This window comes from Theropithecus gelada, chromosome 15, assembly GCF_003255815.1.
Source record: "Theropithecus gelada isolate Dixy chromosome 15, Tgel_1.0, whole genome shotgun sequence".
Taxonomy (NCBI): domain Eukaryota; kingdom Metazoa; phylum Chordata; class Mammalia; order Primates; family Cercopithecidae; genus Theropithecus; species Theropithecus gelada.
In genome coordinates, this window is record NC_037683.1 from 47,259,027 (window position 1) to 47,329,479 (window position 70,453).

Consider the following 70,453-nt stretch of genomic DNA (forward strand, 5'->3'; position numbering starts at 1 on the left):
CCTTAAGTAGGTTATTTGTAATCTCCCCCACCTTCAAGAAGGTTCTTTGTAATTTCCCCACCCTTGAGAATGTACTTTGTGAGATCCACCCACTGCCGGCAAAACATTGCTCCTAACTCCACTGCCTATCCCAAAACCTGTAAGTACTAATGATAATCCCACCACCCTTTGCTGACTCTCTTTTCGAACTCAGCCCTCCTGCACCCAGGTGAAATAGCCTTGTTGCTCACACAAAGCCTGTTTGGTGGTCTCTTCACATGGACACAAGAGACATTTAGTGCCGAAGACCCAGGTCAGAGGGACTCCTTCAGGAGACCAGTCTCCTGTCCTCACCCTCACTCCATGAAGAGATCCACCTACAACCTTGGGTCCTCAGACCAGCCAGCCTAAGGAACATCTCACCAATTTCAAATTGTGTAAGCGAACTTTTCACTGTCTTCTCCAGCCTCTCTCACTACCCTTCAATCTCCCTGTCTTTCCAATTCCAGTTCTTTTTCCTCTCTAGTAGACAAAGGAGACACATTTTATCCGTGGACCCAAAACTCCGGCGCTGCTCACGGACTCGGGAAGACAGACTTACCTTGGTGTTTGATCATTACAGGGACGCCTGCCTGATTATTCACCCACACTCCATTGGTGTCTGATCACCGTGGGGATGCCTGCCTTGGTCATTCACCCACATTCCCCTGGTGGCAAGTCAATTGCGGGGATGCCTGCTTTGGCTGCTCACCCACATGGCAGCCCAGGGCTGCTCCCCACCCCCCTTCTCCATGTCTCTACCTTTCTCTTTAAACTTACCTCCTTCACTGTGGACAACTTTCCGCCCTCCATTCCCCCTTCTTCTCCCTTAGCCTGTGTTCTCAAGAACGTAAAACCTTTTCAACTCACACCTGACCTACAACTTAACGCCTTATTTTCTTCTGCAATACTGCTTGGCCCCAATACAAACTCGACAGTAGTTCCAAGTGGCCAGAGAATGGCACTTTTGATTTGTCTATCCTACAAGATCTAGATAATTTTTGTCGAAAAATGGGCAAATGGTCTGAGGTGCCTGATGTTCAGGCATTCTTTTACACATTGGTCCCTCCCTAGTCTCTGCTCCCAATGCGACTCATCCCAAATCTTTCTTCTTTCTCTCCTGTCTGTTCCTTCAGTCTCCACCCCAAGCTCTGAGTCCTTTGAATCCTCCTTTTCTACAGACCCATCTGACCTCTCCCCTCCTCCCCAGGCTGCTCCTCGCCAGGCTGAGCCAGGTCCCAATTCTTCCTCAGCTTCTGCTCCCCCACCCTATAATCCTTTTATCACCTCCTCTCCTCACACCCGGTCCATTTTACAGTTTCGTTCTGCGACTAGCTCTCCCCCACCTGGCCAACAGTTTCCTCTTAGAGAGGTGGCTGGAGCTGAAGGCATAGTTTGGGTACATGTGCCTTTTTCTCTATCAGACCTTTCCCAAATCAGCCAGCATTTAGGCTCTTTCTCATCAGACCCCAGTAAATATATACAGGAATTCCGATATCTAACTCTGTCCTACAATTTAACCTGGAGTGACTTAAATGTCACCTAACTTCGACCATCTCCCCAGGTGAATGGGAAAGAGTTTTTTCTTTAGCCCAATCTCACGCTGATAACCACTGGCTTCATAGCCAGATCTCCAGGAAGGCATTAGAGCAGTTCCCTGAGAATATCCCCAATGGGACTATCAGGCAGATTCCCCAGGTATAGCTAGGTGAGATTACATGGTTTCCTGCCTAGTTGAAGGGCTTAAAAAGGCAGCTTACAGAGCTGTTAATTATGACAAACTTAAAGAAACTACCCAAAGTAAAGATGAAAACCCAGCCCAGTTCATGACCCACTTAGCAGTAACCCTTAGATGCTTTACTGCCTTAGACCCAGAGGGGCCGGAAGGCCATCTTATTCTCAATATGCATTTTATTACCCAATCCACTCCTGACATTAGAAAAAGCTCCAAAAAGTAGATTCTGGCCTTCAAACCTAATTAACCTTGCCTTCAACGTGTACAATATTAAAGAGCTGTAACTACTTGCCTCATCTGTGAGAGAAACCCCAGCCATTTCTCCAGCACACAAATACTTCAAAACACCTATGCCACAGTGGTCAGGCATTCCTTCAGGACTTCCTCCCCCAGGATCTTGCTTCAAGTGCTGGAAATCTGGCCACTGGGCCAAGGAATGCCCACAGCCCAGGATTTCTTCTAAGCTGTATCCCATCTGTGCGGGACCCCACTGGAAACTGGACTGTCCAACTGGCCCAAGGCTCTGACTGATGGCTTCCCAGATCTTCTTGGCTTATTGACTGAAGACTGATGCTGCCCGATGGCCTTGGAAGCCTCCTGGACCATCACAGACACTTTCGGTAACTCTTACAGTGGAGGGTAAGTCCGTCCCCTTCTTAATCAATGTGGAGGCTACCCACTCCACATTACCTTCTTTTCAAGGGCCTGTTTCCCTTGCCTCCATAACCATTGTTCGTATTGATGGCCAGGCTGCTAAACCTCTTAAAACTCCCCAACTCTGGTGCCAACTTGGACAACATTCTTTAATGCACTGCTTTTTAGTTATCACCACCTGCCCAGCTCCCTTATTAGGCTGAGATATTTTAACTAAATTATTTGCTTCCCTGACTATTCCGGGGCTACAGCCACGCCTCATTGCTGCCTTTTCCCCCAGTTCAAAGCCTCTTTCGCATCCTTTCCTCGTGTCTCCCCACCTTAATCCACAAGTATAGGACACCTCTACTCCCTCCTTGGTGACGGATGATGCACCCCTTACCATCCCATTAAAACCTAATCACTCTTACCCTGCTCAATGCCACTATCCCATCCCACAGCACACTTTAAAAGGATTAAAGCCTGTAACCACTCGCCTGTTACAGCATGGCCTTTTAAAGCCTATGAACTCTCCTTACAATTCCCCCATTTTACCTGTCCAAAAACTGGACAAGTCTTACAGGTTAGTTCAGGATCTGCACCTTATCAACCAAATTGTCTTGTCTATCCACCCCATGGTGCCAAACCCATAGACTCTCCTATCCTCAATACCTTCCTCCACAGCCCATTCTGTTCTAGATAAACCTAGCTGACCCTATAAATCCTAAATCCTTTCCCCACTCCCCTTTCCATTCCTTAAAAAACAGCCCTAAAAGCTGCTCCCACACTAGCTCTCCCTAAGTCATCCCAACCTTTTTCATTACACACAACTGAAGTTCAGGGCTGTGCGGTCGAAATTCTTACACAAGGACCAGGACCGCACCCTGTGGCCTTTTTATCCAAACAACTTGTCCTTACTGTTTTAGCCTAGCCCTCATGTCTGTGTGTGGTGGCTGCTGCTGCCTTGATACTTTTAGAGGCCCTCAAAATCACAAACTATGCTTAACTCACTCTCTACAGTTCTCATAACTTCCAAAATCTATTTTCTTCCTCACACCTGATGCATATACTTTCTGCCCCCCTCCACTACCTCTCAGCAAGCCAAACTCATTGCCTTAACTCGAGCCCTCACCCTTGCAAAGGGACTACATGTCAATATTTATACTGACTCTAAATATGCCTTCCATATCCTGCACCACCATGCTGTTATATGGGCAGAAAGAGGTTTCCTCACTATGCAAGCATCCTCCATCATTAATGCCTCCTTAATAAAAACTCTTCTCAAGGCCACTTTACTTCCAAAAGAAGCTAGAGTCTCCAAGAGCCATCAAAATGCATCAGATCCCATTGCTCAGGGCAATGCTTATGCTGATGAGGTAGCTAAAAAAGCAGCTAGCTTCCAACTTCTGTCCCTCACGGCCAGTTTTTCTCCTTCTTATCGGTCACTCCCACCTACTCCCCCACTGAAACTTCCACCTATCAATCTCTTCCAACACAAGGCAAATGGTTCTTAGACCAAGGAAAATATCTCCTTCCAGCCTCACAGGCCCATTCTATTCTGTCGTCATTTCATAGCCTCTTCCATGTAGGTTACAAGCTGCTAGCCTGCCTCTTAGAACTTCTCATTTCTTTTCCATCGTGAAAATCTATCCTCAAGGAAATCACTTCTCAGTGTTCCATCAGCTATTCTATTCCTCCTCAGGGATTGTTCAGGCCCCCTTCCTTCCCTACACATCAAGCTCGGGGAATTGCCCCTGCCAAGGACTGGCAAATTGACTACTTACATGCCCCAAGTCAGAAAACTAAAATACCTCTTGGTCTAGGTAGACACTTTCACTGGATGTGTAGAGGCCTTTCCCACAGGGTCTGAGAAGACCACCACAGTCATTTCTTCCCTTCTGTCAGACATAATTCCTTGGTTTGGACTTCCTACCTCTATATAGTCTGATAACGGACCGACTTTTACTAGTGAAATCACCCAAGCAGTTTCTCAGGCTCTTGGTATTCAGTGAAACCTTCATACCCCTTACCATCCTTAATCTTCAGGAAAGGTAGAATGGACTAACAGTCTTTTAAAAAAACATCCACCAATCTCAGCCTCCAACTTAAAAAGGGGGACTCTGTCAAGGATAGAGCTCCAATAACTCACCAACCAAGCCAGTAATTATGTTGAACCCCCTTGAGCGCTCTCTAATTGGATATCCTGGGTCCTCCCAATTCTTAGTCATTTAATGCCTGTTTTTCTTCTTCTCTTAATCCGGACCTTGTGTCTTCCATTTAGTTTCTCAATTCATACAAAACTGCATCCAGGCCCTCACCAGTCATTCTATATGAGAAATGCTCTTTTTAACAACCCCACAATATCACCCCTTAACACAAAATCTTCCTTTAGCTTAATCTATCCCACTCTAGGTTCCCACGGCACCCCTAATCCCGCTCAAAGCAGCCCTGAGAAACATTGACCATTATCTCTCCATACCACCCCACCAAAATTTTTGCTGCCCCAACACTTCAGCCCTATTTTATGTTATTTTTCTTATTAATATAAGAAGACAGGAATATCAGGCCTCTGAGCCCAAACTAAGCCATCATATCCCCTGTGACCTGCATGTATACATCCAGAGGGCCGGAAACAACTGAAGATCCACAAAAGAAGTGAAAATAGCCTTAACTGATGACATTCCACTATTTTGATTTGTTTCTGCCCCACCCTAACTGATCAATGTACTTTGTAATCTCCCCCACTTTTTTTTTTTTTTTTTGAGACTCTGTCGCCCAGGCTGGAGTGCAGTGGCCGGATCTCAGCTCACTGCACGCTCCGCCTCCCGGGTTTACGCCATTCTCCTGCCTCAGCCTCCCAAGTAGCTGGGACTACAGGCGTCTGCCACCTCGCCCGGCTAGTTTTTTGTATTTTTTAGTAGAGACGGGGTTTCACCTTGTTAGACAAGATGATCTCGATCTCCTGACCTCACGATCCGCCCGTCTCGGCCTCCCAAAGTGCTGGGATTACAGGCTTGAGCCACCGTGCCTGGCCAATAGTCTCCCCCACTCTTAAGAAGGTTCTTTGTAATTCTTCCCACCCTTGAGAATGTACTTTGTGAGATCCACCTCCTGCCGGCAAAACATTGCTCCTAACTCCACCACCTATCCCCAAACCTATAAGAACTAATGATAATCCCACCACCCTTTGCTGACTCTCTTTGCGTACTCAGCCCACCTGCACCCAGGTGAAATAAACAACCTTGTTGCTCACACAAAGCCTGTTTGGTGGTCTCTTCACATGGACGCATGTGACAAAGACCATGTGTGATCCAGTTGTTCCGGTACACTAGGGTAAGAACCCCTGGGAATGCAGAAAGCCCTCTGTCCTTGTGATAAAGCTGAGGATCTAATTGGGCTGATTAACACAAGTTGGCCTGTGGACAGCTAAGCTGAAAGAGCACGCTGTAACACACGCCCACTGGGGCTTTGGGAGCTGTAAACACTCAACCCTAGACACTGTCATAGGGTTGGAGCCCATGCTCCCCACAGCCTGCCTGTCTGCATGCTCCCCCTGGGGGTTTGAGCATGGAGGCACTGAAGAAGCAAGCCACAACCACATTGCATACCCTGCAAGGGGGATAAAGGAAAAGTCCTCCCATTTCACTACCACTTGGCCAGCCCTGTGATCATTAAACTCTTTCTTTGCTGCCAAAAAAATAAAAATAGAAAAGAAAGAGGAAAAAAAAGAAAGGAATTTGGAAGTCTAAAATAGGAAAAAAGAGGCCTTATAAATCTGTAAGATCTACTTCTACCTGCGTGTCTAATACATCTACATATTTATGTGTCATGTATATGATGTTTCATTACTAAAAATATATAAAAGAGCTTTAATTAATTGAGGAGCACTTAAATCAAATACTTTACTAGAAAAAAATCAAGACTTTAAACCAAGTGCTTTTTCAAGTTCATGTGACTTAAGTAAATTTTTTTTTGAGATGGAGTCTCACTCTGTCCCCTAGGCTGGAGTACAGTGGCGCAATCTCAGCTTACTGCAAGCTCCACCTCCCAGGTTCACGCCATTCTCCGCCTCAGCCTCCCGAGTAGCTGGGACCACAGGCGCTCACCACCATGCCCGGCTAATTTTTTTTGTATTTTTAGTAGAGACAGGGTTTCACTGTGTTAGCCAGGATGGTCTCGATCTCCTGACCTCGTGATCTGCCTGCCTTGACCTCCCAAAGTGCTGGGATTACAGGCGTGAGCCACCGTGCCCAGCCTCGACTTAAGTAAATCTTTAATAAATAAGCTGTTTTTAAAAATACTGGTGAAGTAGAATTAGAAATGGCTTCAGGCCGGGCGCGGTGGCTCAAGCCTGTAATCCCAGCACTTTGGGAGGCCGAGACGGGCGGATCACGAGGTCAGGAGATCGAGACCATCCTGGCTAGCACGGTGAAACCCCGTCTCTACTAAAAAATACAAAAAACTAGCCGGGCGAGGTGGCGGGCGCCTGTAGTCCCAGCTACCCGGGAGGCTGAGGCAGGAGAATGGCGTAAGCCCGGGAGGCGGAGCTTGCAGTGAGCTGAGATCCCGCCACTGCACTCCCGCCTGGGCGACAGAGCGAGACTCCGTCTCAAAAAAAAAAAAAAAAAAAAAAAAAAAAAATGGCTTCAGAATTGTCAACATACATTATTGTTTAGATTTATTTGTCAAGTGGTTTTATATTTATCTCTGCTAGATGTCAACATTTGGCATGAAGATTGTAAAGCTATGAACGTAGCCCAAAAGATAATTGTTTATGTAAAACTTGACATATAAGGCTTTTAATATTGTTTAGTTAATGAAAACAGCTAAATTTTGAATTATTGGTAAACAAAACAAAACACCATTTATCTAATCTTAAGTTTCTTACCTAGGAAAATCTGAAATTCACAGATTATAAAAATGGTTAACCATATGAAAAAAAGGTCAACATCACGGATTATTAGAGAAATGCAAATCAAAACCACAATGAGGCCAGGAGCAGTGGCTTATGCCTGTAATCCCAGTACCTTGGGGGCCGATGTGGGCAGATCACTGGAGGTCAGGAATTTGAGACCAGCCTGGCCAACATGGTGAAACCTCGTCTCTACCAAAAATACAAAAATTAGCTGGGCATGGTAGCGTGTGCCTGAAATCCCAGCTACTCAGGAGGCTGAGGCAGGAGAGTTGCTTGAACCCAGTAGGTGGAGGTTGCTGTGGGTCAAAATCGCGTCACTGCACTCCAGCCTGGACAACAAAGTGAGACTCTGCCTCAAAACAAACAAAACCCCTAGAAAACCCACAGTGAGATACCATCTCATGCCAGTCAGAATGGTGATTGCTAAAAAGTCCAGAAACAACAGATGCTGTCAAGGTTGCAGAGAAAAAGGAACGCTTTTATGCTGTTGGTGGGAGAGTAAATTGTGGAAGACAGTGTGGCAATTCCTCAAAGATCTAGAGGCAGAAATACCATTTGACCCAGAAATCCCATTACTGGGTATATACCCAAAGGAATATAAATCATTCTGTTATAAAGATATGTGCATGTGTATGTTCATTGCAGCACTACTCACAATACCAAAGACATGGAATCAACTCAAATGCCCATAAGTGATAGACTGGATAAAGAAAACATGGTACATACACATCATGGAATACCATGAAGCCGTAAGAAGAAATGAGATCATGTCCTTTGTAGGGACACGGATGGAGCTGGAAGCTGGTATCCTCAGCAAACTAATGCAGGAACAGAAAACCAAACACTGCACGTTCTCACTTGTAAGTGGGAGCTGAACAATGGAAACACATGGACACGTGAGAGGAACAACATACACTTGGGCTTCTCAGTGGGAGGGAGAGCATCAGGAAGAATAGCTAATGGATGCTGGACTTAATACCAAGGCGATGGGTTGATCTGTGCAGCAAACCACCATGGCACACGTTTACTTACATAATAAACCTGCACATCCTGCACATGTACCCTGGAACTTAAAAGTTGAAGGAAAACAAAAACAAAAATGGTTAGCAAGAATATAAGTTTATTTTTGTTGCTTTTTGTTTGTTTGTTTCTTTGTTTGTGATAGAGTCTTGCTGTCTCACCCAGGCGGGAGTGCAGTGGCATGATCACAGCTCACTGCAAACTGCAACCACTGCCTCCCAGGTTCAAGTGATTCTTGTGCCTCAGCCTCCCAAGTAGCTGGGATTACAGGCATGCACCACTATGGCCTAGCTCATTTTTGTGTTTTTAGTAGAGGTGGTGTTTTGCCATGTTGGCCAGGCTGGTCTCGAACTCCTGGCCTCAAGCGATCCTCTCACCTCAGCCTCCCAAAGTGCTGGGATTACAGGCATGAGCCACTGGGCTGGTCATCAAGGAAATAACTTTAAATGATAGCTATCACAGTTTTCATAAGTAATCTGGTTAAACTATTTTAAAAAATTAATTAGGTAAATGTAATGGAATAAATGCTTATAAATAATCTTGCCATATAATTTAAAATCTAAAGTTATATTAAGTTAAATAATAAATATTCATTAAATGTCTGGGTCATTTCCTTTTAAAAAATTATAGGAAAACATTTTTCTAAAAAAAGAAATGTGTTCTTATTTAAAGGAAAATAGTTTTTGTCTAATTCCAAGGTTATTTAAAAGTTATTTATGAAACAAAATAAAGGTAATCAGTAAATATGAGCAACGTAAAGAAAGTTACAAATATAAAGAGTTGTTTTTGGCAAGAAAGGTTAAAAGGAAAGTAATTTTATGTAAGAAAGAATCTTGTGTGATAAAATTTTGTCCTGAAATAAAATGACTGGTTATTTAACAAAGAGGGATATCTAAGACAAAACAGGAATTCCAAGCATGTTTTAAATGATTTGTATCAAGTTGTCTATAATTAAAGAGAAACTATTTATATAGTTTTTCTAGAGACTGGGTTTTGATTTAAAAAAAGAAACACTAAAGAATTGGTTAGAATAGCAAAATTTTCTTGAGGTATTGATTTACTCTTAGTAAAATTACAAGAGATTTTAATATTTTTAACCCAAAGTTCAACTTTTATTGCATTTTGCTGTTTTCAGCTTTCTCTCCCCCTTTAAAAGGCCTGAAATAATAACTCTCCTTCAACTCATTTTCAGCTCCTGTAAGTTTTTTTCCCCTCAGGTTGTAATTATTTGTTGTGGCCTGATGCTAAAAATGTTTTACCTTAAAGATCTAAAGGAAATGTTTTCTTCTAACATAGTACCCTGTGCTCTTGTCTTTAAATTGTTCTATGAATCTGAAAAATTTTACTTGTGACCCAGGAAACATTCTTCCTATATCTAATTCAAGTACTATTTTCATTAGTTTTGACTTGCAGATTATCTAAATGGATTCCTCATAGTGAACAGAAATTGCACTGCAGAAGCTCTTTGCACTGGCCTAACGAACAGATTTTATGTTTTATTGAAATAGTTCCTATATCATTAAGTTTTGGTTTGCTTAGAAAAAACTGAAATTAAAAAACATTCTAAATTAAGGTTATTGCATCTGTGTAACTTTCTGTATGTGCTTTTCATGTTTTTGTGCCATTCAGTTATGGGGTTTGACTCTTGGGTCTAAAAAGGACACCAAGTCCTGCTCGATCTTAAATACTGACAGCAGTTAAAGCCTCATCTTCAGACCTGGTAGAAGACGCCAATAAAAATAAACTACTTTCATGAGACACAGGGCCAGAAATTAAAAATATTCGACCTCCCAAGACTCAGGGACTATCGTGGAAGAGGTGGGTGCATGAGATTGTAAGGGCTGATGTTGAGAGACTAAATTAGTTCAGTTTTTCTATAAACCTAACCATTAATGTCAAAGGCACACTGATGCAAAACCAGCATATGGCTGGTCTTTGAGCATTTTCTTAGAGCATTAGCACACTCCTTAATAAAAGGTTATACAGGTTATAGAAAGGTTTATGGAAATTATATCTTATGGTCAATATGACTAAAATTTAATAGATTTTGTTTATAATTGTTTTTGAGATAGAGTCTTGCTCTGTTGCCCAGGTTGGAGTGCAGTGGCATGATCTCAACTCACTGCAACATCCACCTCCTGGGTTCAAGCAATTCTCCTGCCTCAGCCTCCCAAGTAGCTGGGACTACAGGCACATGCCACCATGCCTGGGTAATTTTTGTATTTTTAGTAGGGACAGTGTTTCACCATGTTAGCCAGGCTGGTCTTGAACTCCTGACCTCAAGTGATCCACCCTTCTTGGCATCCCAAAGTGCTGGGATTACAGGCATGAGCCACCATGCCTGGCCTGTTTATAAAATTTTGAGAGATTAATTGTTCTTATGCTATCTTTATTAGGACATATTGTTTGGGAAAGTAAGTCTCTTTTCTCAAAGAATAAAAGTTTTTTCCTTTTTGAAATATTTGAGTTATCATTTTGGCTAAATTAATGAATTATTTTACAATATTTTACAATTATCCTATTTTGTGATATCAAGTGTTATATTTGACAAACTTTCCAAAATCAAATTCTAACTTTGCTTCTCATTAATTTTTTTGATATTAGGTCCCCTGAAGTGCAAAAAAAGACATATTTGGCTTATTTGATATAATAAAATCATACAAGAAGTTTTGTCAAATATGAAATGGTATTTACCATTCTTCAGATTTCTGTGATTCGGATGAGTCTTAGTATATGTTGTCAGTAGTAATTATGCTTATCATGTAAAATTGTTGCATGCCACAGAAGTAACCAAATTTCCTTGTCAATTGTGTCTAACTATGACTGTTCTAAGAGTTTTGTCATCCACAGTTGTTTTGCTTTTATCCTTTTTTTTTTCTGAGAAAGGGTCTCACTCTGTCACCCAGGCTGGAGTGCAGTGGTGCAATCTTGACTCAATGCAACCTCCACCTCCTAAATTTAAGCAATTCTCCCACCTCAGCCTCTCAAGTATCTGGGATTACAGGTGCATGCCACCATGTCCAGCTAATTTTTGTATTTTTAGTAAAGACGAGGTTTTGCATGTTGGCCAGGCTAATCTCAAACTCCTGACCTCAAGTGATCCACCCACCTCAGCTTCCCAAAGTGCTGGGATTACAGACATGAGCCACTGTGCCCAGCCTACTTTTATCCTTTTCAAAAGGTGATTTTTATAAATAGCTATATGACTCTGACAGGTGCTTTTGAATGCAGGTTTCTGATAACTTTGGAGATTGTGACACTAGAATAGAGGAGAAACGTCTAAGACTCCCATAGACAGCTAATGTGTTCATAAACATTGAGTAGAACTGGAGTTAATTACACAGACTAAACTAATGGAAAACTGAAATAATCTTTTTATGACTTTGTTTGAAACATTGGTAATTCTTTTGTTTCTGAGTCCAGAAAACCCTTTTTCTTTGAGCGATTTACAGCTTTTAACAACTGAGTAAACGAAATTCCCATGAGCAAAATCTGAAGCATATTCCTCTACCTGATTTCTCCAGAATTTGAAAACTATTTGCAAGTATACTTAATTTATGGCAGTCTAGTTATTTGCATAAGTTCAATAATAATGTTTTCTTTTGTAACAGGATACAATTGGACACTGGTTATTTTACCAAGGCTTTGATTGGAATGGCATACTTTCAGATATAAATCAACTGCTTTAAGGAATCAAAGTTGACTTATAGAGCCATAAAAGCCCCTTGGGAAAGCTGGCCTCATGCCTTGTCCACACAGTTCCTGTACAGTTTCCTGACCTGTGGTAAGTAAAGCATGTCACTTTCTGGGCCAGGTGTGGTGCCTCATGCCTGTAATCCGAGCACTTTGGGAGGCCAAGGTGGGTGGATCACCTAAGGTCAGAAGTTTGAGACCAGTTGGCCAACAGGCCAACATGGCAAAACCCCATCTCTACTAAAAATAAAAAAATTAGCTGGGCATGGTGGCATGTGCCTGTAATTCCAGCTATTTGGGAGGTGAGGCACGAGAATCACTTGAACCTGGGAGGCAGAGGTCGCAGTGAGCCAATATTGCACCATTTCACTCCAGCCTGGGTGACAGAGTGAGACTTTGTCTCAAAAAAAAAAAAAAAAAAAGTCATTTTCTGATAGGCCCAGGAGCCTCAAGTTATCTTGGGAATTCACCCAATTAATACAGGTATCTGCAGGCACAGGCTAGGCTCGAGGCATTGAAGTCTAATCTGAAATTTCTTATGGAATAAAGGTCCAGCAAAGCCAGTTTGAAAAAAAAAGAGCCTATATGGCAAATTTTTTCTTTTTTGAGACAGAATCTTGCTCTGTTGCCCAGACTGGAGTACAGTGGCACGATCTGGGCTCACTGCAACCTCTGCCTCTGAGATTCAAGTGATTCTCGTGCCTCAGCCTCCTGAATAGTTGGACTACAGGCATGTGCCACCATGCCTGGCTAGTTTTTGTATTTTTAGTAGAGATGGGGTTTCTCTCTGTTGCCCAGTCTGGTCTTGAACTTGTGGCCTCAAGTGAGCCAGATGTTTCAGCCTCCCAAAGTGCTGGGATTACAGGTGTGAGCCACCGCACCTGGCCAGCACATAATTATTCTTGCTTACTTCATGCAAATACTCAGGCCAAGTATATAAGACTAATACTTATTTTATGCATAAATTTGTCCTGTGATTTGTGTTTAGTGAAAATGGGGACTGGAGAGAGAAAAAATTATTTTTCAAAGTGAACTATAGTGCACCTGTCATTAGATTCTAGTCTTGCCTAATATTTTTCAATTTTTATTATTTTCTAGTTTGGACTGAATTTTAAATTTTTTTGGGGGGTACAGGTATTCAAAATAATATTTTCAATTTTTTTCCTCTTTCCTTCCTTTTTTTTTTTTCCATTTTCCTGATTTGAAATCACTAAAAATTATGCTGTGCTTTCTTAAAACCCTGTGAACTGAAGCTACACAACTTAAGCTTCAGAAGAAAATAACAGCAACCTATATGCCTGCCTACTGATGTATGGACTTCAGAGAAAAATGGCTCTATCTTTTCATTTGTTTGTTGTTTTCTTTCTCTTTCTTTCCCTATTTTCTCTTCGTAGAACATGATATTTTACAACCTGCTAAAAATGAGCTTTTCGAATAATGCGAAACCTACCTGTCTAGAATAAATCATCCTAGCTATGAGAGATCAGAAAGACCTGAGACTGGAGACTCATTTTCTTCTAAAATGCTCTTTCTGGAATATTTTTAAAAGAAATGGAAGAAATGTGAAAGGAAAATAAATCTCGGATTCCAAAATCACTAAGCCAAGGGAAAAGTCAAGCTGGGAACTATGTCAGGCAAACCTGCCTCCCATTTTATTCCTAAATAAGATAGCTACAAAGATTAAAAAAAAAAAACAAAAAAGCCTCCCTCACAATTTGCCCACAAGGAAATTTCTTGTGGGCCTCAAGATCTTTACCCTAAAACAGTTCTGTTGAATTTCACCCTGGCAATGTAAACTGATAGCTTATTTTCACAGATGTGGGACAGGAAGTCATCCCTCTGCTCACCTGAGACAATTGCATATCCGATTGCTTCCTGTGCCCTACTGTGTATGTAAAAATGCAGATTTCCTGAGACAGACTAAATTTTTTTTTTCTTTTTTTTTTTTGTGTGTCAGAGTCTCGCCCTGTCACCCAGGCTGGAGTGCAGTGGTGCAATCTCAGCTCACTGCAACCTCTGCCTCCCAGGTTTAAGTGATTCTCCTGCCTCAGCCTCCCATGTAGCTGGGACTACAGGCCTGTGCCATCATGCCCGGCTAATTTCTGTATTTTTAGCAGAGACGGGGTTTCTTTATGTTGGCCAAGGCTGGTCTCAAACTCCTGAGAGTGAGAGGTCCTGAGAGACCTCGAGTGATTCACCCGCCTCAGCCTCCCAATGTGTTGGAACTATAGGTGTGAGCTACCATGCCTGGCTCAGATTAAATTGTGTATTCAGTGAAATGCTGATCAAGGACTCAAAAGAATGCAACCTTCTGTCTTTTATCTACCCATAAGCTGGAAGCCCACTCCCACCCCTATCCCACCTTTGAGGTGTCCCACCTTTCCTGACTGAACCAATGTACATCTTACACATATTAATTTATGTCTCATGTCTCCCTAAAATGTATAAAACCAAGCTGTACCCCAACCACCTTGGGCACATGTCATCAGGACCTCTTGAGGCTGTGTCATGGGTATGTCCTTAACCTTGGCAAATTAAACTTTCTAAATTGTTTGAGACCTGTCTCAGATATTTTGGGTTCATAGGTCGTTCTTTTCCTGCTGGAACTGATTGTAAGCTGGTAAAAGCAGCCACTCCACTTCTTGAAGGCTTTGCTGCTTAGAAGTTTCTTCCACCAGATGCCCTAGGTCATTACTCTTAAGTTTGACCTTCTACAGAGTCCTAGAGCATGGAGGCAATGCAGCCAGTTCTTTGTTTCTGCTAACAAGGTTTGGTCCAGTTCCCAATAAGTTCTTAATTTGTATTGAGACATTGTCAGCGTGGCCTTTACTGTCTATATTTCTATGAACATTCTGATCACAACCACTTAATCAATCTCTAAGAAGTTCCAAACTTTTCCTCAGGAAAAGTTTGCCCTGACTGGTTTTGAATTCCTGGCTTCAAGTAATCCTCCCACCTTGGCCTCTCAAAGTGCTGGTATGACAGGCATGAGCCACCATTCTCAGTTGATGCCTTCTATTACTTGTTCTTGTTGAATAGCTCTGGTTAGAACTTCCATTACAATACTAAATAACAAGGCATCCTTTTCTTGTTCCTGATCTTAGGGGGAAAACTTTCACTATTTCATCATTGATATCCTGCTAGCTGTGGGTTTCTCATAAATACTTTATATCATGTTGGGAAATGGTCTCTTTATTCTTAGTTTTCTTAATTTTTATCATTAAAACGTTGGATTTTGTTAAATACTTTTTCTGTGTCGACTGAAATGATCATTTGGTTTTTCCCCTTCATTCTGTTAATATGATGTATTACATGGATTTATTTTCTTATGTTTAATCACCCCTGCATTCTTGGAACAAATTCCACTTGGTTATGGTAAATGATCCTTTTAATTTGCTGTTGAGTTCAACCTGCCAATATTTTGTTGAGGATTTTACCATCTATATTAATAAAGGATATTGGTCTGTAATTTTCTTTTCTAATGATGTCTTTATTTGCCTTTGGCATCAGGGTAATGCTAACCTCATAGAATTAGTTAGAAAGTTTTTCTCTGCTTCATTTTTTTGTAAGAGTTTAAGAAGGATTGGTGTTAATTCTTTAAATGTTTAGTAGTTGATATCTGCATCATAATCCTAAGGGTGTCTCCAGCTATATTTGTCTCATTTTTCAATTTGCTTTTCTGTCCTATCAATTTCCTCGTGGAAGGCACATATGTTCCATGAAGAAGGCTGTTGGATGTTGTGTAGAACTCCTCTCCATATTTGTCTCTTAGTTTTTGATATCTTTCTATGTCAGGTTTGATCTGCTTGGTCAACCAATGATACTAGTGTAACTCGGAAGTGGCATAATGTAAAAATCCCAGATTGGAGTTTTTCCTCTTGTTTTTCCTCTCCCATCTTTCTGTATCTTTTCTCATATTCTTTGTCTGAACATTCTTTTTTTTTTCTCCTTCCTGCAATTCCCATTTGAAATGAGCCTTATTAGCTTCCCAGTTTGCAGGTAGTTTTAAGTCTTTTGTTGTCCTCCACAACTTCTTGGTGACTTAATTTTCAAGCTTCAGTCTACTTCAGGTGCAGCTCCCAGAATTTGTGCAGTCTTGGTTCATGCTTCTAAGTGGCCAGCTCCTTAGCTGCTGTGAGAGCCTACCTCTCCATGCTGTCCGTTGACACCTTCTCAGCCATAGTCTCAGCTGTCCTATGGCAGTGCTTTTCTCCATACTCTTCCTCCAACTCCCCATTTTGATACACAGTTTTGCTAGGCAGACTTTTTTCTCTTGTACTCTGAGTATGCCCATCCCCTGCCTTCTCCATGGCTCCTGATGACAAATCAGCTGTTAATCTTATTGAGGATCCCTTGTATGTGACAAGTCATTTTTCTCTTCCCTCTTTCAAGATGCTCTTTTTGTCTTTGTCTTTGACAGTTTGATTATGATGTGTTTAGGTATGGATCTCTTGCTGTTTATCCTGCTTGGAGCTCATCGAGCTTTTTGGGTGTGTAGATTAATATAATTTGGGAAGTTTTCAAACATTATTTCTTTAAATATTTATGCCTTCTCTTTCTCTTCTCTTTCTCAGGCTTTTGTTATTTATTTTTATGTTCTTATACTTGAGGGTGTTCCACAGGTTTTATAGGTTTTGTTCATTTTTCATCATTCTTTTTTCTTTCTGTTTCTCAAATTGGATAATCTCAGTTGACCTAGCTTCAAGTTTACAGATTTTTGTTCTGCTTTCTCAACTCTGCTCTTGAGCTCCTATCAAATTTTTCATTTCAGTTATAATACATTTCAACCCTAGGGTTTCTATTTGGTTATTTAAAAAAGTAATTTCTACGTCCTTATTGATAAGTTCTATTGAGTGAGCCATTATTTCCACACTTCTGTTAAGTTTTTTAGTCTTTTTTTTTTTTTTGCAGCAGGTTCTCACTTTGTCATCCAGGCTGGAGCACAGTGGTATGAATATGGCTCATGGCTCATTGCAGTCTCAACCTTCTGGGCTCACGCCATCTTCCCATCTTAGACTCCTGTGTAGCTGGGACCACAGGCAGGTACCACCATTCCCTGCTAATTATTTCATTCTATTTGTAGAGATGGGGTCCTGCCATGTCACCCAGGCCAGTCTCGAAATCCTGGCCTCAAGCAATTCACCTGCCTCAGCCTCCCAAAGCACCAGGATTACAGAGTGAGCCACTGCTTGGCCTAGACAAAGTTTTTCTTCATTGTTTTAAAAACAAATTTTAAATAGTAGATTTAGCTAGGCACAGTGGCTCACACCTGTAATCCTAGCACTTTGGGAGCCTGAGGCGGGGGGATTGCTTGAAGCCAGGAGTTTGAGACCAACCTGGGCAACATAGTGAGACCCTGCCTCTATAAATATTTTTTTCAAAGCTGACTTATAGTCTTTTTAGTAAATCTAATGTTTGGGATTCCCCAGGGTCACTTTTTGTTGATTGCTTTTTTCCCCTCATGTGTGTATATAGGCCATTCTCTTTTTTTCTTTGCATGTCTTATAGTTGTTATTGAAAACTGGACATTTAGAATAGTATAATGTGGTATTTCTGGAAATTAGATTCCCCCTTCCCTCCAAGCTTTGTTGTTGCTATTTGTCATTGTTGTTGTTTGCTCGTGTAGTGACTTTAATAATTCTGTAAATTCTGTATTTTTGTTGTTGTATGTGGCCCCTGAAGTGTCTGCTTGACTAGCTTAGCCAAAGACTGGACAGATGTTTCCTTAAATGATTTCACCCAATGAGTCTCCCAGTCTTTGCTAGAGGGGTATACATGTATATTTTTCTGGAACTATTTTAGAGCCACTTGCTGGCATACAGGATAACATAGGCTCCCAACCACTGTGGAGCACCAAAGACAAACCAGAGCAGCTGCACATCCTCAGCAGCTCCCAAATTAAAAAATCTTGGGGGATGGAGCCATCTCTCCTGGAGTCTCACCAGTGAGGCCCTGGTGGCTACTGTCCTGGTTTCTGGTGATTATTTTCCACTGGAGTCTCTCTTTGTTTTAGTCAGTAGAATCTCTAATGCCCACTTTCACTTTCTGGTTTAAATACAGGCTAAAGGTTCTCCACTGCTCCCCCAGCTCCAAACTCTCTTTCATCCCAGCACCTACCTTGGGCCCACCTTCAATCCTCATTCCTGCTCCTATTACTTTCTTCTTCACCCCAGATTAAGGCTTCTGGGGTATCCTTTCCTAGGACCCAGAATGAGGTATAGTCTCTCACCCCAACTGAAGCTCAACATTTGTTGAAAATTTCTAGCTTTTACTCTCTCTAATTTAGAGATCTTAGGAAGCATTTTGTCTTCCAACTCCCAACCTTGTTCGGTACAGCCTGGCCTCCCAGGACTATGGGCCATTTTCTATTCTTCCTAGAGAATTTCCTATAAGCAATAGTATTTGGAACCAACTAGAGCACCGCTTTTTGGAAGAGCCTCATGTAGCACTAGTGGGTCCTGGCCTAGAGGATGCAAGAGCTTTTGGTGCTGATGCAGCCTCAGGGCAAATAACAGACACATCTCAGCTAAGGAACAATCATAGATTCTTACAGCCCTCGAGGTATTTATGGGTCAAGGCAGTGAGAGTCTAAGGAAGAATTGATTGGGCACCTAAGAAGCTTCCATATGAGGGGCCCCCGCCAGGTTTCAGAATGACCTAGGGAAGAGTCTGAGGCATAGCCTGAGAAAGAGTCCCAAAGGTAACCTATCAAGGCGTTCAGAAAGCTACCTAGTAGGGGTTTTGGGGGCTGATTCATCAGAGGAGACCAAAAAAAATTACTTGTTGAATCACTCAAGGAGTGGGTCAGGAAACGACTTATAAATGCATTCAAGAGAGAACCTAGACTGGAAGCAACTGGAAAACACCCTGAAAGTTCACTTGGGCAGGTGGCCTATATATGTGTATTGTTCATGGCTTGCTGACAGTGATATATCACTCCCTTCTGGGAAGTCCTATAGCTGCTTGAAAACTGGAAATTTGGCACTCTTAGTGCAGGAACACTGCCTAAATACTTCTTGGAAGCTTTCCTTTCTTGATGCAGGTGCTACACAGACACTAGAAGCCTAAGTGGTATGGTTTTGAGCATGGCAGAGATAGAGTTTACCTCTTTAAAGTCTCTGAATCCATAAAACTTAAGGTGATAGAGACCAAATCATGGCTCCTTTCCCAAGTCCACCTTTATCCCTCAGCCACCCATGTTTCAGGGATGGCTAAATTGAGGTTGCGTAGCTCCTTGAAAGAAACAGACAGGTCAGGAGATAAGCTAATCACAAGGAATTCAGCCCCCACCCTGGAGAGTCCTTGCCTCCTCAACTGTAAGCAAGGAAGTCCAGAGGACCCTAGTTCAAGGACAGCAAACCAACTTTTTAGCTCCTTTTGCCCTCTCCATGGACAAGTCATGTCAGAGTGGGACTTTGAGGGCCAAGAGAGGCAATCCAGAGTCACTTCAAGTCAGACAAAGGCAGGACATACCCAACAGATGAGAGTGGAGTTGTATCCCAACAGACTCTGGCCATGGAGGAGCAGTGCCTGGAGGCAGAAGGGGCTCACCACAGAGCATAGCATCTTTTTGGAGTTTTTTCTTTAGGAAAAAGATATCGGAGATTAGGAATTTCTTTAAGAGCCAAAGAGGCCAGGGAGGTAGGAATTCCAAAGAGACTTCAGTTCCTAAGCCACAACGGGAAGATGTCCAGGAGATAAATGCCCATCTGAGTAGTCAAGGGGCTCCAGTGACTAAGGAGTACTCCCCAGCCAGGAATGTTGGTTGCCCAAGATCCAGGATGGCCAAGCCTTAAAGAGGATATTACTGTCATACAAGATGAGCAAATGATTGTCATAGTACTATCATTACAAAATCACACACACACATACACACACACACCTACTATAAAAACATTCAGGGGCTTATCAATGTGAGAAAAAAGACCACAACTCCTCAGGACCAGATTGAACTAGTCTCTCCCACAGCTCTTTTACTGTCTTGACTTTTCTACAGCTCTGTGCACGCTTCAGTGTCTCTAGGGGTGGTTACACAGGCATTACAATAGCAGAAATTCCTCACGCGGCCTCTAAGAAGGGTAAGGTTCAAATTGCAGGTAAGGTTACAGTCAGCCTTAGGACTTTCCCATTGAAGCGTTCCTTGCCCCAGATAGCCTTGCTTCTAGGCTCTCAAAATCCTATCCCTGGCCGAGCGTGGTGCCTCACATCTGTAATCCCAGCACTTTGGGAGGCCAAGGCGGGCGGATCACCTGAGGTCAGGAGTTCAAGACCAGGCTGGCCAACATAGTGAAAACCCGTGCCTACTAAAAAATACAAAAATTAGCCGGGTGTGGTGGTGGGCGCCTATAATCCCAGCTACTTAGGAGGCTGAGGCCAGAGAATCGCTTGAACCTGGGAGGCGGAGGTTGCAGTGAGCCAAGATCGTGCCATTGCACTCCAGCCTGGGTGACAAGAGTGAACGCTGTCTTGAGCCAAGATCGTGCCATTGCACTCCAGCCTGGGTGACAAGAGTGAACGCTGTCTTAAAAAAAAAAAAAAAAAAAGGCCGGGCGCGGTGGCTCAAGCCTGTAATCCCAGCACTTTGGGAGGCTAAGACGGGCGGATCACAAGGTCAGGAGATCGAGACCATCCTGGCTAACACAGTGAAACCCCGTCTCTACTAAAAAATACAAAAAAAACTAGCCGGGCGAGGTGGCGGGCGCCTGTGGTCCCAGCTACTCCGGAGGCTGAGGCAGGAGAATGGCGTAAACCCGGGAGGCGGAGCTTGCAGTGAGCTGAGATCCGGCCACTGCACTCCAGCCTGGGCGACAGAGCGAGACTCCGTCTCAAAAAAAAAAAAAAAAAAAAAATCTTATCCCCAGAGTGTGCTCAGCAGGACATGATAATTTCCCAGGTCTTTTATGTCCACACACAGGCCAAAGGGAGCAGTCTGGCCCAGCAGACCAGAATCCCAAATCTTCAGGCCCTAGGAAAAATCCCAGACAAGAATTTAGCCACAAGTCAGGAGAGAGGCTACCCTAGGAGCCCGAAAGGAGGAGAGCATTGAGTAGGGGATGTAGGGTGGGGGTGTCTCCCTGCTCAGGCCAGGGGATTAGCACATACCCTTGTGAGCAAGACCCTCTGGTTTCTGCACATTTCCTCCTTTCAAAGGAGGTACAAAAGTACCTCAGGTGAAAGGATGAGGAGCTTTTGTTCAGTGTCTTTACTGTGGGAAAAAAGCCAGTTAGTGTCAGCTTCAGCCAGACCCAGCTGAAGGCAGTGCTGTCTGGATAGTACTGGGGACACTGGCACTCAGGAGGGCATACAGCACTGGGGACACTGGCACTCAGGAGGGCATGACTGTCATGGCCTGATCCTGGAGAAGATGTAGGATTCATGCTCAGAGGAAAGTCAGCCCCAGGAGGACGTCCAGGGTTAGGCAGAGCCTGCAGATGGGCGTTTCTGCAACTACAGGGCTCCTTTCTACCCAGATCGCAGGAAAGGGACAAGTGCCCCCTCATGCAGCCACCACTCAGGTCCTCAGGGCCAGTTGTCTCAGTAGACATGGGCAGGTCAGAGGGCAGGACAGACATCCCCAGATAACTGTGAGATTCAAGGATTTGCAGCTGTGTTCAATGCTTCCCAGGGAGTCTGTGTCCATAGCCAGGCCTCACCAGCATGGGCCAAGGAGGCCAGGTACCTCTGGCTACCCTCTCCAATGGCCAGGCTCTGTCTTCGGGGATGTGTCTCTTCTAGTTAGCCAGAAAGTCCTTCAGCCTCGCCAGGAGCAGTGGCTCATGTCTGTAATCCTAGCACTTTGGGAGACCAAGGCAGGCAGATCACTTGAAGTCAAGAGTTTGAGACCAGCCTGGGCAACATGGTGAAACCCCATCTCTACCAAAAATACAAAAATTAGCCGGGTGTGGTGGCGCATGCCTGTAATCCCAGCTACTCGGGAGCCTGAGGCAGGAGAATCGCTTGAACCTAGGAGATGGAGGCTGCAATGAACCAAGATCACATCACTGCACTCCAGCCTGGGCGACAGAGCAAGACTCCGTCTCAAAAAAAAAAAAAAAAAAAAAGTCCTCCATCCCCTCCTAGAAGATAAATTTTCTCCTAGAAGGAAAATTTATCTGACTCAGAGAAAATTTAGACAAGAAGAGAAAATATATTTGTTTTCATGCTAGAGCATCTGAAGACAATGGTCTCTGTCTCTCATGAGCAGGGATATTTTTCCTTCCCAAATAGATGTTTCCTCTAATAGCTGAGTGGTACTTTCTGTCTGTGCTGTGCTTGGAGCATATGTTTTAGAAATCCCAGGAGGCTTAGAGGAAGGCAGGGGTCAGCTTCAGCTTATACTGAGGGCCTGCTTGGGCTTCTCAACGGTGACCAGAGCCCGGGAGGGAGGGTGACAGTGGCCCTCCTCACCCACCCCCATCCCTGGTTTGTTGCTCCTGCTCAGATGCCATATTTTTAAAATACTTTATTTTTTACATAATACTGTCATTACAAAAAAATACAAAAAAACTACTATAAAAACATTCAGGGGCTTGTCAAAGTGAGAAAACCTAAAGACCCCACCCCAGGATCTGGCTGAAGCAGTCTTCCCCCAGCTCCTTCACTATGACCTTTATACAACTGTGGGGGTGGGGCGGGATCACACAGGCATGAAAGGGCTGGAAATTCCCCACACAGCCTCCAAGGGTAAGAAATAAGTAGCTTCACATATCACAAAAGTGGGATTTGGAAGTTTGGGGGTGGCTAGGCCCTGAGTTCAGAGGTGTGGGGAAAAACCTGTGACCCTGAATCTCTTGGTGGGGAATAGCTGCCACCTGACCCCAAAGCCCTTTCCCTTCCTAATGAAGGCTGGGACATGGGCCCTGCCCCCAACCTCTTAGCCTTAATACCTCAGGCCCCATTCCCTGCCCTCCACCCTTGAACACTCCTGAGAGCAGCAGGGAGGATAGAACCTCCAGCTCTGCGGGTGTAGGCAGGGCAGCTGTTGTGGAGGCTGCTGAGGAGCTCACCAGCCTGCTCCAGATGAAAAGTGTCTCGTGCTCAAGTCCCTGTTCACAGGTTGTGAACCTTCCCTTCTTATCCCCTCTCCTCTCTCCCAGAGAGGCACAGACAGCTCTAGGTGAGTGCTTCTTGTGCATGAATATGTGTGCCATAACCTCGGACACTGTGGACCTGGGGGTGGGGCTGAGAAAGCAATGTCCTTTCTATTCTCTTCTGCCCCCAACAGCAGGAAGCCAAAGGGAAGGGAGGGGACTGGTATTAGCAAAGCTGAGGGGAGAAGGACATGCTATGTACAGGCATGGATAAGGAATCTCTACATATCTTCAAGTAGCACTCAGGTCACTCTCCAGCCACTGCAGTGGAAACTGGATTCAAAGCTAGTGACATGAACATTGACCCCTGGCCTGGGCTAGCTCTCCCCACCTCCCTCCCACTCCCCCCAGGCAGCCCAGCTCTGAAAGGGTCAGGGACAGGAACATTTTCCTGAAAACCAGTGGCTTTTTTTTGCATTTTAGAAAAAAGTTGCCAGTGTCCAGTGGACATCAAGCTGGGTGCACATTGAGTGGAAGTGAGTGTTGGGGGTATTGCTGTGGTAGGCTCTGGACTGGCTGGGGCAGAGCCTAGGAACAGGGTAGGTGCTGCTTAAGGATCTGTCTTGTCTGTGGTGTTAATCTGTCTGGGAAGCGAACTTTGAACTCAACAATGAGGTCTCCCCGCTGAGTTGGCACTTTGGGGAAGGGAAGGCCCTCCCCACGGAGTCTCTTCACGGTGCCTGGTTTGATGACATCATTGCAGGGCAAAGGGATCACTCGGCCGTCGATGGTGGGAATGTTCACAGTGCAGCCACACAGCGCCTGGGGAAGACGAAGCAGAAAGTGAGGAAAAGGTGGGGCAAGGTGAGTGGGAAGGAAGGAAATAGATTGAGTGGGGAAAGAATGTGCCAGCTGGCAGGAAGAGGGGGAATGTCCCCACCATCTCCCCAGCACACACACACAGCCTGACTAGGCCCCACCTCCTTGAGGCTGATCAGGGCACTGTAGAGCACGTTGGTGCCATCTCGACGGAAGTGTGCATGGGGCTTGTCTTTGAGCACAAAGACGATGTCAGCAGGGATGTTGTCAGGTGTGGCGTCACCCTCTTTGGGGAAGGTGATCTTGGTGCCTTCCTTCCAGCCGCGCTTGATGACTATGTGCAGGATCTTGTCCTCGGTGCGCACAGTTCGCCCATCAGGGTTGAGGCGACGCCTTGTGATCTTCATGCGCTTGGTGGAGCCATGGTAGATCTCCTCCAGGGACACCCGCAGCTCATGCACCACTGGGGGATCCTGCACCTTGCGCCGAGGGTACAGTGGTTCTGGCGCTCGCCTCGGACCCCTACTCAGCCCATTGAAGCCAAAACGGCCGAAAGCACCAAATGGGTCCTCATCTTCATCCACATCCATGTCATCTGGGTCAAAGCCACTGAAGGGCCGAGTGGAGCGGCTGCTGGCAAAGAAGATATCGAAGGGGTTGGAGCCACCAAAGAAGGAGGCAAAGGTGGCATGGGGGTCCCCATGAAAGGTGTAGTGAAAGGAGCCACTGGAGCCACCTGATGTGCCACCGCCGGTCTTCAGGCCTAGAGGGGAGGAGAAGTTAGGGGCAGTGTGGCTCATCCTGGCCCCACCCCAGTGTCTTCCCCCTGCCCTCTAGCTCCCAGTTCACAGGCCTAGAGAAAGAGGCAACATTTAAATCCCACAGAGCGGGCCAGGCTAATAGAGTAAGAAAGGCTTCTGGCAAGATTATTTTCCATTCCTAATTATATATTTAATAACAATGCACAACTTGAGATTCAAAGAGGTTGGCTTACCCAATAGGTGGAAAAGCCAGGACTAGAGGACTTAGAGGATGTGACTTCCAGTCCTGTAATCTTTTCCACATACTCATGGTCCAAAGGTGTCTCAAAAAGCTTTGAATGACTAGCCTGGTATCACATTACAAGTCATACCTGGTTCCCAAATCTTTGCTTATCTCCAAAGACATACAGGACAAGGGGCAATCAGACAGGATGTGACCACAGAGGGGGCTGGTAAGTGAACAGTCGTAAATAGGGTAGGGATGCAACCCAGGAGGAAGACCACTTTCACTCTGCTTCTAGCAATATTTCCTCTTTCCCTGACTCCTGCTCAAATGGGAAATCAGGAGGCCTTAAAAAGTGGGAAAGCTCATTAGCTTGGAGATGAAGAGATATTTTTCTAGAAAAAATTTTCAAATGCTTTGTTCCCACACTCTGCTCGGTGTTACACAACTTTAGGGAGTGTCATTCACACATTGTACAGACATAGACTACAATGGGAATGGAGCTCCCTGGAGTTATACAACAGCGAACTCCATATCCCACACCTAATGTTGAGCAACCAAAATGCATGAATGGGCTGGCACGTGGCAGGTGGTGACCTTAGCTGCTCTCTCTGTTGGGTCCTAAGGGGCTCAGATTCCTGGAGGCAGCTTTCTTGCAGAGGAGGAGGTGCTGGCGGTAGTGGGGGATGGGGGGAGAGGGTTCACACTGAAAACTGCTCTGGAATATGGAGACTATGGATGGGATCTAGGCTAGGAAAGAGACCCTTCTCTTTGAGGCCATTTATCTAGAATTTCAACTGATCATGGAGATCTGAGCCTAAATTAGCCTCTTATTTCCTGGAACCACAAGGGCAGATTTGAGTTTCACTAGAGAGGACAAGTGGCAGACGGTTCAGGGACTTGTGGCAGCTGCCTCTTCACCCCTCCCCCAAGACCTAGGATCTCTTCTTTCCTTCTATCGAGGGGCTGATTATCAAGCAAGTGTCAGCAGCCTGGCAGAGCTTGGTGAGAGAGGGAGGGAGGGAGGGAGGCTGGACCGATGATGAAGGGAAGGGGTAATTCTCTCTATAGGGATTTCTGTTCTTCCACTGCTACCCCCTTTCAAGCTGGGAGCAACTTGTCCCTTGCTGGAGCTGCACACGGAGTCTGTGTGTATAACTGCTCTATAATAGATGGCTGCTGGGGATTGGGCAGGGTGGACAGAAATATAACCAACATTTCTAAGCTGCTTCTCCCTCCCCAGGTCATGGAGGTCCCCTTAAGGCCATGTCGCATCCTCAGGGGTCCTCCTGGGATGGGGTTCTGCATCAGAACCTGGCGTCTGGACCCCTTCACTTAGGCAGAAGGGGTGAAGTATCTCTGGGGAGCTCTCCCAGCTCCTGCCTTCTTTCTTTTTTTTTTTTTTTTTTTTTTGGGACGGAGTCTCGCTCTGTCGCCCAGGCTGGAGTGCAGTGGCCGGATCTCAGCTCACTGCAAGCTCCGCCTCCCGGGTTCCCGCCATTCTCCTGCCTCAGCCTCCCGAGTAGCTGGGACTACAGGCGCCCGCCACCTCGCCCGGCTAGTTTTTTGTATTTTTTTTAGTAGAGACGGGGTTTCACCGTGTTAGCCAGGATGGTCTCGATCTCCTGACCTCGTGATCCGCCCGTCTCGGCCTCCCACAGTGCTGGGATTACAGGCTTGAGCCACCGCGCCCGGCCCTGCCTTCTTTCTAAACAAAGGTGAGGCTGAATGGAGGAATGGGTGCAATTCCAAGACAGGTCACATGGTGGCATGGTGTCTGCACTGCTTCCCTCTTTCCCACTCCTATCCCTCCCATTGCTCCATGCCAGAGAGAAAAATGTCTTAGCTGGAAGAATACTGGGGGTGCCAGCCGGTATCTGGTGAATCTGGGAGTTGGCACGTCTAGGAGGTAGGCAGGAAGAATGGAAGGAACCGGCAGCATGGAGAATACGAAGAGGGAGTTGGGAGGACGAGGGTGCACAGAGGGGCATGGAACACAAGGCCAGGAGGAGGGGAAGAAAATAACCTTCTTATCTACATATGATTAGCCCATTTAGTTTTGAGGATAGAATGGGGAGGGTGAAGAGGAGGAGAATGTGAAAGAAAGGTGGATTCTGTTGGGGAGGAAGGACAGTTCTTCCCAGGAAGGAGAGTCCTCAGCGTGACAATGTCTCTTAATATAGCCTGACAGGTGCCTGTGGCTGGCGGGTGGCAGGCAGCCCTGAGGGGCAGGCCCAGAATTAGCAGCTACATCATGGCCGTGGGATGTGCTGGGAGGGGCCTCCCTCTCAGAGGCTTTATTTGGGCCTTTCCTGCCTCCCACCCCATGGCCACCAGCTACCTCAGGGAAGGGGGAAGATGCCAGCAGCAGTTCCCCTTCCACCCTTGGATCCCTGCCACTTCCTCTGGGAGGCAAAGCTCCACCTCTGTTCTGCTGGCCAGAAGCAGGCAGGACTGGGGGAGAGAAGGGGAAAACCATTTCTGCTCAGAGCTCTGGTAGTTAATTCCCAGGCTGCTTAAGGGCCAGACTTTTATGCTGATGAATGTAAATGCTCTGTCCTCAGAGAGCCACACACTCCCTCTCCCCAACCTTCCCCATCAGCCAATGAAGCAGCAGAGACTTCAGGCAGGACTAATAAGGCTGGGAAGGAAAGAAGGGCGGGGAAGGCCTCTGGCTCTTGCTTCAGACCTCTCTAAGGCCTGAACCCAAGGAGGGAGGGAGCATAGAGAGGCGGGGAGAACTAGGGTGAGCTGAGCTGGGTAGTGGGTGGGCTCCTGTCTCCTCTGGGTGGCAGTGCTGGAAACCCGTGCCACCCTCACCCCTCCACAGCCTCCAGTTCCCTGCTACACAAACTGGTGCACCCAGGACCTCTACCAAGCAGAGGGGTCCGGGATTGGGCTAGAGTGCTGCCCTCTTACCTTCCTCCCCATACTGGTCATACAGGCCCCGTTTCTTGGGGTCACTCAGCACATCATAGGCCTCTGCAATCTCCTTAAACTTCTCCTCAGCGTTGGGTTCTTTATTCTTGTCTGGGTGGTACTTCAAGGCCATCTTCCGGTAGGCTTTCTTGATCTCATCCTCATTAGCCCCCGATGGGATCCCAAGAATCTTGTAATAATCTTTTCCCATCACAGCCACTGGACCAGCACTGGTCTCCTTGTTTCTGAAAGAAACCCAGGGCCAAGACTTGATGCCTTCTCCTCTTCTGCCCCAGCCCTGTTCCTGATGATCTTGCAATCCCTAAATGACTCCCTGGGTAACCTTCAGCAGGTCATGCCTGTTCTGTGGGCCTGTATCCCCCCCATCTGTAAAATGAAAGGTTTGGACTAGATGATCTCTTCCGGCTCTGACATTCTAGAATTCTGTGATTCCGTCCTCACCTCCTGGGTTTTCCCAGCAGGAAAATGAAGGTTGTGGCCCACTCTTGGGGCTAGGCGGAGGCCCTGGTCCTTGGGCCAGTCTGAGGACCCCTGAGAGGCCCTGCTGAGTGAGGTGGCACCATGGACTGAGCGACCCACACACAGGAGCTGGCGAAGGTCAGTGTAACGGGTGAGGTCACCTGAGCATCGTGGTCTCCTACGCCACACCTCAGGCATGGTGCCCAGGCTGAGGGCAGCTGGGGCAGTGGCCCAGGACTGGGAACAGGCCTGGGTCTTCCGCCAGCTGTCCTGGCCAGCCAGACTGAGTCAGGGAATGGGTGTCTGGAGTCCTCTCTGCCATTGGAGACCCCAGGCCTCCCCGCCCCCACCCCCTGAAGATGCTAAGCCTCACGTGTGACTCAGATCACAGGGTGACTCACAGCCTTTGGAAACTGCTGTTTCCAACTCCCTCATTGGCAGGGGGTGCGATACTGTCCTTCCCCCAACCAGGGCAACGGTTCCCTTATTTCCCAGCGTCTACACACAAAACTGTGAGGGTTGTGCCGCCTAAGAACCAGTGTGAGTGAACAAAAGCATCCTGGGGACAGGACTTTTTAAACCCCAGCTGTTAGGAGACAATTGGGCACTAACCAACCACCATTTCCTTAATACTCTCCTAGCCCCACTCCGCGCCCCAGTCCGCCCTGCAGTTTAGGATCTGGCCCAGTGTCAGATCCATATTCCTCTGAGTCCCTTTTAAGGTGGGTGCAGGAGCATTTGTTTTAAGAGAAACGCACAACCCAAATTCTTCCATTCCAGTCTCCCTCCATCGGTGTGTCTGTGGTGGATATCACACCGGGGGAAGGGGGACTTTCCTGTAGCTAGAGCTCTCTGGGGGAATGGCCAGAAACCATTCTCAGCCCTTCTGAGACTTGGCCAACCCCTGCCAAAGCCAGGAGAACCAGAGTCTTTCTAGCAATGTCCTAGGCTGGCAGCCACAGCTGAGACCTGCCTTTCTGCCTCTGACTGCTTCACAGAAGGGAGGTGTACAGGGTGTCCTGGCAGGAGTGAGGGCTGTAACCGGGTAAGGGGGAGGTGCCCAAGGCCCTAGGTGGGCAGGGACAATGGCCCTCACTTCTGCCCCCATAGGCTCTGCTGCAGGTGGCTGGGTTGACTCATGGTTCTGGGAGTCACCTTTCTCTGACGAAGAAAAGGCTCAACAAAGGCGGGTACTCCCCCATCACCCCCCACCAGCATATCACGTCTGTGGGGGAGATGTAGGGGGGGATTGGGAGAGGCAGAGAAGAAAGAGCACCCTGGGCGGGGGGAGCAGCCATTTTCAGAAATGGCAGCAAAAGCCGTCTGAGAGGGAGCTGGGGGTGGTCTGCCATTTCTGCCTCAACCCACACCTTCTTCTCCCTGGGACTGGGAAGGAACCCTAGCACACCAAGAGGGTGCCCCCAGAGAACTACAGCAGCTTCCAGGCAGAGGGCCAGTGGAACAGTTCACCAACCACCCACCTCCTTTTCCTGTCCCTGCGTTACCTCCGCACCCGGCCAGCTTCCTCCCTGGTACCCACCTGCTAGCTGCTCTAGGCCCATACATCTCTTGCCTCCACAGATACAGGGCAAGCTCTTTCAGGATCTGCCTCCTTTTTCTACTTCTGCTTTCCTCCCTCCTTCCCTTCCCCCCTACCCACAGGCCACGTGTTGGAATGACAAAGGAGCCCCATGGCATGGCACTGCCTTTGATGGAGAAGAATGAGGAGGATGTTAAGGTAGAGGCAGGAAGGAAAAATGGGGAGAAAATGGCAAGGGGGACTGCTGAGGTACAGGGAGGGGAGATGGCTGATACCGAAAATGATGTACTGATGGAGGGGGATGAGTGACAAGTGGAAATGGCTGAGGTGGAAAATGGGTTAATGATGGGTTGAAAGGGAGGAATGTAGAGAGTTAAAATATTGGAGGAAATGTCTGTGGAAAATGGATACCTGAAGGGTTTGAGATAAGAGGAATGATAAGGGGTGCAATTCATTCAAATTGTAGGTGAGGCAGGAGAGGGGTCCCTGTATGTCACGGAGGGGATGAGGATGAGGTGGAGGAAGCAGGAAGGAAATGGAAGGGATGGCCGTGTGGAGGGTTTGACTGGGTATGGGTATGAGTGCCCTTCTCCGGAGGGACTTACCGAAACTTTACAAACCCATTCAGCGTCCACGCTCGAAGTTTTAAGGGCTCCAGCTGAATTTTAAACATCAAGCTGGCTAAGAAGTCTTCTCCCCAGGAGTGTGGGAAGCTCCGGAAAGCTCCTCGGGCCTGTAGTGGGGGTGCTGCTGGGGGTGGGCAGGAGAGCACTGTGCGCTTAAACATGCCCAGCCAAGCCCCTCACCTCTGATCGCTCCACCGGAGCCGGCCTGAAGTGCTGCAGCTCTGGAAGCCACCTCCTCGGACTCTCAGAGGCGCGTGCCCAGCAAGGCCTGTCTGGCGCAGCAGGTGCCGGACCTGATCCCCAGGTGTGGAGAGTGAAGGGAGAGGACCCGTGGCCACCTGCTCTCAGGTGCAGCAGTGTCTGGCTGGCTGTGAGCGGCTGTATGGCAGCGTGTCAGTGAGGCTGGGAGTGCAAGCGTGTGTTTGTGAGTGGCAGCGTGTGTACCTGTGACAGGTGTGATTGTGAGGGCCCGAGAGGCAGTGAGCTCCTGTCGCCTCTCCCTGGGGAGGACCCGACCCCAATCCCCAAGAACCTACTCAATGAAGTCACTGACGGGAGTCTCCTCCCCTCGCGGATGGGCGGGGCAGAGCGGAGCTCGGCCGGGACAAAAGGCGCGGCGAGGAGAGGAGGGGAGGGGGCTCGGGCGGGGGAGGGTGGTCGGTGATGTCACCCGCTCTGGCTGGCTGGCCTGCTCACAGACGCCTCCGTCCCACAGAACCCAATCTGGTCCGGTCCGACCCGACCCGACCCTCCCCTCCCCTCCCCGGCTCAGACGCTGGCTGCCCCCTGTAACAGCCAAGCCCGGGTCGAGGACTCCGAGCACCCTGCAGACCCCAGGGCCCGCACCCCCACGGCAGCAGAGCCTACGGGCCCTCAGTGTCCCAACCCCCCAACACCAGGAGCCCTGGCTTCGCGACGCCCCGCTCCCGGGACCCCCGAGTCCTGGCTCGGCGCCCTCACCGGTGAGGAGCTGCGGGCGCCGCCGTGGTCCGTGAGACAGCCGCTGCCCCCTCCCCCGGCTCCGGCTCCGCCGCCTCCACCCGGGACAGGAGTCGCCTGCCCGCCGGCCGCCGACAGCGGGACCGGGAGCCCGCCCCCACGGCTCCGCCTCCGCGCCGCCCATTGAACCGCCTTCCCGTCACTCAGTTCAGCCTCTGCTGTGATTGGGCAATTTTCAACAAGCGGCCTGGTGATAGCCGCCCATCCTCCGCCCCTGTCACCCGGCCACACGCGCACACATTCCAGGCAGTGATTGGTATGGATCTGATTGGCGCCCTCTGGGATCACTCAACCACGCCTCTTTGCCATCTTGTCGTGCCATTGGTGAAAAAGACAGAGGGCGGCAACGCCACTCGGCCTTTGATTTCATTGGTTCGTGCCTGAGACTCAGACCCGAGCCGGGGGCAACTATATTAGTCCAATCTCCGGGTTGAGAAGGTGGGACGTACTGGCCACTGCTCGAATCCCAGGAGAACCTTCTGGAACCCTTGCGACGTCAAAGGCAGCCTTAAAGGAAAACTGTACCCACCAGTTGGCCGTGCGGCCGTGCATTCTTTTCTTTCTTCATTGGGGGCAAGGGGGAGAGAACAGTGCACTCTGGGAGGTGTAGTCCCTGGACCGGGGCCAAAAGGTCAGCGCTTCTTACTCGCCTTTCAGCCAACGGTGTAGCCACCTCGAGCTGACCTAATTTAGCTTTACCTTACCCTGACCCCGCGGTGGCCTGACGTGACCTAACGGAATCTCTAACAGACCCCACGGATGCCGGGTTTCAGAGCCCTCCGGACCTCTTCCCTGAGGGAAACGGATGGCTCTGCCCAGACCGGCGCCTCCAGGAGTCTCCCCCGCCCACCCTCTGTACAGCCCCTCATCCTCGCGCCCCTCCTCAGCGACCCCGCGGTGCCCATTTCAGTCCCCTTTCTAATCAGTCTCTCATCCTGCTTCCCCCTGGAGTGCCTGTGTTTTAGCCCTTTCCTTCTTGGCCCTCAATGATCTCCTGTCTTCCTTCCCGCAGTGATCCGTTTTATCCTATTCTTGGTTCTTTCTTTACACCCCCGATCTCCTATGCTAGATCTCCCCTTTAATCTTTCATCTCACTCCCCAAGATCCCCTTCCTTACCCTCAGAATCTCTAGTCTCCCCCACCCCCCATTAAGTCATTAGATCTCAGCCCCAGTGTCCCCAATGCAGGGAGCAGGCGGGGCTGCGGAGGCGGTCGCCGGCGGAAGCCGCCACTCGAGCAGACACGGTGCCTGGCGCCCACGTCACTGTCTCCCAGGCCCATCTGTGCTCGAGGGAGCGGGGGTGGGGAGGGAGTAATTTGGGGGTGAAGTCGGGGAAGAGTGCTGGGGGACTGACGATAAAGGAAGGGTCAGGCCAGAAGCTCTCCTTTACTTCTTTCTTTCCTATTTTCCAGAGACAGAGTTTGGACACCCATGAGGTCTTGCTAGAAACTGCGGCTTGAGTACCTGGGCCAAGAGCAGAGCAGGGAGGGGGCCAGGGTCCTGGGGTCAGTTCTGCAGATTCTTCACTACCTGTCTTCGTGCCAGGAGTCACTATGGGGCTCCCAAGGGTAAAGGGGCATGAGGTGTGAAGGAAGAAAGAGACTTGGGGTGAGAGGAGGATGGAGAGGAAGTGGGGTTGGGGGGCAGGAGGGGAGCAGAGATGGGTGATGAATGTGGGGGAATGAGGAGCATGAGGAATTTGGGGAAATGGGGTTGAGGGAGGGGAGGTAGGGAGAGGGAGTGGTGAGAGGATGGGGAGATGGGGTGAGGGGGATGAGGAGGGGAGGGGCATGGGGCAGATGAGAGATAGGGTGGGAGTAAGGAGGGCAGAGGAAAGAAAGGCTGGGGAGGGGCGGGGAGTCAGGGTGGGGGATGAGGAAAGGGGTGAGCAACGAAAGGATGAGGCACAGAGATGGGGTGAGGAGGAGTGAGGAAGGGGGAGGGTAGGGAGGAGGGATGGACTAGTGTGACACAGAGATGGATGAGGTGGGGTGAGGGGCCCTGCACCGCTGCTGGCTCCTCAGATCTGGGGGCTCTCTCTCTCCCACCTCCAGACTTGTGGGGCCCAGGCTGTGGGTGGCTCTCCTTCTTCCTATTCCAGTTCTGTCTCTTTTGCCTCCCCCAACCTTCCCTGTGCCAACACGGAGGCAGAGAGTTTAGTCACCAGCCTTTACCTGGCCCCTGCTAATGCTAAAGTGTAGGCTCGGACCTTTGAGGGTGCGGGACTGTGCCTTTAGGTGTTGGTGGCACGGACTCCACTGTTTGCCTAGTCTGCAGTTCCTGCCCTCAGTCCCATTGTCCTGGGTGTCAAGTGTGTGTGGTGCTCGGTGTGGCATGGACCGTGGCAGTGTGGTCTGGAGTCTATGCACCTTGTGAGCTTACACGCCACACTGGCACCTCATCTCCTTTGTAAATGGGGATTGGTGCCTCAGGGGGTTGTTGAGAGGGTTAATTAAGGTAACACAGGTAGTGCACTTAGTTCTGAGCTGGGCATGTAGTTTATACCCAACCAATGGTTAACTTGGTTAACTCAACCAAGTTAACCATTACTCTACATGTTCACAGATGCTGGGAGTGTGAGTGCATCTGTAAATCTGTGAGTCTGATTGGGAGTTATTTATAGTGTGGTACTGGTAATGTGATTTGTGAGTGGATCTGTGCAGTTATTTTTGTGTGGTGGTGTGCCTGATTCTGTTATATGTTGTAGATATATGATTTTGGGTCAGTGTACATGTGTGAGTAAATGACTGTGCGGGCATGTGTCTACATGACAAAGAATGGATGAGGTATGTGGCCGCTGACACATTGACACCATGTCTGCCAGCGTATGCACGCATCTGCGATCATGCCAGTGCCAAACGCCCCCACTCACCCTCCCTCCCCTTGGAGACGTCATAACCCTAGGTGTCCCTCATTTCCTCACCCTGAGGGAACCGGAACCCGTGGGCAGGGGTGGGGGTGGGTGCCAGTGAGGAGGTGTTTTAGACAGAGGCACATGTTCCCTCCCAGACTGTATAGGGAAGGGAGCCCCTATCCTGCTCACATCCCAAAGGCTGCAGAGGAAGTGCCCCCAGCCTGTTTTCAGTTCCCTGTCTTGTCACCATGGTAGCGGTTGCCAGGGGTTCCCATGGTTGCTAAGATCTGGGTGTGGGAGGCTGCCAGGCCCTGTTGCCAGTAGAAACAGAGAATCCTGTGGGGAAGGAAGACTACCCTCACAACTGCCAGCTCTCTGCAGTGACAGAACTGGCCCTTGGGCCACTTCTCTCCCCCAGTTGTACCTATGATATGTATGTGGTAGTACTAGTGTGTGTGTGGGAGCAGAAGCGGGGGCTTTACAGGAAACCAAGACTAGAATAATGGGATACTAGAATACTGAGGAAAAGGGGGCTCCTTGGCCTAGCCATCACCATCCTTGAAGTTGGGAGGGCCTTACGAATTAGTGACTACCCCCCATCTCTACTAAAATACAAAAAAAAAAAAAAAAAAGCCAGGTGTTGTGGCGCGTACCTGTAATCTCAGCTACTCAAGAGGCTGAGGCAAGAGAATCGCTTGTACCCAGGAGGCAGAGGTTGCAGTGATCCGAGATCGCGCCACTGCACTCCAGCCTGGTTGACAGAGTGAGACGAGACTCCCTCTCAAAAAAAAAAAAAAAAAGAAAAAAAGAGTGACTATCTCTTTCTGTCCCCTGTCCCTCATACCTCTCCCCTGGGCAGTCTCCCTGTTTGTTCTTGAGTTCTCCAGTGACTCGGTACTCATTACCTGATGCTTTCTCCTGGGCGTAGGAATGCCACATTGACCCATCACCTTGGCTGCAGACGGCCTCTCTCCTGTGATCAGACTCTGAGCGTCTCACCTGATACATGCTTCATGCTGACACCCAGGCCCAGACTTTGGTCCTACGCTGAATCCCAACTTTGACCTCAGCCTGAGACACAACCTGGTTATTGTCCTGGTAGAAACAGTTCCCCAAGTCCAGCCTCTGCCCAAACCCTCCTCCTAGACATGGCTGAGCCCTAATTTTGATTAAAAATACTTGAATTTGGCCGGGCGCGGTGGCGCAAGCCTGTAATCCCAGCACTTTGGGAGGCCGAGACGGGCGGATCACGAGGTCAGGAGATTGAGACCATCCTGGCTAACACGGTGAAACCCCGTCTCTACTAAAAAAAATACAAAAAAAAACTAGCCGGGGGAGGTGGCGGCGCCTGTAGTCCCAGCTAACTCGGGAGGCTGAGGCAGGAGAATGGCGTGAACCCGGGAGGTGGAGCTTGCAGTAAGCTGAGATGGCGCCACTGCACTCCAGCCTGGGTGACAGAGCGAGACTCCGTCTCAAAAAAACAAACAAACAAAAAACTTGAATTCATCTTCAGATTCAGTTCTGATCCTATACTGAACTAACTGAACACTCCGGGATCTAACTCCGTGATATTCGCTGGTGTCTCCCTGCGTGTTCTGAACCTATGGCTGACCAGCACCAAAAGGGTTCAGAGGGGTGATTTCCTGCCTTGGGATGAGAGCGCAATGTTAGGGATAACCAGCAGAGGGCGCGCAACATCAGGTTCTAGAGGCAAGCGCCCAAGAGCCCACCTGTGAACTAAACAAATTAAAGTTCTCGATTTTGAGGCCAAAACTTTGGGTTTATGTGGGTTCTTACAGTCATGAATCTTCTCCTCCTGGCTCACCTGGGCTTAGCACCGGGTATGCACAGAATGTGCTTAACTGTTTATTGGCATCTCAGGTCTCAAGAGGACTGAAGTCACCCCACCCCGAAATCAGCATTTCTGTCACATGCTTAATACAGCTCCACTGCCTTTCCTGGTAACCAGTTATGTTTGGTCCTATTGAGCAGAAATCTGCCTCTCCATAGTGTTCACATTTCATCTTAGCCCTGTCCTTGAGACCACACTGACCTCATTGGCCCATCTGCCAAACGTCACCATCTGCATCCTTCAAATCTGCTTCTCTCCAGGACCCATTCCTTCATGGGTTCATCCCCTGCCTTTCTCAGTTCTACCCACTAAGATCATGTTCGCCTGAGTGGGTTTCAGTTTGTGGTGCCCAGTTATGATTAGCTTTTTCCAGGAGAGCTGGTGCAGGGTACAAATGAGCCGACCTGCCTCCCTCCTCTGACTCTGAACTTCTTTCCACATAGGCTCAGATTATGTCAGTGTGTGTGTGTGTGTGTGTGTGTGTGTGTGTGTGTGTGTGTGTTGTTTTGTTTTTCTTTTGAGACAGAGTCTTGCCCTGTTGCCTAGGCTGGAGTGCAATAGCGTGATCTTGGCTCACTGCAACCTTTGCCTCCTGGGTTCAAGCAATTCTTCTGCCTCAGCCTCCTGAGTAGCTGGAACTACAGGTGTGCACCACCACACCTGGCTAATTTTTGCATTTTTAGTAGAGACAGGGTTTCACCATGTTGGCCAAGCTTGTCTTGAACTCCTGACCTCAGGAGATCCACCTGCTTCGGCCTCCCTAAGTGCTGGGATTACAGGCGTGAGCCACCACACCTGGCCCACCAGTTTATTTTTTGGCAGCCACCTCATACTGTTCACCTATACCGAGTTACGGCTCTTTTCTCACTGAGCTGCTAAATCACCTCTTGTTCATTTGTACTTGTTATAATTTTGAATGGAGAGCTGTATTCATTTTAAACAAAGATACTTGAAATAAAATAAAAAAATTTGTTTGCAATACATTCTCAATTTTAGGATACTCTTTGGGCTTGGAGATCTCTGTACTTGATGTTCACTCAAAGGTGGGACAAGGAGGGACTGAAGGTCCTCAGCTGGCTTGGCTGTGACTTCAGCACTTTGGACAGAGGCAATCACGGTACCCACCACCCCACCATCCAGCTATGCCTAGGACTGTGGGAGGGTGAAGATGATACACTCACAGCTTTCAGCTGGAGCAGAAATCCTTTCTACTTACCCAGTGCCTTACAGTCTGTAAAGCTCTCTCCTCTTACAAAAATCTTTCCTCAATTAACCAGCCCAGGAGGCTGACAAGACAGGGACTGTCCTACAGATTTTACAGTTGAGGAAACTGAGGTTCAGCAAAGTCAACCTCCAAGAAACCCTTAGACAGGGTGGGGTGGGAGAGAGCACTACTCCATGTTTAGCAAATTTAGCAGCCATTGATTCTTTTAAGGAATGACTCTCCCCAGGGAGAAAGAGGAAATGCATTTGAACCAGAGCAGGACAGGATGAGTGGAGGTTTGTGTAGAATCAAGACCCCGGCCAGTCCTGGGAGCAAGTGGCAGTTGATGGGAGGAACAGTCCTCAGAGGGTCTAAAGCTCCAGCCAGGACTGCTGAACTGAGGGCAGGGAAACCTTATTCATTCGGGCCCACAGATACCCAGCCTTTATGCCTCTTTTTCTGTCCCAATGCTTAGCTTTACTGAGCCTGGAGACAAGGACAAAGGGCTGGTGGGATGTCATTAATCTGCTCTCAGTCTGGTGGACCCCATGGGAAGACTTCAGGGAGGAGACGTGTGGGAGCCACATGAGTGGGTGGGGTGAATTGTGCAGTGGTAAGAAATCCGTGCCATGGATACAGGCCTGGTTACCTGTCGTGTCTATTCCCAGGGTGGAGAGGGGAGATGCTGGCTTACACAGCAGTGGTTCCTTTGAGGTAAGCTTTGACAGGAAGCACAACAAAGTGGCTAAGAGCATGCCCTCTGAAGGCAAACTGCCTGGTTCCCCTACTTCCTGTGTGGTTGTGTAACCTTGGGAAACATGGGGTCTCTGTTCCTCATTTTTCTCACCTGCAATAAAAATCTCATAGGGTTATTGTGAAGATTAGTGACTCTATGCAAAGCACTGTCAAGTGCATAGTAAGTGCTCAAAAAATGTTAGAGATGACTTGTACTTGGGATCTTCTCTGGTTTTGGAGGTAGAGTATTGGCCTCTGATCCATAGCCTAGAAATGCTTTCTCACCTATAGGTACTAGCTCTGTTCTCACCAGATAAAAAGGATGAATGAGGATCCCATAGTCCTCCAAATGGCATCTCCAATCTTAACTTTCCCAACCCTATCATATTACATTAAAGCAATTTGTCAAAATGGGGAGGAAACACTCAGACCAGGAGAAAATAGCCAACGAGTTTCCTTACTTTTAGCTCAGGAGGAACTTGGAAGTGTCTAAAACTAGCCCTGGGGCATGGCACAGGGCAGAGACAACACATAGCAGACAGCTTCGGAGACCTTATGACCTCATCCTCAATTTCTTTGAAAGCTCTGGCTCCCCACTTCAGTGCTCCTGTTTCCACTCCGTATCTGTGCTGGATACAGAAATATCAGTATCTCTGTGTCTGTATGTGTGGTGCCCCTACCTCTACCCATCTCTTGATTTTTGGGAAGCTCAGGGCCAGGAGAACTCTAGAAAGAGTCACAACATGTTGTGTCCTTCCTGGCAGCCGCAGCTGCCTGTCTTATACTCAGACCCAGGGATTGGTCAACAATGGGAAACCACACAGAAATGGCAGCTTCCCCAAACAACAAGAAACAGGGAGCCGATAGAGCATTACAATTGCTTTATTATGATTTCCACTGTGCCCAGCCTCAGGGCATCAGCTTCTTCTGGAGTGCTGTGAAGCCTGGGCCACGCAGAGGAGCATGCAGCTGTAGAGATGGGGAAACAGGTCTTGGGGACGTTCCCCTCAGCTTACTCTCAAGTTACCTTCCGCAGAAAAGCACATGAAGGCATGAGGGACCAGAGCGCGTTGGATTCCCCAGTGTTACTCAAGTGTTCCGAGTCCCTCTCACAAGCTTGGGTTTGGCTGGGGGACAGATCACAGGACAACCCATGATGGCAGGAGGCTAACCTTGAGGGCCTTTGTGTCACCATGGCTATGGAAAGGCCTAGCTACTTATAAGTCAATGTTCTCAACTGTGGGTTGTGCCTACCCAGTGCTATAGAAACTGGAATGTGATTGGGCTTCTTAGTCACGGGCCCAGACTAGGGCTGACTCCCTTTCCATGCTCTGGGTCACTGGGGCATGTGGCCCAGAGGGAAAAAGCTTTTCCTTAGTGCTAGTAGAAATTCTGTAACCTGTTTGTTTTCTTTCCAAGGTTGCCAAAAATAGTGGCAGCAGAAAAGCAACAGCAGAGAAAATGCCCAGTCCCACCCCACTCCAGGGCTGAGCTGTCAGGAACAGGCACGATGCGTGAATATTCTCCACTCCAGGAGACCTCGCCATCGTCTGGGTTGCAGCCAGGGGCCCAGAGAGATATCCTGGGCAAATTCAAACTAAGTAGTAGGAGAAAGTAGCAATTTTTCAGACAAGAGCTTGAAATAAGGAAAAGAAAAAAAATTTAAAAAAAAAAAAAAAGAAAATAGGAATTTTATTTCACTATAAATAGAGGAGGGGTAAAAAGGGACTGTGGTGACAGGTACTGCCAGGATGACCTGAAGTTCTGGCATCAAAACTATTCTGCCTTTTAGGGCCACACATCTATCTGCCTTCACTCTGCTGGTCTGAAGGGAACATGGTTGCAGGATCACTAGAGCCAGCTACCAGTTCTCAGTCCCGCTTGAAGTTTCTCTTGGCTCTGGGGTGGGTCTAGCTGGCCTGAGGCCCTGCCAGGCAGCTTCTACTGACCTTCCCTCTCAACTTTTGGGCTTCCTGGCACCACTCTGACTGAAGCTGTGAAACCTGCAATGGTTGAGGTTGTGCTTTGGGCTATGAGTCCTGGGTATAACCCTGGGGTTCACTCCCCAGGGAGGTGTCCTCTTCCCAGGCAGTTTAATTCTGTGCTTTCCATAATGGTGACAGGAATAAGGGGACCCTAAGACTTGGCCACTTAAGCAATGTCAGGGTGACATCCCATAGGGAGCAGCAGGGCCAGAAAGGCCAGTATCTGCCCTGCTAGCCCCAGGTACTTGGGCTGAGGGCAGAAAGAGGCAATGTCCTCATGGTTTCTACTGCAGCTGTCCTCAAACGAAGAGGGGCACTTGAAGGTTAGATCAGTACCTAGAGTGGGGGGACTGCTCCATCCCTGGGATACCCTAGGGGCCATTGCTCAAGTGTTCTGCTGGGGGAAGGCTAAGGCTGGGCTCAGGTGAGGAAGCCAAGGAGGAGACTTGGTTTCATAGCCAGGGCCACTGCTCAGCTGACACTCAGTCCCTGCAGCTCTGCCACATCATCCAGCTGCCCCTTCATTCACATCTGAAGGTGGGCAAGAGGAATGCGAGGTGAAAACACTTAGGGCAAGTGGGCTTCAGAGGAGCCTGTCTGTAACCCAGGCCTTCCTTGGTTAGAAACACTGATCTCAATTTTGGGTAGCCAAGAAGACTGAAACATTTTCTCATACCTTATTAGAGTCAGTCGCTAATATTTGTACTTGGCAGAATTTCAGAGTCACAGTGACGGGAGGGCTTGAAAATGAAATGGGCTTCACTAGGTTTCTGAATGTTTTTAACATCTCTATACATACCGCATAGGGGCTCTGGCGATTAGAACACTGCAAAGGGAGATTCTGGACAGGGGGTTGGGGCAGGGCTTCTGCAACTCTGGACTTGGGGAGCAATGGCACTTCCCCTTTGGTAAAAAGCTAGATGACTGCCTGTGGAGAAGAGGCAGGCTGCTCCTTCGTGCTTTCCTGCTTCCTGGGACTCTTGTGGGCTGGGAACTCTATTCTTTGCTGGGGGAAGTGGCCCCTGGGATCTCTGTAGCAGGCCCTCACCCAGGAAGTTTGCTCTTCTCGAATAGGGAGAAGGGTGATCCCAAATGGGCCTGCTCCTGTTGTGGAAGAACTCTGGGGCTGCTTTGCCAGGCCCTGGAATATGGCAGGCCTGACCTGGCCCACTGACTCTCCTCCCTCACCCATAGAGAGCTAGAGACAGCAGCTCCAAAGAGGTAGGCATCACCTTGATCTGTGAAGGATCAGGGAACAAGATGGACTTCCAGTCCCTGTGACTGATGAGGCAGGAGAAAAATGCTGTTCAGCTCTCAAAGCCCAGAGCTTGTCTCTACTCAAAATGCCCTGTGAGATTGAGCAGCCCAAGGCCACTGGCACAGGAGACGATTTGCCAGGGGAGTAGGTAAGAGCCCCTGTGCTTAATGTGCTTTAATCTCAGTGCAAAACCCCAGGCCTGGCTGCCTCAGATGCAGTTCTTAGGCCCAGGAGTCCTGTGCTTTGTTTTTTTGACTAGACTGAATAATGGCCCCTCCTACGGCTCAATCCTGGGGGATGGCTGAAGAGTATTTCTAAAAGCTGTGGGCCATACACCTGAGCCCAGATTTATCTCCTGCCTGCTTCATTTCAATCCAAATAATACAACCCCAGCAGCTCACCACCCTGCTTCCAGCTAAAGGCGATTCCTACAGGAGGAGACTACACAGGGCTCTCATGAAGCCCCTGGCTGCAGCTCCCTGCTTTCCTCGAAACATTCAGCACTGAGCAGTGTGTGCTTTCTTCTGTATGCACCTGATTTAGCACAAGGGTCTTGAGCAATGAAGATGTGTTTGCTTCTGCATAACTGTGCTCCACTCCCTTTTGAATAACTCTTGGTAGTCAGATCTGGCTATGCCTAAGTCATTAGGTTGGAAACAGAAGCCTAGAACATGGATCCCACGGACGGCCAAGATGAGCCATAACACACAGACTGAAGAATTTGAATTTGATGAGTACTTAGGAAGCAGGGGCTGGGGCTTGGAGGCCAGGCTTGGTGCTCTTGTAGCAGCCTCTGATTGCCCCAAAAGGCCTTCCATGCCACGCCCAGGCCCTAGCCTGGTGGCAAAGGACATGTGGTTAGCAGTGAGGAGAAGCAGCCACTCAAGCCGTGTCTCAGTGACAGGGAGAAGGGGAAAATTTCTCCTTCTGTAAGGCTTTCCCAGGACCTTCTCTGCAGAGCCTCTTCTTAAGCCCCAGCCTCTTATCCTCTTTGTCAGGATGGCTGAAAGAGTCCCCGCTCAGGGCTCTGCAGATCTTTCTTGGGCTGTGGAAGGTGTCTACAGTGAGTTGAGCTGGAACAGTGAGGAAGCATGAGCCCCGTTCTCTCTTCCTCCAGAGCGTGCTCTCGTCAGTCTCTGTGGTTGGTGACTTGGGTGAAGCATCTAACACAGAGGCTGTGGCTCCCGCCGGTGTGTTTGCTCCATTCAGGTCCCCTTGGCCCTGGGCCATGGGCTACCATCTGAAAAACAGGGGCCAAGAAGGCTCACCTTGATTTTTGACTATCCTGCTAAAGACTTTTGGACTCAGGTAACCTGACTGAGAGGTTCCTAGAATCCTGAGTCCCTGGGAGGGGCTGCCTCCCCCTCTTCCAGTCAGGATTTTCCAGGCTAGTTGCCTTCTCTGTCACCAGGAATTGGAATTTAAATAAATAAAGGGCTGAACTTCAGTGGTGATGTTTAACTCTTTTCCCAACTCAGTACAGCCGAGGTACATAATACACACCTACTAGTAACAGCAGCTCACTGCAGAAGGGATTTTCAGTGGGGAAAGTGGGGCCCGTTAAGATCTTTAGGATCTCTAGGCAGGCATGCGAGTCTGACATGCCCCTTATTAAGAATCATTTGGCCGGAGATTTGTCTATTGGAAATTAGAACTGGCTTATAGAAGGGGTGAGTAGAGACCTCCTCCTCTATATCAGGGGCTTCACAAAGGGACTTTGGTCCTTTCTCAACCAAAAAGAACCAGGCTTCTGATGGCATGGACAGCTGGGCAGCATGTGTGCGTGTGTGTAAGTGTGGTGGCAGGTCCCGTCTACGATGTGGGGCAGGGATGGTCCAGGAGAGGATGCTGCCATAGCTCCCAGGGCTTCTCCTTGTGGCAATGCATTCACTGCCTCTGTTGTGAGGGGAATGGTGATTTCAGTGCCATAAAGCTTAGTGACAAATTAAGACGCTGGCAGTGTCCCAACCCCATGAGTCTCAGTGCCAGAGGTTGGTGGGGGAAGGGAGAAAGGAGAGAGGGGAGAGGACGTCACTGTCCTCAAACTGAGCTTCTCTGCTCCATGCTATCCTGGGGGTTTCAGGTGAATGGCTGCGCTGTTGGGGCGAGCAGCCAGGATGTAGAGGACATTCTCTTGCAGGAAGGTAGGCCAGTCCACAAATCTGGAGTGGAAGCAAAGAACAGGGTCATGAGGCTGGTTTGAAGACGCGTGAGCCCTGATCCTGGGGCAGCATGGCTTGGGCTACACAAAACTCAGGGAAGCTTGGCTCATGCCTGACCTGATTATGGCTGGCTGTGCTACCAAGCCAACAGACTAGCTGGCTGGTCCTATAGACTTGGGTCAAATGTGCCCTCTTGGAGCCCGGTTTCTTGGGTGGGCGCTTGCTGTTTTGGAGTGGGAGTGGGTAATACCCTCTCTTACTTGTGTGTTTTGTGGGGGTTCAGAGGGTACAAATGGCCAGGTGAGGAGGTCCTACTCACCTGGACTCCTGCTCTGTGGGCAGCAGGGTCTTGTCCTGACTCTTGCTGCTGCTGCTGGCTGGGCTGCTATCTGCAATGGGACCCACATGGCTGATACTGCTGGGCAGAGGACACATGGTTAGGAGTGAGATAGTGAAATGCCTGCCCCTCCCAAACTCTGGTAAGCCCAAGGCTCTGGACACACTCATCCAGGCTCTTCTGACGTGTGGCAACACCGAGTTGAAGATAGAGGCTGCCCTATGTCCTGGCCCGTAGGCATCACCATCCTCTACCTAATGCACAGGAGGCTCCTCTCTCGGCTGTTGGCAGCGGGAGCAGGGAGGTATGGAAGGGCCACTGGCATGGAAAAGGGAGGAGAAGAGGCTGAGTGGGGACTGGGACTGGTAAGGAGCAGACCTGACACTGCAGGAAGGAGCCTCTGGGAACTGTTTGCAAAACCAAGAGTGCTGGGCCCGGTGGCACTCTGCCTCACTGATGGTGCTCCCACTGCCCCGTGCCAGGAAGGCAGCTCGGGCTCGTTCCCGCTCCTTCACTGTCAGAAGCCTCAACAGAGAGTTCTGGGGAAGAAGAGACAAGATATTAGAGGTGGAGATATCTTGTAAACTGCCAGGTCATAGAGAATCCTACCTCCATTACCACCTTTGCAACCTCCCTTAGAAACTGCCCAGAGCCTTTCTGGAGGCACCAACACTTCCAGTGCGGCCCAGGGCAGGTCAGTCTTCCTCACACAGTTTCCTCAGCCTGGGCAGCAGATCATCCATCACTGGATGGAACCTGAGCCCATTCCTGATACTGGTCCCTGCTCGGGCAGGACCCAGTGCTCCCCCAACCTGCCCAGCATGCCTCCCAGGCCCTTGTCACCCAGTATCCCAGAAACATTTGCCCCAGCTGGCCCTCACCTGGGGACGCAACTGCTGCAGAAGCAGGAGGGACTCATGGGACAAGAAGTCAGGCCACTCTATGTGGCCTCGATGTTCAGGATCCAGGGCAGCAAACTGGCGGGCCGCCTGCTCTTCTTGCTCCTCACTCAGGGCCCTGTCACGGTCCCCCCGCTTGGCTGCTTGGTGACGGTAGCGCAGAAAGTCCTCCAGTGTCAGGGAGCAATCTGTGGGAGGCACCCCGTGCTGGCCATGCCCATCCTTCTTCAGCCTTAGGGCACTTCCATCACCTCCAGGGCACCCTTGGGGCCCCCACACCCACAGCTCTTGCTGAGTCTCTGCCTCCTATGGCCAGGGTTACCCAGGCTGCGACCGGGGATGGGTGACTCTGCTGGCTAACAACTCAGGAACAAGGACCCATTTACCCTCTACCCACTAAATATGGAACACTCCTTTCGTGGTTCATCCTAGAAAGCATGAAGGAGAAATCTGCCCGGCCCCTCTCCATCCAAGTAGCACCACCCAACCTTACCAGGGATGACTTTACACCTCTGAAAGGTCTCCGTGAGGCTGTACATTTCCTCCTCAGTCAGCAGCAAGTTGATGTTGTCCTGAAAATAAGGAAGAGCTGAGTCGGTGGCCATACAGGCCAGTAAGAAAGGCCAGGGTCAAGGAGGCTAGAAATAGAATTTCAGCTGGAAAGCAATTCCAGGATCATCTAATCCCAGCCTCCTATTCACAATCAATGAGAGTGAGGCCCCAGAGAGGGGAAAGCACTTGGCCAGAGTTGTCTTTACTCTGGGGCAGAATCTTCCCGAGAACTCAGATATCCTGACTCCAGCACTGAGCCCCTTTACTAAAACAGTGGTTGTCTCCTCTGAGCTAACCTAGGGATTTCTTGGAAGTGCCTTAGGAAGCTGCTGCACGGAATAAGGGGGCTAGTGAGTAGGCAGGTTGTGAATCCCTATCTCCATCAACCAGAGTGGCTCCATCTCCATCCCTTTTATCTACTTGGCTTCTGTGTTAGGCTGTGCTAAAAATGTATTTTAGTTAAAAAAAAGTTTAATACTAGCTCTGCTCCAAGTGGTGCTGGCCCACTTGGATACAAAGTGGGTTGTATCACTTTAAATAACTCCAGAATGGTTTTAAAAGATGCCATCATTACAAGGCTCCTAAAGCCAAATGCGTTTTTTTGTGGTGCCACAGAAATTTTAATTCCAAAGGAGCACTGATATCTTATTTTGTTGACTTAACCATACAGTCTTTAAACTATCAAAGATCCTTTCTAGTATAAGGTTACTTTCTTCCTCTGAAATACCAGCAAAGTACAAGAGCAGATATTTCATGAGTATTCATATGTGGATCTCATAAAGAACTCAAACCATTCTCTTTCTTCCATAACACTTTTTAAAAACTAATATATAATAGTTGTATTTTTCTTTCAAACCATACTTTCAACAAACACCTACTGAGCACCTAGTATATACTGGGTGCCACAGTGGTGTGTAACACTGTGAGATGTGTTCAGTGTGGCTGGGGCTTGGAGTACGTGTGTGTGCGTGTGTATGTGTGTGAGGGAAGGAGGGGGCCTACTATGAAGCACCTCCAGTACCCTTTATCGAGCCCCTCAAATTAGGCCTTTATTCTGAGGGCAAAAGGGAGCCACCAAAGGGTTTTCAAGTGGGGAGTGCTGTGGTCAGATCTCTGGCTGCTGTGTGGAAGATGGATTAGAGGGGCAGAGTCTGCAGGTGTGGAGAGCAGTTGAGGGCTGCTGCAACAGTCCAGGCAAGAAATGATGAGCAGCTAAACTGAGACATGAGAATGAAGAAGGGAAGAGAGATTTCAGAGATATTATAGGCGGCATCAACAGGACTTGATGACTCACTGGATGTGAGGCGTGAGGGAGAATAAACTGGGATTAGTAACTGGGGCATGGTATGACTATTCACAGAGATGAGGAGTGGAGGAAGAGCAGGTTTGGGGGCAAAGATGAGTTCATTTTGGGGCATGATGAGTGTGAAGTACTTGTGAGATATCAAGGTGAATAAGTGCAAGAGACAGGAAATTTAGGTCTGGACACACAAATATAGGAGTCATTAGTGTTTAGATGGTGGCTGTAGATGAAGTCACCCAAAGAGGGCGCAGTGAGCAAAGAAGGGTATTAAACAACAGAACCCTGAGAAACACAGGACTGAGACAAGAAACTAACAAAGGGCATCGAGAAAGAATGGTCAGAGACTAAGGCTGGAAGAGAATCAGTAGAGAAGAGGGTACTGGATACCAAGCAAAGACAGCTGCAGAATGTGGGAGGTAATGTTAACGGTGGTTACATGACTGAGGTGGGATTTTATTGACTTCCTATTTTCTCTCATTTCCATATCTTATGCAATAATTCTCATAAAAATACTAAATCCTAAAGGAGAGAGAGAGGAATAAAGAAGTAATAAATACTTCAGAGAGATCAAGTAAGAAGATGCCTTAGGAAAGGTCAGTGGACTTGACAGTTAGGAGGTGACTGGTGACCTTAGGAAGGGACAATTCTGCAGAATGATGGATGCAGATGTCAGATTAGATTATAGGTGGTTGAAGAACCATAGGAGATGATGAAATTCTTTTAAGAAGTTTGGCTGTGGGGCCAGGTGCAATGGCTTGTGCCTGTAGTCCCAGCTACTGAGGAAGCTGAGGCAGGAGGATTGCTTAGGTCTAGGCGTTCAAGGCTGCAGTGTTATGATCGCACCACTGCACTTCAGCCAGGTGACACCGTGAGACCCTGTCTCATAAAAAGAAAAAAAGAAAAAAAAGCAGCAGCTTCGTTGGCTGTGAAGGGAAGGAAAGAAAGGAGAGGTACTTGGAAGGAGGCTTTGTAAAAAGCCCAGTAGAGCATGGTGGCAATGATGGTAGGACTGTGTCAGGAAGTTGGGGAGGCAGCATGTGTTCCTGGGGGTTAGGGAGGTGACCCCTTCACAGCAGTCCTATGGCAGCAGTACATCGCAAAGCAGGGTGGCTGAGATGAAAGGCTGGCATCTGGAAGGGGCGACAGGCACTGGAGAAGGTCGCTGGTACAGCAGGGTCTGCTGCAGTGTACTCCAGGGGGACAGGTGTTTAAGCAGCTGAAAATAACTGTTCCATAACAAGCCACAGAGGAAGAGTTATTTGTTAGAAAGTGGCACATCTCTGCTTTCGTCTAAGCAGCAGGAAGAAGAGGGGGATCAGCAGGTGCTCCTCACTCTGAAATCAATAAACAATGACGATATCTGCAAGACAACAGATCCATAAGGCAAGACTTGAACTCTATTCAGGTGTAGTGAGAAATGGCTATAAATCTGGCTTTCAATGGAAACCTTAGACTCCGTCCTTCATTAAAAGTTAGAAGGCATTTATATATAATCTGCGAAGTTCTGAATCAATAGAGCTTTGTCATTTAATTCACGTAATAACCACTTCAAAGAGGAAACGCCAATGCTTATGAGTCAGGTGGCAGGCTGAGTGAGGATCTGAGGCCTAGGAAGTTTTCCTGTAATAGGATCTACCCCTACTGGAAGCAAGCTAGTTAGGATCTCAGGTTAGTTTTCAGATGGATACAGTGAATGACAACTATAGACTATTAGAGAAAGAACTGCTCCAAGCAGAATTACTTTTGAGTAATTAGGCCCCAGTCAATCTCCTAGCTCAGAGGTTCTCTACCGGGGGTGATTTTGCTACCTTCACATTGAGATGTATGCTACTGGCATCTAGGGGATTGAGGCCAGGGGTGCTGCTAAATATCCTACAATGCACTTGGCCCCCCAAACAAATAACTAACCAGCCCAAAATGTACTGAGGTTGAGAAACCCCATCCTAGCTCTAGGTCTCTTGTATGTACCATTGGAAAATTCTTTTTTTTTTTTTTGAGATGAAGTCTCGCTCTGTCACCAGACTGGAGTGCAGTGGCACGATTTCAGCTCACTGCAACCTCTGCCTCCCAGGTATAAGTGATTCTCCTGCCTCAGCCTCCCAAGTAGTTGGGACTACAGGCACGTGCTACCAGGCCCAGCTAATTTTTGTATTTTTAGTAGAGACGGGGTTTCACCATGTTGGCCAGGATGGTCTCAATCTCTTGGCCACGTGATCCTCCCGTCTCGGCCTCCCAAAGTGCTGGGATTACATGCCCAGCCCATTGGAAAATTCTTTGGGTCACTGCCTAAAATCAAATGTTCTAAGACTGGGCCTCCAGGAAAAGTGCCAAGTCCTCTGCTGTCCCTGCAGTCCAGACTTACACAGTAGTGGCAGCTCCAGCCTGTTTCTGTGTGGGCCATCTCCATCACCTCCGCTGCACTGTCTCCTTGGATGTAGCCCATGCGGCGCAGGCAGCCATCATGGAATACCCTGGTGCAGACCCTGCACGGGAAGAGGCTCTCAGCTGTCCAGACCTCGCAAACATCACACATCTCATCGTTGACAACCTGCAGAAAGATGGCAGGAGGAAACAGGGATGTGAAAGCATAGGCAGCAAGATTCCAAGGCCACGAAGCACAGAGCTACCTGCATGGGGCTGAGCCTTCCCAGATTAGCCTAGAGGAACAGCTCCAACTGAAGCCATTGTTGAGGTTTTCTTTCTGGAGGACAAGAACCAGGAGGTCCTTCCAGTTGCTCACGTCTTTGTGACCATGTTTATGAACAGGGAGCTACTGGCACTTTTAGAAAGAATAATCTGTTGTGAGAGATTGTTCCAGGCATTGCAGGGCATTTATCATCCCTGCTTGTCTTGGTACCAAACACCAGTAGCCACCTAGTGTTGTGACCTCCCCAAACTCCTCCCTCCCAAATTTCCTAATGCCTCCTACAGAGTGTAGTGCTATCCATGGTTGAAAACCCATAGCAGCGGGGAAGAGGGGGAGAGTCGACAGAATACCTGCCAGAGCATCATTCTTTATCATCCACTGCCTCAAGCCTTTAACAAAGATGAATCCAGGATACAACAAACATTTTATTCTTATAGAAGATATTCAAAGATTGTTTTGGACTCAGTTCCATTTTTCTGGCTTTGAGGATCACCTTATCCACATCCATCCTTCCTGTCCTGCTCCCTGATACGCTAAGACTTGAGGATCCTGTCCTAACTGGATACTCACAGGCTCCCTGATACGCTAAGACTTGAGGATTCTGTCCTAACTGGATACTCACAGGCTCTCTAGGCTCCAGGCAGATTTCTGGAGGTTTGTCATCATCCAGCTTCCGGGTGGGGCGGATGAAGGCAGGGGGCGTGAATCGGCTGGTCCTGTCAAACTCCTCAGGCTCCACGCCGCGCCCATCTCGGAGCCGCTCCCAGGCTGCACGGCCGGCACTTCTCTCTTCCTGGACCGCCGAGGTTCCTGCTTCTGCTTCTTTGTCCTCCTGCACCTCCTGGACGGAGCCCTCTACAGTGCCACGGCGGGACCCTGGCAGCTCGCCTGTGCGTCGGATGGAAGGCCTGTCCCGCAGCCCATCCTTGAAGGCAGACACAGCCAGACTCACCTTCTGCACCTGCTCCACTGTCTGCCGCTTGGACATCAACACCCCCATGGCTCTGTGGACAAAAAGCAGAGGGGCACAAGTTCAGCCAATGGCTGAGGATATCAGGCCAATCAGTTTCAACCTAAGTGGCAAGTGCTATTAAACAGTTTCTCCCTCTTCTAGAACATGGTGGGGGTGGAGACAGCACATGTTAAGGATCAGAAGATGTTGGTTCTACTTCTTTCCTAAATTTTATGTATTTATGTATTTATTTAATTAATTTATTTATTAGAGATGAGGTCTTACTATGTTGCCCAGGCTGTTCTTGGACTCCTGGGCTTTAGTGATTCCCTTGGTTCAGCCTCCTGAGTAGCTGGGATCACAGGCCTACCACTTGCCTGGATGACTTTGGTTCAATTTCTGACAGGCCTTGCAACTTTGGTTTTCCCATCTATGGAATGAGGGCTATCTCCGCAGCCCACTTCACAGAGATGTTACAAGGATAATGTAAGAAAATGGGCTTAACAGTGCTTTGTAGACTGGAAAGCACTCTATGTGCATGAAATGATATCTGTCTCCCTTCCTGTCCTAAAACCAATTTAGTCCAGGGGTCCTACACCTCTGCTACTTCTAAATGGTTAGAGACTTCAGAATCCAAATTTCTCCTCTACCCGGCAAGAAGACTCAAGGCTTAAAGCAAGCTGGCAGCAACACAGTTCAGGCCTTTTGACACAAGAAAAGCTCCTTCAGTAAGTACCATGAACAATCCATCTGGGGCTAATCCTCAACAAATGCCTACTTTTTAAGTCAATAAACTCCTAGTTTTAGAGGATTCCTGAATTAGTCAGTAAGGGAACTCTGCCACCCATATCCATGTGTTCAAGGTCACACAAACACTCCTTTGCCCCCTCTCATTAGTAGCTGTGCCTCTCTGTGGGTCTGTTTATCTATTACAGACACTGGCCTATTACAAAGCTCTAAGGTACCTCTCACACTTCTAAGGTAAGGCTGCACTAATGTCACTCCCATATTTTCTGTTTTATTTCTTCTGAACTGTTCAAGAAAGGTCCATATCCTTTACAGGTTAAAAAGTAACATCATCCCTGCTCTTCTCTGCAGTACCAGAGCACAGCATTGGACAGTGAGGGCATGACAGGGCACATTGCAAAGCTGGTCTGCTATTTCCTAGCCTGAGGAGACTTTGTGGAAGTCAGCTGGGGAATGCTTTTTCTAAGTAAAGTGGAGCAGAGTCCATTTTAGCCTTGCTCTCAATCCATTCTAATCAAGGCTTATTGAACAGTATTATGTGCAAGGCACTAACTGCTCATCATAGGAAACAGAAGACAGGAGAACAGTCTCACCACTCAAGCTACTTAATATTAGAAACCAAAGAAGTCAAAGTGCTGACAGTACCTAAAGGATGGCGAGACCCACCACACTGCTGGTGGACAAAGTGGACCCTGAAGGATGCATAGGCGGTTATGCTCAGTTTGTTTGGGGAAAAAGGTGACAGCAGGTAGGAGGAGAGGTAGGGCCAATTCGAAGGTTACTATTAATATCATAGTCCAGGCAAGAGGTAGAGGGTTTAAACGGAAATGATGACAGCAGGAATAATACTGACAGAGTGTATCTGTTACCATGGAAATAGAATTAGGGAAATCTAGGAATAAATTGATAATTGATTGGATGAAGGACAAAGGGAAAGAGGGCAGTCTTTTTGTTTTTTTGTTTTGTTTGTTTGAGACAGAGTCTCGCTCTGTTGCCCAGGCTGGAGTGCAGTGGCACAATCTTGGCTCTCTGCAACCTCCGCCTCCCCTGCCTCAGCCTCCTGAGTAGCTGGGACTACAGGCGCGTACCACCACGCCTGGCTAATTTTTTGTATTTTTAGTAGAGATGGGGTTTCACCGTGTTAGCCGGGATGGTCTCGATCTCCTGACCTCATGATCCGCCTGCCTCAGCCTCCCAAAGTGCTGGGATTACAGGCGTGAGCCACCGCGCCCGGACAAAGAGGGCAGTTTTAAATGGACTAACTAGAAGAATGGTAGTGCCACTTACAGAAATTGGAAATAAGAGGGATAATTAAATTAGATTTTGTACGTGTTGAATTAAAGATGTCCCTGGGACATTCAGGTGTCATGTTACCCCCTGATTAAAACTTTCAGTGCTTCCTACAGCTTTCAGGAGAAGTCCCCACAATCAGTCTCTTTACTGTGGCCTGTGAGGCCCTGCAGGTCTGGCCTTCTTTCTTTACTCTGTGTCCCAATCATAATGGCCTTATTTCAGTCTTTATTTGCTATACTCCCTCTGTTTGGAGGAAGTTTGAACATTCCTCCCCACCTGACTAGTGCCTATTCATCTATCAGAGCTTAGCTCAAGTCTCACTTCCTCGGGGAAGTCACTGCTGACTCCAGTCCAGGTCGGAGTGCTCACAGCATCATGCCCTTCTGCTCTGGGCACTTACCTTTGTCATTACATATTCAATAGGATGATTACTGATCAATGTCAGTTTCCCCATTAGACTGTTTTATCCCACACAGTCCTTATCTCCATTGCCTAGCAATGTGTCTATTAAGCATCTAACAGAATAGATTCTTAATAAACATTTTTCAATTAGCTAATTAATTGTGGAGAATTCTTTTTGCTTTAAAAAATGAAATCTTAATACATGTACTATCTGATGACAACCCCATCTTCTTTTTGGAAACACTGCTTGTATGTGCCACAGTGATGTGAACTCCTACCCTGCTCAGGTGCTTGCCTTGCCACTACTGCTACCAAGGAAATTCATATTCTTGAATTTATAAACTGATTGATAGAAGAGGAAAGAACCACCTCCCCGACTCCATTTATAAATTTGTTTGTAAAACCGAAGTATGTGACTAAGGAACATTGACTTTAAATACTTCATACTGCCTTAAAGGGCAGTGGCACAGGAGATTTATTGAAGAAAGATTTATTGAGCAAATTCAGGAAATCATTTAGGGTATTCATGCCTCAGTGGACAACTAATAATAAATTGTAATTAAAAGGAAAATATCTTAATCCCCAAATAAATCCATAAACAATTGTGATTCAGAAATCATTTTTTCCATCAGCTAGAAACAAATATTAAACAATAGGGAAATGAATTATGTAGCTACCATGAAAGACTAAACAACATGGAAAACACTGACATAGAGGTATATTTATTGGTGGGAAAGATACTCAAAATATGCAAACATATTCACAAAAATAGCAAGTTACAAAAATGCTCATGCTATGATCTAAATTTTGTACTGTATGTACTTTTAATCTTTTTGTAATCTGTATTTTCCAGTTTTCCCACATGGTACCTTAATTAGATAATAAAGAAAATCTTAGGGTTGGCAACTTGGCGACTTGCTTTTGTTTTGGGTCCCCTGTTCTGTGATTCAGAACCTGTTGTTGGTTGCTTTGGGCTTTAGTTCTCTGTCTGTTGATGAGTGTATTTGGAACATATAGTCTAAAGCATTTAGAATGCTCATGTTGTTTTTCATCTTCTTTTAAAAGTTCATATGACCTAACGAGGGAATCTAGCCAGGGTGGGGTGGGGATGGAGAGAAGAGTATGTATATGTTAAATTTTTTGCTGAGGCTTTGGACCCAGGGGGTTCTTGAAGTGACAGGGCTGGGCCTTGTAGTCCCCAGATGCTGCTCAAATGCCTCATGGGCAACAGCATGTTCGATGGCTGGGTGGGATGCAACTCCCCAACTCACAGTGAGAGAGGCACCCCAAGAGAGAAAATACAAAACTGACAGATAATTCTTCATATTTTTATTTGAGCATATTTTTATTATGAGCATTTACATTTGCAGACCACTATGTTTTCCTCAGAAACCCCAAGGTATGTTTCTCAAAACTTTCAACTGTGGCTCAGAATAAGAAATATATTTTATGTGATAACCCTGTAGACACATGTGTTTATAGATCTGCAACTGAAGTCAAAATTTTGTGGAGGCCGGGCGCAGTGGCTCAAGCCTGTAATCCCAGCGCTTTGGGAGGCCGAGACGGGCGGATTACGAGGTCAGGAGATCGAGATCATCCTGGCTAACTCGGTGAAACCCCGTCTCTACTAAAAAATACAAAAAACTAGCTGGGCCAGGTGGCGGGCACCTGTAGTCCCAGCTACTCGGGTGGCTGAGGCAGGAGAATGGTGTAAACCCGGGAGGTGGAGCTTGCAGTGAGCTGAGATCCGGCCACTGCACTCCAGCCTGGGCAACAGAGCAAGACGCCGTCTCAAAAAAAAAAAAAAAAAAAAAAATTTTTGTGAAACAATCATACTTTTACTACATGTGATGCTCCCTGATATTTTCTATCCTATTTCATTAGAACAACCCTGATAGTGACTCTCTGAAATGATTTCATGACCTACTAATGGATTTAAATCTGCAATTTGAAGAACACGCCTCTAAAAGACAAGGATATAAGGAAAGTGCTGCCTTTAACTGATGTGGTGCAAGATGAACAGTGTATTCAAGCTTCTCTTAAGAGTCTGTGTGGTTGGAAGATCCACCAGAGATGGACAGCTACTAATACACCTCTGACTAAAGAAAACCTATTGTATCCAAGAGGCTGATGCTCTTTCATCTGTGGGCATATGTAAAAAACAAAATTAGCTAGGCATAGTGGCACATGCCTGTAATCCCAGCTACGTGGGCAGCTGAGGTGGGAGAACTGCTTGCAGGGCCCACGAATTCAAAACCAGCCTGGGCAACATAGCAAGATCTCATCACATTAAAAAAAAGATTGATTGATTGGGGCATTCTTTTTACAATGATTAAAAAGATGGAAACAAATCGGGCATGGTGGCTTGCTGCTATAATCCCAGCTACTCGGGGGGGCTGAAGCAGGAGGATTGCTTGAGACCAGGAGTTTGGGTCTGTCATGTGCCATGACTGTGCCTGTGAATAGCCACTGCACTGAAACCTGGGCAACACAGTGAGACCCTGTCTCTTAAAAAAGAAAAAAGGTGGAGACAACCTCAATAGGGAAATTACTGAATAACTTGTGATATATTCATGCTATTAAAAAAGAGAAAAAATGATTTAATTATTTATTTTGAGACAGCGGCGAGGGGGTCTCGCCATATTACACAGGCTAGTCTCGAACTCCTGCACTCAAGCAATCCTCTCACATAGCTGGGACTACAGGTCATGCTAATTTTTGAAAAATTTCAGGCAATCCTCTCACATAGCTGGGACTACAGGTCGTGCTAATTTTTGAAAAGTTTTTAAAGAGACAGGGTCTTGCTATGTTGCCCAGATTTGTTGATAACTCTGGGGCTCAAGTGATTCCCCGCCTCAGCCTCCCAAGTAGCTAGGATTATAGTTTCCAGCCAGAGCCCCCAGCTTGATTTAATTTTTTAAACATAACAACCAGAGCAATGATTCTCAAATGGTGAATTGGCTGGATCCTGCAGCAGGTGGGAGGTATATATCAGAAACACCAGGAGGAGGGGAGAAATAAGTGAGTTTCAAGAGCTTATCAATTATATATTTGTATTTGGAAAACAAACACTAAAAACCATCTCTGCTGTGTGTGTGTGTGTGTGTGTGTGTGTGTGTGTGTGTGACATAGACTACAAAACAGTGAGTTTGACAGTATCTTCTTGGTTCTTAGGGCTATACAGTAGGTACTAACTCTCCAAATAGTTGGAGGCAGCCTCCTCCCAAAAGTTATATCAGAAGTTTTAGGGAACAATCAAGAGACTTTCATGTTTATCAGAAGGAAGGCATACACTGGAAAAAAATAGTTGAGAAACACTTATTTGGAGATCTGGAAAAAACATACTAAATTCACATTTTCAAGAACGATTCATTAGAGGAAAACCACTGGTATGCATTTGTTTTTGGCTTTTTCAGATGTTTTAATAAAAGTTATTGAACAAAGACCAGTCAGTTAGGAAGTTACTCTATAAGTGAACTTACTCATTAACAGTGAATCAGCAAATTAACCACAGACACCTCCCAACATACTGTAGATCCACTATAACCCATTATTAACTGTAAGGATACCATTATTCTTTATAAGGATACCAAGAATAGCTATGAAGCTATCTCCATGGTCAATTATGTCATTGCAATGGTTTTGGGAGTTTATCCTTAAAGCAATTTCTATGAAGACTGAAGCTGACATCTACTAGCAAAACAAACATGAACACTTTCCCGTCCTGACCACAGGCTCTTGGAGCACTGCTATTCCTTTTACCGGAGATGGTTCAATCTTGTAGACCATTTTATGCCTGTAAGGGCAGAAATGCAAAGTAGAACTATTCACAGTAAACCATCAAAATCCAAACAAGACCACCAAGTCATTTTGAATTGACATGGCTTTGACATTGACAGTAAACTGTGAAGACACAACAGAATTCAGCTTTAAAAGCGAGTCTAAAACTCTTAATACTTAATGGAGAGGATCAAAACTGTATACAAAAGACACTTTGATTAAAAGTGTGTGTGCTGAAATATCTAAGATGTGCACCTGGGGTGTTTGAGAACTTAACAAAATCAGCTCAAATTTTTAGAGAAACAAGTGGTAGTGATTGGTGCCAGGTAAAAACAAATGCCTGTGGAGAAAAACCTGGCCTCTCCAGTGCTGGAAGAAGTCCTAGGAAAAAGAGAGAGTTAAAAGGAAATCAAGTTGCAAAGATCCCACAAATTATACCTAATGATTACTTCTTTGACTGGTGGGTGGGACTGGGGGTTTCTGCCTCCCTAAAAATGATGAAAAGAGGCCAAAAAGATATTGTCCCAAGAATTATGTGGCTGTCAGGGAATTTGTGGTATCTAGGGAAGGCTTGGAAAAAAACTCAGGAGAGGAGCAGGTGATGGTAAATAACAGCGGGACAAGAAGGTGGAAGAGGGCCGTCTGACTTCATGAACTGGAAGAAACGAAAAGAGCAACAAGTAGAATCTGTCTTGGGTAAGAGAAGCCTGTCTAGATGTGTTTCTCAGGCAGTAAGACATATGTGGGCAGCTTGGAATGTTTGCAAGACACACCCATTTTCTGCAGAGCACCTGCTTAGAATTCAGCGGGATTAGTTATAAGGGCAAAGTGGTGGGAGCAAGAGGAGGAGGGGCTGCTCCGCAGCAGGAACTGATAGAGAAATAAGGACGGGGAAGGCAGCTGGGGAGCCTCAATTTCCCAGCACTCTTGATAAAGATTCAGAGCTGTGGAGAGCCTGAAAGGCAATACTCCTAATAGGAGTTTCCTCATGCAGCGTGTTAAATGTAAAGTACATTTACTGATTTTCTCTTCTTAAAATTTATGTTTTCAGATCAGGGGTGGTTCTAGGGTCTCACTGTGTTACCCAGGCTGGCCTCAAACTCCTGGGCTCAAGTGATTCTCCTGCCTCAGCCTCCTGAGTAGCTGGTCCAATCTGATTCTTGGTATGGGAATGGAGGCTGTATAAAAGGCTCACAAGCAAGTAAAAGTGGCTGCCTGGAGGTTAGGGCTTCCCTAGGAAGGAACAAGGCAAAGAAAACCTCTGAGTGAGGAGAAAACGAAAGACAACCAAAGAGAATGGGCTGAGCAAGCAGAGTAAAGGAATCTGTGCTTCACTGAGATCAGGAGGGAGAAAAGTAGAGATGGTTCTTACTGCCTTCCACAGAGCATGTGACACTCACTTTTAATCAAAGCTTCTTTTGAATACAGGTTTGATCCTCTCCATTAAGCATTAACGGTTTTAGCCTCTTAAATCTTTGTTGAATGAATGATGCAGAGATGACTGGGCAAGATAAACAATTTATTTAAGATCATAGTGTCTTTTCTCTTTATCAAATTGGCCAGAGAGACTAATCAGACCAAATCTCCAAAACTCAATTCTAGAAACTATGCAGTCACCAGCTCACATCATCACATCTACTCTATTTCCCAAGAGGTGGCACCTGGACATTGAGTCAGGGCTAGCAGGGATGAAAACACGAGGGTAATTTTTCTCTGACTACAAAGGAGAGCTAAGAAATTCTGCAATTTAGCCGGTTTCTACAATCACAATGGTAAGAAAAGAGAAGCCAGTATTACCAAGGTCAACAGTCCCCTGCATTTATGCTGTGTCCTGTGGATATGGTGAGGCCCACGGAGGGCAGTTGCCTTAAGGACACAAGTAGAAAGTGTGAAAATGTATTTCCTTTGTCCTGGATTTGAAATTTAGCATGAGCAGTATCTGCACATACAAGTGAAAAATTTCAAGGCGGTCAACAATTGGCTCCTGGAAGCATGTGCCCGAAGGACTGGGAGCCTTAGGAAAAACCACATGCCTAACACAGAAGGTGACCAGCTGCAAGATTGTGGAAAATCAACAGAACCAGAGTCTGCAAAAAAAAAAAAAAAAAAAAAATGCTGAATGCATAGCACAGACTCTGAGCTTACTGTGAACATCAGCATCAACCCCAAGATTTTAAGCAAAAAAACCATCAAAAAGAGTTCTCTTGTGGGTCTTTGAGGAAATCCAAGCCCCAAGGGGTCCGATTTTTCTCCAGTGACTGGCTGTTGCTTTAGATCCAGTGTCTCACTACAGTGCTCTTGGAGCCTGTTCCTACTCAGACATTTTGTCACCTGGCAGTATCCGAGAAACTAATTTTAGTATTCCTGTTTGTAGACCCTGAAAGGGTCTACCTGGTACCTCCCCACCTCTCTCCATTCAGCCTGTTTATTCAGGATGACACAGACACAACTACATGGGGCTTTTCTGAGGTTTTCAAGGAATAGAAAGGCTAAAGACAGAAAAACTTTTTCTGGCCTCAGCTCAAGACTACAAGGCATCCTGCTGCTGTTTAACATTTACTGAAAGCTCACAAAGTTCTAATATATATGAGAGCAAAATTATGGCATGATTTTAGCCTCTTAGGGCCTGAATCTTCATTAAAAGCCACGGTGCTGACTTCCCACAGAGGCAGAGCAACAGTTAAGGAACATCATACCATCAGTGATTGGCTGGTGAGATTGCACTTAGCAAGCAGAGCTTTTCAGCAAGATGGAGAGGCACTCCCTGTTTTCTGCTCTGGTTCCCTGAAACACAGATTCAGCCCCATGTAATGCAATTATTACACCTTAATTATCACCATTATTTGCTGATTCTCCAAACATTTGCCAAGTGCAGCCTACTATGCATCAGGCACAAATCAGGTGCTTAATAACTGATGGTAGAATGAACAAATGGAAGCTCATTCAGCCTGTGAGAATGCAGTGAGTATGTGCGTGTGCAGGGGGCATAAGTGTAGGACTGAAAAAAAAAAGGTGTTGCTTGAGCTAAATTTTGAATATGAGTAGGAGTTACATCAGTGGATAAGGAAAAAAAAAAAAAAAAAAGCATTCCAGGAAGAGATAACAGCACATGCCAAGGCATGGAGCTATATGGGGACTCCATCATGACTTAGATGGTATGAAGCCAGCCTGGGGGCTAGATAGAAATAGGCAAGGAAATGTGTCTTCACATAAGAATTAGCATCAGTCCAAAAAACTGGTTTGAGATAGTATGCTTAAAATATTTGTTAGAAGAGAATATGTATTTGAGTTTCAGGGAGGAAGAAAACCCCAGAGAATTGGATTTGCCAAGGCCAGGAAGAGGGACTGCCCTGATAAGTTCCAGCGCTGACCAGTGAGTGCATTGTTTGGCCTTAGGACCCAACAGGAAACTCCTTCGCAACCTAAGAGCTAGTAGGTGGTGATTGTAGTGAATCACTGGGGCTTTCCCTCTGGGAGACTCCTAAGCCTCAAAAAACAAACATACAAAAAGAGAGCGAGCCAATTAGCCCACACAGTTCTGTTTTAGTGAGAGGACCCCAGTAAGATGAAGCACTTCTCAAAACCAAAGAGCCAACATATATCTAAAAGGGATTCATAAACTGTAACATGCTATCTAAATAAAAGGTTCGTCATTACTATCATAGGAAGGCAAAAATGTGGTCAGTTTACACTCAGAGTATAATGGGCAAAAGTAATTTTGGCAGGGCACTGGCAGGAGGGCTGAATGTGGCTGCCAGAGGAGGCATAGCACAGCAGCTGAGTTTCAGTGATGCTTGGGAAAAGGCATACTCTACATTGGTTCCTGTAAATATTCTGTAATGCCATAATTTCCCCCTTACTTTTCCTACTCTTTATAGTGAATTATTAGAGAAATGCAGACTGATTCTATGTGAACTCCTCAAGGGCAAGAAACTCATATTTATCTAGCATAGTGCCTGGCAAGTAAGTAGCACTTAGTAAATGTAAGTGAGTCTCTGAGGGGATTGCTGGAAAAGGGGAGAGAATGGAGGGGGATGTGCTAATGGAAAAATAATCATGTCTCCAGCTGGACACTGATGGTCTTGGTTTCTTGGTCCAAAGCTAGTAAGCAATTCCTGTCAGAATTTGGTCATTAAGATTGAGGGGTGGAATGGATAATGATATTCCCATCAGAAATGAATAAATCAAGTTGGGACATGAAGATAGCAGAAGCCAAGCAGCACTGCTGGAGAGAAGCATGTGGGACTAAAAGATAATAGATTCTGTAGCTAAAGAGAAGGGAAACTATATTTGCATAAATGTGATCCACTTAGGAACAGGTGTAGTGGGAAAAATTGCAGAGTGGGGGAAATGGGCCTGGGAAGGTCTTACTATCCATGTTTGAGGAAAAGGAATGCAAATGTTAGAAGAAGACAATGTTAGAAGATTGGAGAATATGTGAAAGATCAAGGGTTGAGAAATCCAGACAGTAAAATCCAGACACATTTGGGCACACTCAAATGAAACTGGGTGAGCCATTCTCTCCCCTTTTATTTCCCTTTGGAGAGAGCATTTTTGAGAAGATTAAGGCCACCTGGTGACATCTTTCATGCACATTCTGGAATGATCTGATTTGCAGACTCATGCTGTGACTAGGGAGAGTTAGGCAGTATTCTTAGAATTTTTGAAACCTTAATTTTTACCCAATGCTGGACATAGGGAAGGTGATATCCAAGGTCCAAGATTAGGGGAAAGCCTGGATCCATTTAGTGATTTTTCCAGGGTCATGAGTGGGTGTGATAATAAGCACCCTCAACAAAAGACCAATTTAGGAATAAAACCTCAAAGACAAATCAGTGAGCAGGAACAAAGATCATATCTTCAGGTTTGGTCCTTCTGACTTTCTTTAAAAATATGCCTACCTATTTATTTTGATCTGTTAAGCAAATGAGGTGGGTTTGAACTGAAAGGGGGATTATAAACAACTTTACAATGGGGAGGTCCTAACCAACATAAATCTTTGTCAGAATTTACTCCACTGAGTTGTGCACAAGGTAGCATAATTGAGTTAAAAAAAAAAAACAACTAACAACTGGTAAACTATGTTGTTCTGTTTTCCCACTAGCTTGGTCTCTCTTCTCACTATGTAATTCCAGAAGCCAAAGGAAGCCGCTTCTATTCAAGGAGGATTTAACTAGGTTTGACTGTGTGGAAGAAACAAGGAAGGGGAGCAGGAAAACCTTTCCGGAATGGCTCTGTAATGAATATCATTGCTTGGCCCTCTCACCACTCCATTTTTGGACAAGAAACCAGAATCCATCCTTGGGCTCAAAGTTGAACTCTTGGGATACAGCTGGAATGAAAACATCGAGGGGGCGAGATGAGGAGGCAACACTATGTCTGGCGCAGACCCTTTGCGCTCCCCCTAACAGACTCCCAGTGAGCCTTCCTTGACTCTGCACCTTTCCCGCCCTCCTCCTCCTCATGCAGAGGTACTCTTGGGCAAAAGTGTCCCGTGTGCTATCTGTGGACCATTGTCCACTGGTGCATGTAGTCAGAGGGCCACAAGGACAGTGTGGATCGTGCTTCCTAAAAGTGACCCTGTCTCTCCTTTCTCTCCTTCAAGTATTCTGTAGCAGGGAGGGTGGCCTTGGGACACTCCATCTGCAGAAGGGTTCCCCTAGATCCCCAGAGCAAGCCTTGTCAAAAACCACACCCAGAGGCCTCAATTAGGTCCAGAGCCACCCCAAGTCATCATGAAATGGGACTGCCAGTGAAGGAAGCCACACCCTGAAATCTGGGGATTCTGTGGAAATCAGTTCCTGCAGCAATCTCATGGCCACTTAAACTGTCCTCATCCACTTATTTAATCATCACATTTACTGAGCATGTACCACTGCAAAACCCTATGCTTGGCAGGCACCTTAGTGCAACTTATTAACAAATATCTATTCTTTCTTCTGCTTCTCCTTAGTACTTTTTCCCAAATAAAATTTGAAAAACATTTTATGACTATGTTTTTCATCACCTTTGTGACCTTGGGTAAACTGCTAAACCCCTCTGAGTCTCAGTGTTTAGAAGGGGATAATTTCACAAAGCTGTTGTAAGAGTTATATGAGATGTTTAAACATACCTGGTATAGTGCCGAGCGCACTGGTGCTCAACAATCCTATACATCCTTTATTCCTTCCTTCAAAGGTCTTTCCCTCCAGGACCTGCCAAAGTCTGTTATTCCACCTGATCTTACTGCTTCCTTCTGGACGGTCAAACCCAGGGGCTCAAATCTCCTATCTTTGCTTGAGAGGCCTCACTGGTCCTCTTCCCCGGCTTGGGGCCCTGTGCTCTCGCAGCAGTTTCTACCTCCACTAAAATGCGGCATGGAGCAACTGGGCTACCATGGAGAAGAAAAATCCGAATAGGGAAAGAGGGGAATGGAAAGAGGCTGCAGCCCCAGAAGGCCCCCACCTCTGGGCCACGGTGTGGGGAGACAAGTGAGGGCATATGGAACCCTACAGGGAGGTCGAGGCCAAAGTCCTTGGAGCCGTGGGAAGTCACTCATAGATCCCATGGCAGGATCCCCCCTCCCCAATCAGAGGTTGCTTCCCACAGTTCTAGGGCACAGTCTCAGGGCCTCCTTTTCTAGGGAGCCCTTTGGGGGCTCCACCACCTTGAGGCTCCTGCGGCTCCCCTATGTTCCCAAGTGGTCTTCCATTGAGCCAGCTCCAGAGACCACCCTTGTGCCTTCTCCCACAGTGACACGGAAGGGCTCTCTGGGGCCAGTCCCCTCCACGCTGGGGCTCCCCATAGCAGCAAATGCAGACAGCGCCCCGGGAGTCCATTCCCACAGGGGGTCTTTATGGGGGCGGCTCCTCACAGCACCTCAGGGACTTCCCCCAAGGCGTAGAGGCAGCAGTCACTCGGGGTTCATCCAATGACACGGGGGCCACTTTGGAAGCGGCTCCCACTCGGGGTTCATCCAATGACACGGGGGCCACCTTGGAAGCGGCTCCCACACAAGCACCTCAGAGTCCCGGAGGACTGTCCGCGGCCGCAGACCCGCCCCTCAGGTGACGGCCCGGTCCCCGCCGCCCCCGCCCCCGCTTACCGGGACCGTCCGGGTGCGGGACGCGGCTCCGGGGCGGCGGACTCTACACCGCGGGCCCCGCGCTGCCCACGGCAGCCCGAGAGCCGGCGTGCTGGGCCGAGCGCCGGCAGCAGGCGGCGCGGGCGGAGCGGCAGGCTGAGGAGGCGGTGGCGCGCGCGCCCCGAGCACACCCACCCGCCCCCCGGGGCTGCTGCGCGTGCACCCGCGCGAGGTGCCCTGGGCCGGACGGTGGGCGCGCCCCGCCCCGCCCAGTCCTCCTGCGCCTCCAGGCGCGGCCCTCGCGGCTCCGCGGGCGACGGGTGACCGGCGACGGGCGCGCGGGCGTGGGGCACCGTGGGAATGCTGGAGGACGGCGGTAGGCTCCGATGAGCAGACTGCCCAGGTGCCCGTGGGCGCCCCCCACGAGCGCCCGGCACTGCGGCGCGGGGACTGCGCCAGCGGCCGACTGCAGCAAGGACAGTGCCCCCCCGGAGGAGGCGGCCCGGAGGGGGCGCCGCGGGGGGTGCTGGGGCCGCTCACCGCTCGCGTTCCGCGCCGGGGCGAAGGCGGGGTCCGGGTAGATGCTGCCACCAGCACGTGCCTGGGGTGGGGAGAATGACTCATCCAGCGGGTCCTACCAGCCGTCCCCGCAGGGCTTCGGGCTCACGACCCTGGCACTGGGGCACTCACCTTTGCAATACCCCACTGGCCTCCGGAGGGTCCCAAGGAGCCTTCACATAGTCCTCGGCTGGCCCAGCCTACCCTATGCGCTGTTTTCTGGGATTATTGGTTTTTCATCTCCAGCAGCGAGGCTGTGCTGTCGTGTAACCCACTTTTTGCTGCAGCAACCTCATCCCTCACACTATCCAAACAGCTAACTTGTCAGAAGGCCAGCAATTCTGAGGGCTATAATGTGCATTACACCAAACTACATGCTTTGAAGAGGGCAAGAAAAAGATCAAATCGTAAGACACCCAGCAACTAATTATAAGGAAAATCTGAAGATATGCAAATGATATGCCGAGATCCCTTTAATTTATATTAATTGCATTTACATTTTAAAAATACCTTCATTTTCTTATGCATTCAATTTATTTACCTCAAATATAATGCACGTCATTTTTTGAGCGTCTAGTATTTGTTACATACTGTGTTAGGTAACCTGGTGGGATATGAAAAAGAAATTTTGCCCTTAATGTGGAATTTACCAATAGGGGATATAAGGTAAGTATGGTATATTTCTATCACTTTAAAACACAAAGTGCCAGGTACTATTCTAAATGGTATAAATATATTGTCATTAATTTTCACATCATCCCTTTGAGGGAGTGTACTGTTAGTTTCAACATTTTGCCAGTGATGAAACTGAGGCACAGAGAGGTTAAACAACTCGCCCAAGGTCACATGGCTATATGTGATGGAGGTGAGACTGAAATCCAGGTATTCTGATTTCATACCACAAGCTCCTATTTCTCAGTACTGTCACTGAGAAAGGAAAGTCTATAAACCATTAATATATGGAGTTCTAAATTTAGTACTTATTAGTTCTAAAATGAGTGCTTATTTCTCAAGAGACACTATGGTTATTTTGCTTGTTGTGAAACTAGCGCTAAAAAGCAGAGTGAGCTATCCATATAGTCTGGGGGTCCCCTAACTTTCTTTAGAATTACATCATAACAGTTTCACTGATAGGCTTCTCCGAACTGTTTTTAGTAAGTGTTTTATTTCTAGGCCGTCTGATGGGCTTATATGGAAAAGGAGGTTGTAACATCATCATATAAATCTCTGTCGGTTAATTCCTTCCTTCATTCAAAAAAATGTATATCGTGGCCAGGCGCAGTGGCTCACACCTGTAATCCCAGCACTTCGGGAGGCCGAGGCAGGTGAATCACCTGAGACCGAGACCAGCCTGGCCAACATAGTGAAACCCCACCTCTACTAAAAATAAAAATTAGCCTGGCGCAGTGGCATGTGCCTGTGTTCCCAGCTACTCAGGAGGCTGGGGCAGGAGAATCTCTTGAACCCAGGAGGCAGAGGTTGCAGTGAGCCAAGATGCACCACTGCATTCCAGCCTGGGCGACAGCGAAACTCCGTCACACACACACACAAAAGTACATTGTGCATCTGTAGCATGCCAGGCATTGTGCTGAGAACTAGAAAGGGTGCAAGTAAGAGTAAGACACAGTACTTTCCCTCAAAGAACTATAATCTCATAGAGGACAAGCACTGACAGAGAACCATAATCATACTACAAAAGAGAAAATCAGTTGTGCGCAATAGAGGAATGAAATGCAATGGAAGTTCCAAGGTGGGAGAGACAGATTACTTCATGAAGGGAGGTATTTGGGTTAAGGAATGCATAATGATCATTTAAATTATTGTTGATATTAAAACATTAAAAGTCATATCAAAATTTATCAATTTCATTTTTTAATTACATGCAGTTTTTCTCATGTTGAGGAGAGACAGCTTTTACTATTTTATTCAGAGAGTGGAGAGGTTAGAAAGTGCAAACTTTTTGGAGGTAGTTTACTTTATGCAAGTGGAGGACACAGAATGATGCACAAGGTAAGATTTTCAAGGTCAAAGGAATAGCAAAAGAAAAAGCAAGGCAGGATTGAATAAGGTTGGTCTGGAGGCAGCTGGGACTCTGACAAGGTGAAACGGTTGCTAGAGAGCAGCCTGTACCACTCTTTTTTTTTTTTTTGAGACAGAGTCTCATTCTGTTGCCCAGGCTGGAGTGCAGTGGCTTGATCGCGGCTCACTGCAACCTCCGCCTCCCAGGTTCAAACGAGTCTCCTGCTTCAGCCTCCTGAATAGCTGGGATTACAGGCATGTGCCACCACACCCGGCTAATTTTTGTATTTTTAGTAGAGACGGGGTTTCGCCATGTTGGCCAGGCTGGTCTTGAACTCCTGACCTCAGATGATCCCCCTACCTTGACTTCCCAAAGTGTTGGGATTGCAGGCATGAGCCACTGCGCCTGGCCCTAGCCTGTACCACTTTTAACTGTCTTTATGAGGCAGGGACTGTTTTCAACTTTTTTTTTTTTTTTTTTTTTTGCATATTCTTTGGCTATGGCAAACATATGCCAAAAATATTCTGGGGTGGTCTGAGTTCAGATATTTATGACCATAAGTTTTTGGGCTTATAAGATTGACAAATACAGTTACCACCATGTTAATGTCTAGAAAATAGAGAATATTATTCTGGCTGGGTATGATGGCTCACACCTGTAATCCTTGCACTTTATGAGAGCGAGGTGAGAGGGTCACTTGAGCCCAGGAGTTTGAGACCAGCCTGGGCAACATAGCAAGAAACAATCTTTCACTTCCAGCAGCGAAGCTGTGCTGTTGTGTAAAACTATGCTAAAAAATAATACTTAAAAAAGAGAATACTGTATGCTCAACTAATGTTTAATAAAAAAGGAGCTGGGAAAGGAAGGAAAGGCTATTTGATAAGTAACTAAATTCTTAGATGTTTTAATATGGTAGGTAATAGAGGGCCTCTGTAAGTTTTTGTTTTTGCTTTCTGAGACAGGGTCTTGCTCTGTCACCCAGGCTGGAGTGCCATGCACTATATGTTTTTTTTTCTTGTAAGTTTTTGAGCAGAGTAGTAACATCTTAAGGACCACCCTAGGTGGTCCTTAAGCATTTAGAATTATTATCTTTTAGGTAAAGGACTGAATAAGAGTGTGTATGATATTTTGTTTGTAGTTTAAACAAATTGTAAAAGTATAAACATGAAGATGAGACTAATTTCTCTTAGGCCTTAGACAAAAACCTGTTGGGGTATTAAAGAGACTGTGGGGGGAAATCAGAATGACACCAAACTCTGTGTTGTCCTGATATCCTGATGGTGAGCTCATGTAGAAAAGAATCTGTGCAACCTTTTTGCTTACAATACACATCTCTTGGGGCCACTGCCTAGCACACAATTCCCCCTTTGTTGTGAATGGCTTCAGTGCACAAGGACAAAGCTCCAGTGGCCTTCTCAGATTTAGGGCATTCATCCCTTGGCTGCCGCTAATTGATCCAGAGGTAGACAGCCAACCAAAGTTGGTGCAATTATACTCACTCAGGAACCTGAAACTCAAAACAGAGAAGCAAAGAGTCTGAGAACTGTGGTGCGTACATTAGTGACAGTGTGTCCTGAAGTGAAGACCTACCCACTGCTGCTGTGGGTCCCTGCTCTTCCTTCGTCTTGGTTCTTCTGATCCTTCCATCCCTTTATATGTGTGTGTGTGTGTGTGTGTGTGTGTGTGTGTGTGTGTGTGTGTGTGTGTGTGTGTGTGTTTGTTTTTTGAGAAGGGAGTCTTGCTATGTTGCCCAGGCAGGTCTCAAACTACTGGGCTCATGCTATCCTCCTGCCTCTGCCTCCCTAAGTGCCGGGATTACAGATGTGAGACACTGTGCCCATCTCTTCCATCCCTTTGAATGCTTCAGCCAGCCTGTGGGTTTCCATTGCTTACAACCAAAGGGTTTTTGTTGTTGTCGTTGTTTGTTTGTTTTAAGAGACAGGGTCTTGCTCTGTTGTCCAGGCTGGAGTGCAGAGGCACAATCACAGCTCACTGCAGCCTTGACCTCCCAGGCTCAAGTTATCCTCTCACCTCAGGCTCTCGAGTAGACATCATGCCTGGCTATTTAAAAAAAAAAATATATATATATATATATTTTTTTTTTTGTAGAGATAGGGGTCTCACTGGTGCCCAGGCTGATCTCAAACTCCTGGCCTCAATTGATCTTCCCACCTTGGCTTCTCAAAGCACTGAGATTACAGGTGTGAACCACCACACCTACCTAAAGAGATTTTTTTTTTTTTTTGAGACGGAGTCTCGCTCTGTCGCCCAGGCTGGAGTGCAGTGATAGGGTTGAAATAGAGTCACCAAACTGTTGATGAAGAATCTCGTACTAAGTTGGAATTTCCTGGTGCAGTAAACAATACTAAAATGGTGTTGACATCTAATCAGAGCTTGTATCTTCACTGTAACAATCCCTCAATACCTGTTCTACCAAAGAAACACAAGCCCTGGGCTTCTTTGTTATTAGGATTGGCACTTAAAAATCCTGAGTATAAGGCTGGATGCAGTGACTCACATCTGTAATCCCAGTGCTTTGGGAGGCCAAGATCGGAGGATCACTTGAGGCCAAGAGTTTGCGACCAGACTGGTCAACATAGCAAGACCCCTGTCTCTACAATAAAAGATAAAAAAGAAAAATTAGCCAGGCTTGGTGGCACATGCTTAGCTACTCAAGAGACCGAGGTGGAGGGTTGCTTGAGCTCAGGAGTTCGAGGCTGCAGTGAACTATGTATTTTACAAAAATTTACTTCCAATCTGTAGTTTGTCCTTTCATTCTCTTGACAGTGTCTTTTGCAGAGCAAAGTTTTTAATTTGATGAAGTCCAGTTTATCAATCTTGTCTTTTATGGGTTGTGCCCTCAGTGTCATATCTAAGAACTCTTTGCCCAACCCATGATCACAAAAGATTTTGTCCTATCTTTTACAGAAGAAATGAAGTTTATACTTTTATTATTTACACTTAGGTTTATGATCTATTTTTAATTAATTTTTGTGTAATGTATGAGGTATAGATGGAAATTCCTGATTTTGTATATGGATGTCCAGTTGTTTTAGCACCCTTTGTTGAAAAGACTTTCTTCGTTGAGTGGCCTCTATGCCTTTTTTGGATATCAGTTGGCCTTGATCACAGGTATTTGCATATGTCCGAATTCATCAAAGAGTATACATTAAATATGTGTAGTTATTTGTGTGGCAATTCTACTTCAATAAAGCTGTTAAAAAATAAATTGGCAATTTTTGTGTAGGTCTATTCCTGGACTCTCTCTTCTGCTGTGTTGATCTATGTCTCTGTCCTCTTGCCCATACTACATTGTCATCTTCATTAGTATAGCTTTTTAGTAAGTCTTAAAATCAAGTAGTGTGAGTCCTCTTTGTTCTTCTTTTTTGAAATAATTTTGGGTATTCTAGTTCCTTTGCCTTTGGATATGAATTTAGAATTAGTTTTCTGATTTGTATGAAAAAATCCTGCTGGCATTTTAATTGGCACTGTGCTAAATCTTTAGTTTGGGAAAAAACTGTCATCTTAATGTTGACTCTTAAAATCCATGAATATGGCATATCTCCCCATTTAGTTAGGTCTCCTATGATTTCTTTTATTGGTGTTTTGTAGTTTTCTGTATATAGATCCTGCACATCGTTTGTGCAGTTTTTATAGTTCGTCCAAATTGCTAGTATATAGACGTATACTTGATTTTTGTTTTGCCCTTGTATCCTGTGACCTTGCTAAACTCACATATTCGTTCTAGGAGCTTTTGTGTAGATTATTTGGGATTTTTCATGTAGACATTTGTGTTCTCTGTGAATAGAGGCTGTTTTAATTATTGCTTGCCAATCTCTATGCTTTTTATTTATTTGTTTTTCTTTATTGCACTGTCTGGGATTTCTAGCATGATGTTGAATAGGAGTGGTGAAAGCAGACATCCAATCTTAGGGGGAAAGCATTTAGTTTTTCAACATTAAATATGATGTTGGTTTTAAGTTTTGTTGTAGAAGCTCTTTGTTAGGTTAAGAAAGTCTCAAGGAGCTAAGGGTGGCCTCCAGCCAATAGCCAGCAAGAATCCAGAGCCTTCAATCTTACAGACACAACAAAATAGATTCTGGAAACAATCTGAGTGAGCTTTGAAGTGGAATATTCCTCAGTTATATTAACTTCCTATTGCTGCTGTAACAAATTATCACAAACTTAGTGGCTTAAAATGTCACAAATTTATTATGTCACACTTCTAGGGGTCTGAAGTTCAAAATGAGTCCTATGGGGGATAAAATCAAGGCATCAGCAGGGCTCTATTCCTTCTGGAGGCTCTTGGGAAGAACCCATTTCTTGTCTTTTCCAGCTTCTAGAGGCCACCTGTATAATTTGGTTTGTGGCCCCTTCCTCTGTCTTCAAAGCCAGCAGTAGATGGTTGAATCTTTCTCACATTACATCACTCTGACTT

General features: G+C 47.0%; 2 protein-coding genes across 9 annotated transcripts; both read right to left on the reverse strand.

Moving 5' to 3' along the window:
• Positions 1-22,456: 22,456 nt before the first annotated feature.
• On the reverse strand, positions 22,457-31,832 carry DNAJB5 (DnaJ heat shock protein family (Hsp40) member B5). Of its 5 annotated transcripts, none has more exons than XM_025360625.1 (5): positions 31,373-31,832; positions 30,392-30,533; positions 27,767-28,011; positions 24,025-24,626; positions 22,457-23,866 (listed from the first exon to the last, which is right to left on the reverse strand). In XM_025360625.1, exons 1-5 carry the CDS (start codon positions 31,533-31,535, stop codon positions 23,633-23,635), a joined length of 1,386 nt encoding a protein of 461 aa, XP_025216410.1. In that variant the 5' UTR covers positions 31,536-31,832; the 3' UTR covers positions 22,457-23,632. The 5 variants fall into 5 exon arrangements, with proteins under 5 accessions (XP_025216410.1, XP_025216409.1, XP_025216411.1 ...); XM_025360624.1 differs by having other exon boundaries at positions 30,392-30,536; XM_025360626.1 differs by having other exon boundaries at positions 30,392-30,705; positions 31,373-31,563.
• Positions 31,833-38,923: 7,091 nt separating this feature from the next.
• PHF24 (PHD finger protein 24) lies at positions 38,924-64,338 on the reverse strand. Of its 4 annotated transcripts, none has more exons than XM_025359661.1 (8): positions 64,128-64,338; positions 49,823-50,204; positions 48,916-49,101; positions 45,192-45,270; positions 44,681-44,886; positions 44,178-44,338; positions 43,782-43,877; positions 38,924-43,462 (listed from the first exon to the last, which is right to left on the reverse strand). In XM_025359661.1, exons 2-8 carry the CDS (start codon positions 50,198-50,200, stop codon positions 43,366-43,368), a joined length of 1,203 nt encoding a protein of 400 aa, XP_025215446.1. In that variant the 5' UTR covers positions 50,201-50,204; positions 64,128-64,338; the 3' UTR covers positions 38,924-43,365. The 4 variants fall into 4 exon arrangements, with proteins under 4 accessions (XP_025215446.1, XP_025215443.1, XP_025215445.1 ...); XM_025359658.1 differs by having other exon boundaries at positions 43,782-43,880; XM_025359660.1 differs by lacking the exon at positions 64,128-64,338 and adding an exon at positions 63,459-63,892.
• Positions 64,339-70,453: the final 6,115 nt, after the last annotated feature.

Coding starts and splice junctions, on each gene's coding strand:
- DNAJB5 (XM_025360624.1), bottom strand. CDS start 31,535: ATGGGCGGCGCGGAGGCGGAGCCGTGGGGGCGGGCTCCCGGTCCCGCT. Junction 24,627..27,766: donor TGACCAGTATGGGGAGGAAG/GTAAGAGGGCAG, acceptor CCTCCCCTCTAG/GCCTGAAGACCGGCGGTGGC. Junction 23,867..24,024: donor CCCTGATCAGCCTCAAGGAG/GTGGGGCCTAGT, acceptor CGTCTTCCCCAG/GCGCTGTGTGGCTGCACTGT.
- PHF24 (XM_025359658.1), bottom strand. CDS start 50,200: ATGGGGGTGTTGATGTCCAAGCGGCAGACAGTGGAGCAGGTGCAGAAG. Junction 43,881..44,177: donor GCTCCTTCCTGCAGTGTCAG/GTCTGCTCCTTA, acceptor TCCTCTGCCCAG/CAGTATCAGCCATGTGGGTC. Junction 43,463..43,781: donor CCCACAGAGCAGGAGTCCAG/GTGAGTAGGACC, acceptor CTTCCACTCCAG/ATTTGTGGACTGGCCTACCT.